We start from the raw sequence: 63,942 nt of genomic DNA on the forward strand, positions 1-63,942 counted from the left end.
CAGCTCTGCAATCTGCTTCCGGCACTTTGCGTGGTCTAGTGAGCTTTGTCTTTGTTCTGTGGTGGCAGCATGGAGTGCTCGTAATGCTGCCTTGAGGTCACTACACTGTTTCTGTCATGCTTCTACCTGTTTTTCTGTTTCTTCTCGTACCAGGTCTGCACGTTGCGTGTCCTGATAGGCCTTTTTCTATTGAGACTGGAAGCTGCTTAAGTGCGCCAGACAAAACTGGTGAGCCCTTTTGGCGTCATCCACCTCTCCATCTTTTGCTGCCAATTTCCTTCTCAAGTCTAAATTCTCCTTTTCTACCTCGCTTACATCGACCTTACTCATCTGATGTATGCCCTCTACTTCTTTCCGGAGCGTCCTAACGACCTCCTGGGTGCCTCGCAATTGTGCCAAGCAGGACACGATTGCCATCGGCTTGCGAGTTCTCCCTTAGCTCTTTTTGTGGATCTCGCTCATGTTCTCCCACCAAGTATGTCCTATACTCCCGGGACCTGATTCCTCGCTGTCACAGAATTCATTCCAAAGGGGCCATCCTTTCCCTTTGAGATATTTCCTGATCTCTTCCTCCCAAATGGGACATTGTCCCACTCTACTGCTGCTGGTCGCTGGGACCGCAAATTCTTCGGGGTTCATGAGGCGCTGCATTGCCTGCATTGCCATCTTTCCTATCCGAATGCTTCTTTTAAATTTGGAACAGGGGAGCTAAGGCAGTGCTGTAAATACGGGTACGGCTTTCGCTACTTTCCGATATACAAACTTCCGACAGTTTTGACGCAACAAAAATCTATCAGTTTTACCTTAGTTACGTTATGGTTTTGATGTTAGTTACGCATGCATACACACACTTCCGAATTATGAGTATTGAGCAGAACTGCTTGAACGCTTGTGGTCTTCTGTTTCCAATTGGATCTCTAATTCAAATTCTCAGTTCTCCCGGAGTGGTTTTCCACTTCTAGATCGGGTCCCACCAGAGTCGCCAAATAATGTTGCTAACTTTTGCCTTAGTTTAATTGCTCTGTTTTATCACCTTTGCTCTTGAGTCGCCAGGTATCTTTATGATACCGCCACGTGGTTCAAGTCCGAGTACTGATCAATAATCCAATACACTGCTTAGTAAGATTTAAATCAAAGCACATTTATTATACACAGTAATCACTACTCATGTACAAATTCTACGTCTAAGCTACTTCTACAGATAACAGGCCAATACTTAACTTGGAACTGGCCCACCAGGTCAGGGAAACGAATGGCCTTTCGTTCGGGTTCTGAGCCTGCGGGATTCGAAGTTTGTACAGATTGGTAGCTAGGAGTGCCTATCTTGTAGCGAGCATTGAAGTAAGACTTACTGGATATCGGCGGCGGCTGAACCGGTCACTGTCAAGGGTTGGTTTGCGTTGCTGAGTGACCCGGTCAAGAAGAACGATTTGAACTTGGGGCTTAATTCTTATAGTCCCCAGGGGCGTCCCGCCTTTCGGGGCGGACCCTGTACCTGGTTCCAAGTGATTGGACTTTGTCCCAATCACTTGGTTCGATTTTCTCCAATGCTGGAGCGGTTCCCTGATCGATGGACGGTCCTGAGGTGGTCGTCCACCTCCTTTTGTGTTGGCTTCTGCTGGCGCCGAAGAGTCTGGTTTTGCTTTATGTGTCTAAATGTTGCTCATTGTTCCCGGGGATTGCTCATTAGTATACAGATGGCTGGTGTTTTGTTATGCTGATGGTTGCTGGTATCGATCTTGTCTGGCCTTTCCCGAGGTAAATACACAGTCAACCTGCAGCTGCTCGTTTTTGTCCTGTTGGCTGACTTTCCCATCAGCCTTTGCCGTTCGCCATTTTAAATCGGGAGTTAGCCATTTTAAGTGGCTACAAGCCCATTCCTTTGTGCCGTCTTCATCTTTGTGTGAATGGAAAATCCAACCTCGCACATGTAGCTCGTTGTGGAGGGCAATAGCAACAAAATGCTTGTTTTTATTCAGCACTGGACACTCCTGGGAGATACTACTCCAGAAGGCTGACAACTTCATGGGCTTTTGGGGTGATTTTAATGTGCTGTCACAGGCAAGGTACATCGGCAAAGTCTTTTCATTTGAAATCTGAAATTTCTCTTCTCATTTCCCAGTACTTCCCTGCATATAACTCACATGGGCTTTGCATCCTTATTTGCATTGGCACAATTGACAAAACCATACTTCAAGTAATCATCTTTGTAGTGCATTGTTCCCGAGTTAAGTTTGTTCTTTGTAGGCTGTGAACCAAAGGTGTTGGAACTCTATACAGAGTTAACACTAGCATTGCTCTGCCCTGCCCTGGACTCTCCTGTGCAGCTTTCTCCAACAGATTCAGGTGAGATCCTGTCCAGTAGGTACACTGCCTATTTGTGTCTCTGGCCATGTCGACTTGTAAGAAAACAATTCACCTTCACAGTTCTCTTGTCTTGCTTGTTGGCAGATAGAAAATAGAAGCTCTCCTCCATGATTTGGCGCTAAAAGCACGTCCATAGAGCGCACTTGTGTGTACGTGCCGGGCACGTGACCTGCTCACTGCTGCCACTTTTGGCTGGAAGACTGCACACAGGCTCATTTCTTTTCATTTAAAAGGTGGCAGTGACGACATGCTCAATAAAAATTTAAATTATTATTTTTTTTAAATTGAGAGTACCCAATTCATTTTTTCCAATTAAGGGGCAATTTAGCGTGGCCAATCCACCTATCCTGCACATCTTTGGCTTGTGGGGCAAAACCCATGCAAGCACGGGGAGAATGTGCAAACTCCACATGGACAGTGACCCAGAGCCGGGATTGAACCTGGGACCCCAGCGCCATGAGGCAGTAGTGCTAACCACTGCGCCACATGCTGCCCAATGCTCAATAAAAATGCTGGTAGGAAATGATTTAGAGATTTTTGGATTTAATATTAGTGTTTCAGAAATAGAAAATGTTTAGTTTAACACTTGAATTGTAAAAATTTGTGTTTAAAACATGGAATCTTATGGTGTGATTATTATAATTAATAACTGGGACTTCAAATTTGTTTCTAAAAATTAATAATCTGTCTCATGATCATAACGCACACTACCAGTTTCTTAGCCATTGCTGGAACTTAAACACTGAATCCTGACAGTGGTGAGCTTAATTGGTAGCCATTTGCATGGAACTTTGTCAAAAGCATTTTGGAAGTTAAGATACAACACATTATGGGGGTTTTCCACAGTCCAATTGAGTTGTCACTCAAATAAATCAAGGAAGGTTCATCAGACAAGATTATCCTTTTCAAAATTAATATTGCCAGTTGTCAACATTATTGTATAAAAGGTAAATTATATTCTTGGAATGGAAGTAAAACTAATGGGTCTGTAGATGACTTTGTTGTACTCACATTTTGAATCACATTAGCTTAGCTGTCCCCCCCCCCCCAGTGTAAAGCTGCTAACACTGTTCGGTAATTTTTTAAAAATGATTGAGGGGAGGTGGTGCCATAATGGTATTGTCACTGGCTAGTAATTCAGAGACCCAGATAATGAATTAAATAAAAATCTGGAATTAAAAGTCTGGCGCTGAGCATGCCGGGCAGCACGCTAACACAGTGGTTAGCACAGTTGCTTCACAGCTCTAGGGTCCCAGGTTCGATTCCCAGCTTGGATCTCTGTCTGTGCGGCGTCTGCACATTCTCCCCGTGTCTGCGTGGGTTTCCTCCAGATACTCCGGTTTCCTTCCACAGTCCAAAGATGTGCAGGTTAGGTGGATTGGCCATGCTAAATTGCCCTTAGTGTCCAAAAAGGTTAGGTGGGGTTACTGGGTTACAGGTGTGGGTTTAAGTGGGGTGCTATTTCCAAGGGCCAGTGCAGACTTGAGGAGCTGAATGGCCTCCTTCTGCACTGTAAATTCTATGATTCTATGAAACCACTGTCGATTGTTGTAAAAACCCATCTGGTTCACTAATCTCCTTCAGAGAAGGAAATCTGCTGTCCTTATCTGGTCTGGCCTACATGTGACTCCAGATCCACATCAACGTGGTTGACTTTTAACTGCTCCTTGAAATGGCCTAGCAACCACTCAGTTCAAGAGCAATAAATGCTGAGCCAGCCAGTAAAGCCCACATCCCATGAAATTAATTTTTTTAATCCTCTTTTGCCAACTACCGATTCTGATGAACTAGCCACACCACTGGCATCCTCCTCCCAGTATATTTTATAACTAATAAAGGGGGTTCAAAGAAAATCAGTTTTTAATGCCGATATGATTTTTCTCCTGAATTCCAGTATCAGAGTAAGAAGTCTTACAACACCAGGTTAAAGTCCAACAGGTTTGTTTCGATGTCACTAGCTTTCGGAGCGCTGCTCCTTCCTCAGGTGAATCCTCAGGTGAAGGGGGTCCAGTATCAGAGTAACTCTTGGGACACTCCAGGACAATCATGGAGGATTGATAGCCTTATCCCAGTGTCCCAATGCTTCCCTCAGAATGATTTAATAGAATTTACAGGGCAGGAGGCCATTTGGCCCATCGACTCTGCACCAGCCTTCAGAAAGAGCACTTCACTTAATCCCACACCTCCACCCGATCCACGTAACCCAGTAACCCCACTAACCTTTTTTGGACAGTAAGGGCAAGTTAGCATGGCAAATCTACCTAACCTGTACATCTTTGGACTGTGGGAGGAAACCAGAGCACCCAGAGGAAACACACGCAGACACGGAAAGTGCAAACTCCACACAGACGGTCACCGAGGCTGGAATTGAACCCGGGTCCCTGGAGCTGTGAGGCAGCAGTGCTAACCACTGTGCCATTATGCCGTCCTTAGGTTTATTGTCACGCGTACCGAGGTACAGTGAAAAGTATTGTTCTGCATAGAGTCCAGGCAAATTGTTCCATACATGAACAATGTAGGACATATGATAAATGCACAATCAAATATGTAGACATAGGGTGAAGCATACACAGTGTAGTACTACTCCGTAAAGATGCGTGGAGAGATCAGTTCAGTCCATAGGAGGGTCATTCAGGAGACTGGCAACAGCAGGAAGAAGAATCTGTTAGTGTGTGTTCTGAGACATTTGTATTTCCTGCTCGATGGAGAGGTTGGAAGAAAGAATAACCTGGGTGGGAGGGATCCTTGATTATGTTGCCCACTTTCCCAAGGCAGCGGGAGGTGTAGACAGAGTCAATGGATGGGAGGTAGGTTCGCGTGATGAATTGGGCTATGTTCACGACTCTCTATAGTTTCTTATGGTCTTGGGCTGAGCAGTTGCTATGCCAGGCTGTGATGCAGCCAGATAGGATGCTTTCTATGGTGCACCTGTAAAAATAGTAAGAGTTAATGTGGACATGCCGAATTTCTTTAGTTTCCTGAGGAAGTATAGGCACTGTTGTGTTTTCTTGGTCGTAGTATTGTGCTTTTATAAGGTCGCACCACTGCTATTTGATGTTTCTTTTTGGGGGGATTTTATGACCTGCACGCTTATTTACGTGTGCAGGATTGGGCCAGCATCCACCACTGATATTGGCGTGATGCTGGGTGTGAAATAACAACCAAGCAAAAAGAACAAAAAGTAACTGATGGATAAAGCAAATGTGGGGAGTGCCCCAAAACAGTGGGTGGAGCACAGCCCAAAAAGAACGAGAAAAGGAACAAAAACTTATCAAATACCCGTCAAATTAAAGTGTGAAATTCGGGGTCAATAAGGTATCCAACCCCTGCGGTGCCCACCAGGCACGGAATGTCTCGAGTGTGCCCGTGGACACACTCCCTCTCCAGGGACACCCGGCCGCGAACGAGGCCGCGGAAGAGGGGCAGACAGTCGGGCCGGATGACCCCCTCGTTTAATAACCTGGGTGGGAGGGATCCTTGATTATGTTGCCCACTTTCCCAAGGCAGCGGGAGGTGTAGACAGAGTCAATGGATGGGAAGTGTTGCCATGCCAGGCTGTGATGCAGCCAGATAGGATGCTTTCTATGGTGCACCTGTAAAAATGTTAAGAGTTAATGTGGACATGCCGAATTTCCTTAGTTTCCTGAGGATTTATAGGCACTGTTGTGATTTCTTGGTCGTAGCATTGTGATTGTGAGAATTTCACAAACCATTTCTGGTGTCCAAATTCAATGATAATCTATGATTAATCTAGGACAAAGGTTCGGCACAACATCGTGGGCCGAAGGGCCTGTTCTGTGCTGTATTTTCTATGTTCTGTCATGTTAAATGCAAAACTTAAGAATGGCTGAATTTTAAAGCACAAGAAATCAGTGTGTGCTTTTTTTTTGTCTGTGATTGGGCCATCCAGTCAGTTCCAGAGCCATGCACGCCTTTGTGGGGGAAAGCCTTTAAAAACATTTAAAGCTGTTTTGGGGGTTTGAATTGCACGAGTGGTTGTGTCTGGCAGGAACTCCTTGGTGTGCCAACAAGCTGCACTGGTGATCAGAAGGCGGTTGGCTGCAGGTGAGCGGGAAGGTGCGGGCGCTCCGCCCGCGAGGTGGGCGGGAAGGAATTCCCGCGGCGGCCCCGGGCTCCCGGAGCGAGATTCCTGCCCGGATCTCTTCCCCATGATGTCATTTAAGTGAGGAAGGACGGGCCCGGCAGGTGCTGATTGGCTCTCGCCCGGATCACGAGACTGGGAAGAGCTGAAGGGAAAACAGGAGCCTGGATTAGAAAGTAGGGGGAGGGAGAAAAATCGTCGAGAAATGGTAAGAAGCCGCGGAAAGGGCGTGTGAGCGATGATGGGGAGAGCAGGGGCCGGGACAGGGGCAGCGGCTCCCCCCGGAGCTGCCCCAACATGTCCGAGGGAATGTGCAGTAGGAGCCGGCTCGGCCTAAAATGTCTCGGTTGTGGGCTTTTTCTCTCCTCACTCGCTTGTATTTTGTCCGCGGTTGAATATTAACCCAGCCAATAAATTATCCTGACTCGTTTGGAATTTAAAAAAATCATTGCTGAAGCCTGTCCTGCCTTGTATTTGTTTTGTAATGGCCTGTGTGTGTTTTTCCCCCCCAACCTCCAGAGCTGCCCAGTGAGTCTGTGCGGTGTTGACGAACAGCTGATGGAGAAGCTTAAAAAATTTCGCTTTCGCAAAGAAACCACGAATGCTGCCCTGATCAGTGAGTGAAACGTCCTTTAATCGGCCCGGCGTTCACCAGCCCCACCCATTTTAAAGAGCCGCAGATGGAGAGGCTGGCAGCACGTTGCTCCGGGCCAGAGTTGGTTTCGGGGTGGGGCAGTTGGATGTGGGCGACATTAGGGCGAGGTCAATGATCACCACTTCCCATAAGACTCGCACTTGCTTCATGTCCTTTGTACAGCCAGTTGTAGTCAACCGAAAATTTGGGAGGTGTGTGTGTGGGTGGGGGGCCAGGCAGGCAGGCAACTGTGTCGCTCCTTTAGTCAAACAGCCGTGAATGAAGGATCATTGAGCAGCACAAGAGTTTTAAATACCCCCTGGCAGGCAGAACAACTGGAGGTGGAGGGGGGACGGGTGCAATTACTTTTAGAGTCAACAGACAAAGAGATAATAAAAACATTTCCCAAAAACATCTCCAACCATTTTACACGTAGAGTAAATTTTCTTTTAACACTGCCAGCATTTGTTGGCCAATAATTAAGGTGTACAATGCCATACTTGGCTTTTAACTAATCCGGTCTTATCTTTTTGTGGTAAATTTAGTCTGTATATGCAACTCCCAATACATGATTACGACCTTCAATAACTTGAATGAGAGAGCCAGATGGTGTTTTTGCACCATCTCGACTGACACATCTGGGACAGGCAACTTTTTGTGTTTAATTGTGCATGTACACTTGCTGAGATTTGCTTTTTGATTTGCGCAACACAACAATGAATGTTGTTAAACTCATCTTTGCCATCACTGCAAAGTATGGTCCATTTTTTTTGGCACATAGAATTTAAGTTAATCATTAAAGTTTTATTTTCTTCCTGTTTTAACTACCTCAAAACCAGATAGACCTTTCAGATTGATTATGACACTCGTGTAAAACACATCCATAACCCCCATCAGGTTCAGTGAATGCAATCAGAAAGCCACAAATTGCAAATATACTTTTGAAAAGCTGAATTATTTTGTGGCATACAAGCCTTCCAAAACCTTGTTAGTGAAGCAATAATTCTCTGAAGTGCTTTAAACAAAGCCTTGAAATTTGAGGAATGTTTTTTTATTGGCATTGTTATGATTTTCAGCTGTCTCAAATCCCTAGAGAAATGGCAGATAAACTAGTTTGTTTTTGTTTTAATTAAAGTTCAATAATCAAGTAAAGTCAATTTAAGAAAGAACGTGTTTAAAATTCGAAATTAAAGCATTATAAATTTTATAGAAAATTCATGAGGTTTTTGTGCATACTGTAAAATGTCTATGGTTGTTAGCTATCATAGAATTTACAGTGCAGAAGGAGGCCATTCAGCCCATCGAGTCTGCACCGGCTCTTGGAAAGAGCACCCTACCCAAGCCCACACCGCCACCCTAACCCCATAACCTAGTAACCCCACCTAACACTAAGGGCAATTTGGACACTAAGGGCAATTTAGCATGGCCAATCCACCTAACCTGCACATCTTTGGACTGTGGGAGGAAACCGGAGCACCCGGAGGAAACCCACGCACACACAGGGAGAACGTGCAGACTCCGCACAGACAGTGACCCAAGCCGGGAATCGAACCTGGGACCCTGGAGCTGTGAAGCATTTGTGCTAACCACTATGCTACCCTGCTGCCCGGCATTGACATTTTCTCTGCCATTGATTTTTCTTTCAATTTATGTTTGAGTTACGTTGCCAGGATTATGTTTTTAATGAAACATTAACTTTTTTAAATGTTTGTGAATTAATACGATAGAACTGTTCTGAAAACAGCAGTTTAAATATGCTGATTTTAGCCATGTATCCGGCTCTGCAGGATTTTAAATTTAAATCTGCACCAAAAGGTAAGTGTTCATATGCTCCTTAAAATTATTGGTGGATAATTTGAACTTGACCTGCCTGGTGGGAAAATATGATCAGCTTAGCTGCCTAATTGTACATTTAATTAAGTCAAAAGTAGAGACGGGCAGTGTGTAAAGGGTCAGCCTGTCTGATCACATCACTTTCCCACTTGGTGTTGTAAAAAATTGCCCCCATGTAATTTACACAATTTGGGCTATTGTGCCTGTGGAGGTAGTTCTTCAGTTGAGATTCGTTGTCCCACCCTTTCCTTGCATCGTTTCCATCAGTCAAATGGTTACGCAGTTCTCCTCTCTTAAAATTCAGAGCACCTGCATCAATAGCCTCTGTGGTAGGTCATACAATGTTTTAATAATTTGTGTGGTGGGAAATCTTCAAACTTACTTTGTTTTTCTGGCGGTTATCCCAAGTATATGCCATTTGTCACTTTTCCCCATTGGCTGGCAAAAATCTTTACTTTTTAAACCTTTTCATAATTTTGCAAAAAACTGATTCTCCACCCTCGAGCTTTCTGCTTCAGTGAAATATAAACCTTTTCAAACTCTTCATGTCCTTCTGATGAAGAATTCTTCCAACATAGTTTTTCATGAAGTATGGCCTAATCAACATTTTGCACACATTTAACTTCACCTCTGTTCATATTCAATATTTTTATAAAACCAGAATTCTGTATCTTTTTAATAGCTCATCTGACTGCAAATTCACCCACCTTTTAAAGGCCCACAAATCTGCATACCTATCTTCCTTTGTTGCTCCACTCTTAATCTTACTATTTATGATGTACTTCTATTCTTTTTCCCAAAACGCATTACTTCGCATTTCATGATACCTTGAGAAGAACAAAAAAATTACATCTGCCTACCTGCTCGTTTAATTTGACATGTCCTGAATTTGATGATACCAAACCCTTGTAATTTTCATAGTAACTTCATTCCAATGTTAATGTAAGCCTACTTATGACACTAATAAAGATGATTATTATTATCTCTCGTGCCTATACCCAAATCATTCTCTACAAATGGAAAACAGTGGTCACAGTATAGTGCCAAGAATCTTGAATAGAATAAAGAAGCTTGGATAAAATTAAGTTTTAAGGAATTGATAAGGGTGCAGCTGCTTGGAGGTTTTTTGATACGTCAATTAGCTTAGGGTAAACAGATACTTCAGTGAAGTGGAGAGCATAGAACTGTTAAAACTACAGAAGACATCAGTTCAGAGTGGAGACTTATGAATGCATGCCACACTTGCATGACTTATAAGGCAAATCGTTCAGATAGGATGTGATCAAAAGGGATAAACAATTTATCAGTAGCAGCGTTAGCTTTGTACTACAGGAGAAGAACAGCTGATGAGCAGCTAAAATAGCCACACCCAGCTGAAAACAGAAGCTCTCCCGAAAGCAGGATTCTATGCTAGAAGATGCTGTTTGACAGCATTAAACTCTATGCTGAATTCTAAGAAAGGCTTCCCAAAATTAAAGACACAATTAGTGTGTGGTAATTTGTTGGATTTGGCTCGTTGGATTTGGCTCATAGAGTTAACTCTATGTTGTTTTAGGACAAGGAACATTCTCAGTTTAGGAAAGTAGGTAGATGTGGAATGGGGTTCGTTCAAGGATTGTGTTGTGTATATTGTGGCCTTGTGTGTTAAAGACAGGAGACCGTTCCTTACTGTGTGCCTATTATGCCAAATTGCAGAATAAACAATTAAGAACTGGCATACCAAGTTACCCTTCGGGATTTTGGGATACCCTCCAACTAACAGCAGTGAGGTTCTTAACAATAGATCCAAAAGCCACAAAATCAGTTCATGTCCATTTGAAAAATGTTAATTTTTTGCTGTTTCTCTTAATAAAATTACATTCCCTTTAATGCCATATGCCTCAATCTTCACAAAATAAATAATCGACCTGCCCTTTAGAGATCTCAAATGTTGATCTTTGATTTGTGTGTGCTTTGTTGTTAAAGTAATTATCCCCTTTGCCCCTTTCTCAAGCAATGGTATAACATTTGGTACTCGGTCCTTTGGCGAGCTTCCCATTTCTCAAGATTTGCAGAAATGATAGCAAATACCTTAGCCATGTCCTCACCAACCACTCAGTATTCTGTTTCACATCCCTCATTGGTCAGGGAATTTTTCTCCTATCAGTAACATCAACCCCAGCAAAAATTCTAAAGAGGTAATTTGAACCAGTTTTTAAAAATAAATTTAGAGTACCCAATTTTGTTGTTGTTGCAATTGAGGGGCAATTTAGTATGGCCAATCCACCTACCATGCACATCTTTGGGTTGTGGGGGTTAAACCACCTACCCTGCACATCTTTGGGTTGTGGGGGTGAAACCCATGCAGACATGGGGAGAATGTGCATACTCCACACGGACAGTGACCTAGGGCCGGGATTCGAACCCGGGTCCTCAGCACTGTAGTCCCAGTGCTAACCACTGCACCATGTTCCACTTTTGAACCAGTTCTAACAGCAAATTATGAAATGGCATTTTACTGAAAAATGCTAAACTGCCTTCAAGATCACTAATTAGTTTATTGTGGCCAGTTTCTTGTCCTGCATGCAATAGGCTATAGTCTATTACAGTTGGATAAGTGAAGGAGTAAGCTGGACTGAATCTATACACTAAAATATAAAATACTTGTGTAATTCATTTGTCTGTTCAGAAGCAGCTCCAGTGCCTTTTATTCAAAAGGGATGCTGAGACAATGCAAGCTTGGCGTTGGATGTACTCTGATCTCTTGAGTAATTTCAGAGGGCTGTGCTCAAGAAGATTTCTTCAGTGAAGGATTATATATTCCTAGTTTTCTCATTCTGGCTTCTTGTGCATTCGCAATTATCATTTCTCCATCATTGGTGATCAATTGCCTAGGCCTCAACTGGAATTTTCTTCCCACACCTCTGCCCTCTCTCTTTCCTCCCAATGCGACATTCCTTAAATCATATCTCTTTGACATGGTTTTTGGTCATCCAACCTAATATCTCCTTATGTGACTCAGTGTCATATGTTTTCTAATGTTCCTCTAAAGTGCTGTGGGACATTTTGATTATGTTAAATGTGCTATATAAATTGTTGAATTGTGTAGTTTTATTTCTGCTTCAGTAGTGGGTGCACTTGGGGTAATTGATAAATATAAGATCTTGAGAAAAATATCCGCAAGCCTTAGTAAAGGTGAACAGCAAAGTATAAGTCGGGTTCTTGTCATCGTATCCTGCTTTTTAATTATATACTGACAAGGGGCACATTTTTTGGAGAGACTTTGGGGCTCTAAAGCTAATCAGATAAGCCAAGGTTTAGACTTGGGATAAATTTAAAAAAAAAAAAATATTTTATTGAAAATTTTTGGTCAACCATCACAGTATCTTATTGTGTATCCTTTACACAATAATATAACAGTATAAATAACAATGACCTGTTTTATAAACCAAGAATAAATAATATATAACTAAAACTAAATGGCAACTGCCTTGTCTCAGATAAACACTCTCCAAAAATATGATTTAACAATCCAATATACAATTATTTATAGCAACGACCTATACATATATATTAACAACCCTGAGAGTCCTTCTGGTTCCTCCTCCTCCCCCCCCCCCCCCCCCGCCCCCGGGCTGCTGCTGCTGCCTTCTTCTTTTCCATTCCCTCTATCTTTCTGTGAGGTATTCGACGAACGGTTGCCACCGCCTGGTGAACCCTTGAGCCGATCCCCTTAGGATGAACTTAATCCGTTCCAGCTTTATAAACCCTGCCATGTCATTTATCCAGGTCTCCACCCCCGGGGGCTTGGCTTCCTTCCTCATCAACAGTATCCTGCGCCGGGCTACTTGGGACGCAAAGGCCAAAACATCGGCCTCTCTCGCCTTCTGCACGCCCGGCTCTTGTGCAACCCCAAATATAGCCAACCCCCAGCTTGGTTCGACCTGGACCCCCACTACTTTCGAAAGCACCTTTGTCACCCCCACCCAGAACCCCTGTAGTGCCGGACATGACCAGAACATGTGGGTGTGATTCGCTGAGCTTCTCGAGCATCTCGCACACCTATCCTCTACCCCAAAAAATTTACTGAGCCGTGCTCCAGTCATATGCGCCCTGTGTAACACCTTAAATTGAATCAGGCTTAGCCTGGCACACGAGGACGATGAGTTTACCCTACTTAGGGCATCCGCCCACAGCCCCTCCTCAATCTCCTCCCCCAGCTCTTCTTCCCATTTCCCTTTCAGCTCATCTACCATAATCTCCCCCTCGTCCCTCATTTCCCTATATATATCTGACACCTTACCGTCCCCCACCCATGTCTTTGAGATCACTCTGTCCTGCACCTCATGCGTCGGGAGCTGCGGGACTTCCCTCACCTGTTGCCTCGCAAAAGCCCTCAGTTGCATATACCGGAATGCATTCCCTTGGGGCAACCCATATTTCTCGGTCAGCGCTCCCAGACTTGCGAACTTCCCATCCACAAACAGATCTTTCAGTTGCGATACTCCTGCTCTTTGCCATATTCCAAATCCCCCATCCATTCTCCCCGGGGCAAACCTATGGTTATTTCTTATCGGGGACCCCACCAAGGCTCCCGTCTTTCCCCTATGCCGTCTCCACTGTCCCCAAATTTTCAAAGTCGCCACCACCACCGGGCTTGTGGTGTATTTCTTCGGTGAGAACGGCAATGGGGCCGTCACCATAGCTTGTAGGCTAGTCCCCCTACAGGACGCCCTCTCCAATCTCTTCCACGCTGCTCCCTCCTCTTCTCCCATCCACTTACTCACCATTGAGATATTGGCGGCCCAGTAGTACTCACTTAGGCTCGGTAGTGCCAGCCCCCCCCACCCCCCCCCCCCCCCCCCCCTATCCCTACTACACTGTAAGAATCCCTTCCTCACTCTCGGGGTCTTCCCGGCCCACACAAAACTCATGGTACTCTTTTCGATCCTTTTGAAAAAAGCCTTCGTGATCACCACCGGGAGGCACTGAAACACAAAGAGGAATCTCGGGAGGACTACCATTTTAACCGCCTGCACCCTCCCTGCCAGTGACAGGGATACCATGTCCCATCTCTTGAAGCCCTCCTCCATTTGTTCCACCAATCGCGTTAAATTTAACCTATGCAATGTACCCCAATTCTTGGCTATCTGGATCCCCAAGTAACGAAAGTCCCTTGTTACCTTCCTCAGCGGAAAGTCCTCTATTTCTCTGCTCTGCTCCCCTGGATGCACCACAAACAGCTCACTTTTCCCCATGTTCAGCTTATATCCTGAAAATTCTCCAAACTCCCGAAGTGTCTGCATTATCTCTGGCATCCCCTCCGCCGGGTCCGCTACATATAACAACAAATCATCCGCATACAGAGATACCCGGTGTTCTTCTCCTCTAAGTACTCCCCTCCACTTCTTGGAACCCCTCAATGCTATTGCCAGGGGCTCAATCGCCAGTGCAAACAATAATGGGGACAGAGGGCATCCCTGCCTTGTCCCTCTGTGGAGCCGAAAGTATGCAGATCCCCGTCCATTCGTGACCACACTCGCCACTGGGGCCCTATACAACAGCTGCACCCATCTAACATACCCCTCTCCAAAACCAAATCTCCTCCACACCTCCCACAAATAATCCCACTCCACTCTATCAAATGCTTTCTCGGCATCCATCGCCACCACTATCTCCGCTTCCCCCTCTGGTGGGGGCATCATCATTACCCCTAGCAGCCTCCGTATATTCGTATTCAGCTGTCTCCCCTTCACAAACCCAGTTTGGTCCTCGTGGACCACCCTCGGGACACAATCCTCATTGCCAAATACCTTGGCCAAAATTTTAGCGTCTACATTTAGGAGGGAAATAGGTCTATAGGACCCGCATTGCAGCGGGTCCTTTTCCTTCTTTAGGAGAAGCGATATCATTGCCTCAGACATGGTCGGGGGCAGCTGTCCCCTTTCCTTTGCCTCATTAAAGGTCCTCATCAGTAGCGGGGCGAGCAAGTCCACATATTTCCTGTAAAATTCAACTGGGAATCCATCCGGTCCCGGAGCCTTCCCCGCCTGCATGCTCCTAATTCTTTTCACTACTTCCTCTATTTCAATCTGTGCTCCCAGTCCCACCCTTTCCTGCTCCTCCACCTTGGGAAATTCCAGCCGGTCCAGAAAGCCCATCATTCTCTCCCTCCCATCCGGGGGTTGAGCTTCGTATAATTTTTTATAAAATGCCATGAACACTCCATTCACTCTCTCCGCTCCCCGCTCCATCTCTCCTTCCTCATCCCTCACTCCCCCTATTTCCTTCGCTGCTCCCCTTTTCCTCAATTGGTGAGCCAGCAACCTGCTCGCCTTCTCCCCATATTCGTACTGTACACCCTGTGCCTTCCCCCACTGTGCCTCTGCAGTATCCGTTGTCAGCAAGTCAAATTCTACGTGTAGCCTTTGCCTTTCCCTGTACAGTCCCTCCTCCGGTGCCTCCGCATATTGCCTGTCCACCCTCAGAAGTTCTTGCAGTAACCGCCCCCGTTCCCTACTCTCCTGCTTTCCTTTATGTGCCCTTATTGATATCAGCTCCCCTCTAACCACTGCCTTCAGCGCCTCCCAGACCACTCCCACCTGGACCTCCCCATTATCATTGAGTTCCAAGTACTTTTCAATGCACCCCCTCACCCTTAGACACACCCCCTCATCTGCCATGAGTCACATGTCCATTCTCCAGGGTGGGCGCCCTTCTGTTTCCTCCCCTATCTCCAAGTCCACCCAATGTGGAGCGTGATCCGAAATGGCTATAGCCGTATACTCCGTTCCCCTCACCTTCGGGATCAACGCCCTTCCCAAAACAAAAAAGTCTATTCGCGAATAGACTGTGGACATAGGAGAAAAACGAAAACTCCTTACTCCTAGGTCTGCTAAATCTCCACGGGTCTACTCCTCCCATCTGCTCCATAAAATCTTTAAGCACCTTGGCTGCTGCCGGCCTCCTTCATGTCCTGGACCTCGACCTGTCCAGCCCTGGTTCCAACACCGTATTGAAATCTCCCCCCATTACCAACTTTCCCACCTCTAGGTCCGGGATGCGTCCTAGCATACGCCTCATAAAATTGGCATCATCCCAGTTCGGGGCATATACGTTTACCAAAACCACCGTCTCCCCCTGTAGTTTGCCACTCACCATCACGTATCTGCCCCCGCTATCCGCCACTATAGTCTTTGCCTCAAACATTACCCGCTTCCCCACTAATATAGCCACCCCCCTGTTTTTCGCATCTAGCCCCGAATGGAACACCTGCCCCACCCAACCTTTGCGTAGTCTCACCTGGTCTATCAGTTTCAAGTGCGTTTCCTGTAACATAACCACGTCTGCCTTAAGTTTCTTAAGGTGTGCGAGTACCCGTGCCCTCTTTATCGGCCCGTTCCACGTGATCAGCCGGGTTGGGGGGCTTTTTACCCCCCTCCTGTCGATTAGCCATCCCCTTTTTCCAGCTTCTCACCCGGTTCCCACGCAGCTGTGTCCCCCCCAGGCGGTGACCCCCCCGCCCATCCCACCCCATGCCAGCTCCCCCCTCTCCCCAGCAGCAGCCCAATAATTCCCCCCTCCCACCCCCCCGCTAGATCCCCCACTAGCGTAGTTACACCCCCCATGTTGCTCCCAGAAGTCAGCAAACTCTGGCCGACCTCGGCTTCCCCCCGTGACCTCGGCTCGCACGTGTGACGCCCCCTCCTTCCTGCTTCCCTATTCCCGCCATGATTATCATAGCGCGGGAACCGAGCCCGCGCTTCCCCCTTGGCCCCCCCCCAATGGCCAACGCCCCATCTCCTCCACCTCCTTTCCTCCCCCCACCACCTCCTGTGGAAGAGCGAAAAGTTACATCGCAGGATTAATAACATAAAACTCCTCTTTCCCCCCTTTTTACCCCCCTCTTCGCCCCCCCATACTCACCCCACCACTTGGTTTCAAACATTCTTTTTTTTTTAAATAACCCGCTCATTCCAATTTTTCTTCCACGATAAAAGTCCACGCCTCATCCGCCGTCTGAAAGTAGTGGTGCCTCCCTTGATATGTGACCCACAGTCTTGCCGGTTGCAGCATTCCGAATTTTATCATCTTTTTGTGAAGCACCGCCTTGGCCCGATTAAAGCTCGCCCTCCTTCTCGCCACCTCCGCACTCCAGTCTTGGTATACGCGGATCACCGCGTTCTCCCACTTACTGCTCCGAGTTTTCTTTGCCAATCTAAGGACCATCTCTTTGTCCTTCAAACGGAGGAATCTCACCACTATGGCTCTAGGAATTTCTCCTGCTCTCGGTCCTCGCGCCATCACTCGGTATGCTCCCTCCACCTCCGCTCCCATTAACGAGTGCAGCATCGTGCTCACATATGCCCCGACGTCCGCTCCCTCCGCACCTTCAGGAAGACCAAGAATCCTTAGGTTGTTCCTCCTCGCGTTGTTCTCCAGCGCCTCCAGCCTTTCCACACATCGTTTATGGTGTGCCTCGTGCATCTCCGTCTTCACCACCAGGCCCTGTATGTCGTCCTCATTCTCGGCAGCCTTTGCCTTCACGACCCGAAGCTCCCGCTCCTGGGTCTTTTGCTCCTCCTTTAGCCCTTCGATCACCTGTAATATCGGGGCCAACAGCTCCTTCTTCATTTCCTTTTTGAGTTCTTCCACGCAGCGTTTCAAAAACTCGTGTTGTTCAGGGCCCCATATTAAACTGCCACCTTCCGACGCCATCTTGGTTTTTGCTTGCCTTCCTTGCCGCTACTCTAAAGGATCCACCACAATCCGGCCACCTTCCTCTCCTTTTTTTCATCCGTATCCAGGGGGGATTCCCTTCTGGTTCACCGCACAGTACTTTTAGCCGTTAAAATTGCCGTTGGGGCTCTTATTAAGAGCCCAAAAGTCCGTTCCACCGGGAGCTGCCGAAACGTGCGACTCAGCTGGTCATCGCCGCACCCGGAAGTCCCAGACTTGGGATAAATGAATGTTTGTAATAATCAAGTAAGAAAACAGCAAGTAAGAAAACAGCCCTATGTCAGAACAAATTAAGCTTACAAATGCACTAGCATTTATTCCGTACACTAGAAGTAGATTTATTTTGTTTACTGCTGCGAATTAAACATTAATTTTTGTATCTAAAGTAATTCTCTTCTACCGCTCCATCACTTTAATCACAAGGGACTTAAACTAATTTGGAATCCTCCTAATGGAAGAGTAATAGAAATAAAATTTGTAGCTTGCAGTATACTATTTTGTTTTATAATTTCCCATATCTCTCTCTTGCTTAATTAGAATTTAACAGGCTCATGAACTTATGCTTCCGAGAAAACACTTTAATTATTATTTTTTTGTCACAGTGAAAATTGATAAGGAGCAACATATGGTGATTTTGGATGAAGAGTATGAGGTTAGTCACTTATTAACTTACATTTTAACTTGTATTTGGAGAACAAATGTGAACGGCGCCAGGAAAGCCTGGCTAACCACACCCACATTTCTCGGCGGACCCCACACTTGTTGGGTACTGGACAACCGGCTATGTGGGAATGAGGGTGGCGTCATGCCCAAAAGTGGCAGTCTTCGGGGTTTCAGATCAGTCAGAACTCTTCATGGGGAGGGGGGGGCCGAGGCCCTAGCCTTTGCCTTCCTGATCGTGGGCCGGAGAATCTTGCTCGGCTGGTGATCGGCAACACCACTGGCTGTCCGACCTGGCAGAATTTCTCAGGCTGGAGAAAATAAAATTAAAATTCACCATCTGCGGGTTGGAAGAAGGCTTCCACAGGACGTGGAAGCCATTCACCAACTTGTTTCAAGACCTACTTGTAGCCAGTAACCAGTAGAGTAAAAGGGGCGGGGGGGGGGAACATGGCCTGGGATAGGGAGGAAAAGGAAAGGGGGGTGTTGGGGGGTGGACGAAGGCTGAAGTCTCGCAAAAAGAAGGCAAGGGGCAAGGCCACAGGGAAATGGTCAGAATGCAAGCGAAGGCCCAAACCAAACTCTAAATCGACACATGCTTTGGTCACATAGGGGATTGTAAAATATGTATGCCAACTAAGGGAGGGGGGGGGGTCACCGCCACAGTTGCAGTGAAAACTTGATTGCAAATATGTGTTGTTTTTTATGGCATGGTTTTGTAAGTTGTAAGAAAACATTTCCCCCATAAACTCCTTGGGGGACAAAAAAGCTGACCATAATGTAGGTGTTTTATTGGCTCCACAGCATGTGATCCATTAGGTAGGATTCTTCTGAATCTGACTACAGATGAGCCAAAAGAAGATGAGCGCTCTGGTGGAGTTTCCAGCTGGGCCTATGCATTATATGTTAAGCTGGAAGAGAAACTCGCTCTATAGATGAGAGCAAGGGAAATTATGAGATCTGTGTTTACAAGCTGTCAAACGTGTCTGCATAGTATAATAAAGCAACGTATTACTGGTGACGTAACTTGCGCTGTTTGCCTTGCTTATGTTATTTAGGATATTTCCCCAGAAGAACTTAAAAATGAACTACCTGAGCAGCAACCAAGATATCCTTTTCTTGCTTTTCAGTATTGCAAAATCTTATTTTTCCCAAATGCATTTTCCAGATAATTTTTACCCAAAATAACATAATTGGAATTCTATATTTTAAATGATTGCGGTATGAAATTTTATGCAATAGAAAATGGGGATGAATATAAAGCTGAGTGCCTCATCCTCAAGGGAGAGAAATATTTAGTAATTAGTTGCTACTTTATGTACCACTAAGTTGATTGTAATGAATTATTTGGTTTGTTATTCTGCTAATAATTTCATATGCAATAGTGGCACTAAATATGCACGTCAAACTACCAACAGAATTATTTATGATGGCCAGCCATTTTGTGATAATTGGAATGTGTGTGTGTAGTAGTTGGGGGGAGGAGGGAGGGGTGTGTGGAGGATGTAGTTGTGTGTGGGCGGGGGGGGGGGGGAGAGGAGGAGGAGAGGGAAAGAGAGGAGGGAGGGGTTGTAGTTGGGAGGGGGGAGAGGAAGGAAGGGCTGTAGTGGGGGGGGAGGGAGGGGTTGTAGTTGGGGGGGATGAGGAAGGAGGGGTTGTAGTTGGGGGGGGTAGGGGTTGTAATGGGGGGGAGAGGAGGGAGGGATGGGTTGTAGTTGGGGGCGGAGAGGAGGGAGGGGTTGTAGTTGGGGGGGGGGCGGAGAGGAGGGAGGGGTTGTAGTTGGGGGGGGGCGGAGAGGAGGGAGGGGTTGTAGTTGGGGGGGCGGAGAGGAAGGAGGGGTTGTAGTTGGGGGGGCGGAGAGGAGGGAGGTGCTGTAGTTGGGGGGGGCGGGCGGAGAGGAGGGAGTGGTTGTAGTTGGGGGGGGCGAGGGGTTGTAGTTGGGGAGGGGGCGGAGAGGAGGGAGTGGTTGTAGCTGGGGGGGGGGGAGGGGTTGTAGTTGGGGGGGGGGGCGGAGAGGATGGAGGGTTTGTAGTTGGGGGGGGGGGCGGGAGAGGATGGAGGGCTTGTAGTTGGGGGGGCGGAGAGGAGGGAGGGGTTGCAGTGGGGAGGGGAGGAGGGAGGGGCTGTAGTTGGTGGGGGGGGCAGGGAGGAGGGAGTGGCAGTAGTTGGTGTGGGGGCGGGGAGGAGGGAGGGGCTGTAGTTGGTGGGGGGGCGGGGAGGAAGGAGGGGCTGTAGTTGGGGGAGGGGCTGTAGGGGGGGCGGGGAGGAGGGAGGGGCTGTAGTTGGGGTGGGGGCGGGGAGGAGGAAGGGGCTGTAGTTGGTGGGGGGGATGGAGTGGCTGTCGTTGGTGGGGGGGGGGGCGGGGAGGAGGGAGGGGCTGTAGTTGGGGGTGGTGGGGCGGAGGGAGGGGCTGTAGTGGGGGGGGGGGCAGAGAGGAGGGACGGGCTGTAGTGGGGGGGGTGGGTGCTGAAATGCAGAAATTGTGATGAGGTGGGTAAAGTGTGAGAAAGTAGTTGGAAGCCCGTTTGGGAACCTTTCCCATGGAGCAGTCTGGAAATCAGATTGGCTATTGGCTTTATGAAGGAGGAAAGCTAGGTATACTGATGAAGGCGTCAAGCAGGCATATGTTTGCAGCCTCGCAGACATTATAAAAATTCAAAAGTGTTTGTTTTAAAGACTCAGCTCGCCTCACCTCAAAAATTAAGACTGAATTTGCTCTCTGTAGGTGAAGCGCAGTCACCAAGGCTGACAATGACAGCTGATCCAGTTTGACCACTGACAGGATATTGCATGGTTCTGTCTGTTGGGAGGCCCTGGCGGAACTAATCTAAGCATCAGTGAGCAGGTTATTTCCACTTGATATCAAATGCTGCCTGATAGCATTGCTACACCTTCTATTAATTTGCTGAGATTCCTGCGGCGGCACGGTGGTGCAGTGGTTAGCACTGCTGCCTCATGGTGTCGAGGACTTGGTTTCGATCCTGGCCCCGGGTCACTATTCATGTGGAGTTTGCACATTCTCCGTGTGTCTGCATGGGTCTCCCCTCACAACCCAAAAAGATGTCGAGGGTAGGAGGATTGGCCACGCTTAATGGTCGCTTAATTTGAAAAAAAATATTGGGCACTTTAAAAGTTATTTTTTGTAAATTTGCCAATATTCCAAATAGATGATTAATGCACCATACAAAAGAAAATTATTTATTTAGCCTGAACCAATGCATATGCTTTAACCTTACAAAATCTATTCGGTCATCAGCGTTTCTACAATTCCTTCACTATTAAATGTCAAGTTTTCAGTATGACTTGAGATTGAATATTAAATATTTTAGTTAATTCTAAACTTGAAATGAAGTTTGAGAATATGAAGTCCAAACCAAGCAGTGAGGTTCAATGCTAATATAAGCTGGAAGGATCCATGGAGTGATCTCATCATATCACAAGCAGCTAACATCTAATTGCCAAGCTTGCAGTGTGTCATTGAAACTGACGCATACAGCCATTGAATTTTGATAGATTATCGTAATTGAATACAGTTTAATCCAAATCTAATAACTGAAATTAACATCAGAAGAGTAGATCAGAGTATCCATTGTTCACCCAATGCTTGCACTGTCTTGGTGGCAATTCCTAATGTAGAAGTTTAAACTATTTTGTCAGCGTTGCATGCCACCTGATCTATGTAAGTATTTGTGAACATGCCTTCACAGATGCATGTGCCTGCATGTAAGTGTTTTGTTGTGGAAGTCATCCAACCAAACTGTGTTATACTGAAGTGAGACTTGGGTGAAATTCATTGGCCAAAGTTGGAAGCACAGAAAGCCAGGCTAATTATCCGCTCTCGATAGATGCAAATGTTGAAGTAAGTCATAGTATTACACAGCTGAGCTATTAGAAATGAACAGCTTTTTGTATATTTTGTGAAGTCTGGTGAAGTAATAAGAGATTTCAATCTTTCGAACATGTTCCACCATTTCACTCAGATCATGGTTGAACGTCTTCTGAAGTGCGGAATTGTCCGTGACTTACTTTTGAAGCATAACATAAATAGTCTTTTGAAGCATAGTTCTAGTCATACAATAGGTAATTCCAGACACAAGCTCTCTAACATTCTGAAATTCTACATACGCCTCTCAATTGCCTCCAGTGCCTTAAAGCTATCAGCATTATGCTGTGTGTTTGTAGCAAACATTATGCATAACAAAAATGCAATATGGATTGATTTGGTGCAACAATCTTTGTGGCTAATCACAAAAAGGGTAAGCCTTTAAATTTTCTTGGGGGTTTCAAACTGGTTTTCCAAATGTCGGAAGATCAGCATGGGAGAGTGGGCAGGAAATATTGCTGGTGGGAGAGGCAATTACTGCTCTTCCACCTTTTAACTCTTGAGAATCGTCCCATGTTTAAATCCAGGAATACTGTGAATATTGGGTCTGTCGTATACTGACATCCACTTTTCAGACTAGATGGTCAGAAAAGGCCTTGAATCCAAATAAACTTTACCTAAAAGTTTGGTTCGGTGCTTATTCCAAGGTACCAAACCATTCTTTGTTTTTGTGCTAGACAGACTGATGGCTGCATTCTTAGAGCTCTGCTTCCTGGTGAGGGAGCTGCACATTTCTTTTTACTTTGTTGGTCCCGAGGGAGGGTGTGTTGACAATGAAGCTGTGCGTAAGACCCTATTAACTCTAAATCCACCTCTGATCAGTAGGCTATTCTGTCAGTGTTTGGAAGTGACTTTGAAGCTGACCCCTGATAACTTGCTTGCATGGTGACATAACTTTTGTGATGTTTTTTTCTCAATCCTTAACTCTGCAGTTAGTCAGTTCAGCACTGACCAGGGAATAACTTTGGGGGCTTTGTCGGTTTATGAAATGTGGTACCACACTAAGTAATCAGGAGCATATTTATAGAATTTTATTGCAGCAAACGTTAAGCATCCAATTAAATGTTGAGTTTGCAAAAGCTCAGGAAGCTTATATTAACATAGTTTTTCACCAAAGAATGCAAAAGACCACAATAATTACATTGACTGGAGAATCTGCAATTAAAGGAATTACTGTATCACATTTTTAAAAAAGAATTGTATCAAGATGCAAATAAATGGAAGATTTTCCAGGCCCATCTCTCCTCTTTGTCATTAGCTACACTCAGCTGGACAGCATTCTGGATACTGAAATTGGTTTCGAGTGTCTCCAGGCCAGGGTCCCCACTAAATATTATCCTTGAATCTCTGGCTGTGCCTGTGATTGAAACATCAGAGATTTTTCGTTTTTTGAAAATTGGTTTGCTATATATTGAGATGGGCTGGAGATGAAATGGCCAGCTAACCAATTTTGTGGAAAAAATGCAGCAACGTAACTGGTTGAAGTTGCAAATGTTTCAACGGTTGCTTTCTTGCAAGTTCTTTTGACTTGTATTTCAATGTATTATAGCTAAGTTACTTATTTGAACTAAAGAAAAATGTGTGGAATTTCCTTTTTTTTTTTTTTGGGTTGATTTGGTGTTGGCCGCACATTTAACGTGATGTGCAAGTGTTTTTTCTAAGGCTCACTTCACTCGAAGTTATATTTTTCCTTCAAACGGAAGTGTCTTTTTTTTTTCTTAACTCAAACCACATTTGTAGTCTACAGCTACAGATATAAACATACTGATGGACGGACCTCCTATCCACTATGCTTCATATTCTTTAGTCCTTGTGGTAAGTGGTCAATTTCTAAAGTTTTCAATTTGCTTTCATTTCAACAGTTGACATGTGGCAGATGTTTAGTCTCAATGGCGTGTTCCCACTTCAAACTTTATAAACTGGTTTCCATTTTTTCTAATGGGTTATTTTAACCTTGGAAGATTGATTTATTTAAGATATTTTTGGATAGGTTAAAACGTTGCTTCGTAAGATTCCATTTTCTGGTGCCAGCACAGAGTTCTGAAATAGGATGTGCCTTGATCTTATCACCACTTAAAACCAAAGCTACTATATTGTTCCTATGTTAATCCATCACCAAAAGATATTTACATTTTTGAATAATTCTGAATACAACATGCTGAAAAGCTTTTGCATAGAATGCTAATTTCGCTAGTGATTTTTAACCTTGGTGGAGGATTGCTGCAATTTCGATATGTGTGTATACAAGTAAGATCACGTTCCATTGGCACCAGAGTCATAACAATTATCCTTATGGACACATCTCTTGTGCTGCACAAGCTATTGCTTCTCAAATTGCTGGTTTGAAATTTTTTAATGGGATATGAGACTCCCTGGCAAGCCTAGCATTTTCCATCCCTAATTGCCCTTGAGAAGTGAAAGCATTCCAGGTTTTTGACTTCGCAACAGTGAAGGAACATCTATACACCTGCCACGTCAGAATGGTGTGTGGTTTGGAGGTGAACTTCCAGGTGATGGTGTTGCTGCATGTATCGGCTGTCCTTGTCCTTCTAGATGGTTGAGGTTGTAGGTTTGGAAGGTGCTGTTGAAGGAGCCTTGCATTGTAATGAGCAAAAAACAAAAGTGCTTGTATTACCATATGGTAATACAAGCCATATTGTATGGCTTGGGAATTGGTCTGGTGTGGGTTCTGCATCCTTGGACACTGGGATGGTCTGCAATGCACTGTGCTGATTACCAAACTCTTTCTAAATAGTAAGAAATTCATGTGTCAACAGTTTTTGTGGTCATTTCTTACAAATGTCCTATGCAAATGTACTTTTGTCCTGCACAAACACAATATATTTGTTTCCTTTTAAATGGGGATTGATCTCTTATTCTTGTAGTGACTAATTGCCATAGCAAAACTATTCCATTGATGAGCTGATAATGTTAGTGTCAGCACTTGTTGATTTATTGAATATAAAGATACAGGGCTAATTGGATTTATTTCTGATGCAGTTTATTATGATTGTATAATCAGTTGTTTGTAGATTGTCATGGCTTTTTGTGGCTTTTGATTTTAGGTTGCAAGCCTGAACAGCAGATGCTTTATGCTGGTAGCAAAATTGGATTGGTGGATGTAGCAGAATTTACAAAGGTGAGAGTTTATAATTTGTTTTGTTTTAAACAGAGCTTGTGTATACAGCTGTCATTTTATGAGTTGCCTGTTTTTATTTTGTTTTTCACATTGAAGTGACTATTTGGTGGGTGGAGTGGGGGGAATAATTGGGTGAAGATTAAAACAAGCCCTCTTTGCTGAAGGAACTAATTTCAGTCTTTCTTTGCTCATGCTAGCAGAATTCAAACCTTCAGTGAGTGGGTTATGATAAGGAAGGGGAGACTGGTTGGTTGTAAAGTTGTTTGCATCATTTTATCTGCCAACCTATATTTTACCATACTGTGTTTTACCTTCCAAAACTCTTTCTATTGTAGTGTGGAATTTGGTTCCTGTAATTTCCCTCAATCTGATTAAAACCAGCCTGAAGCTGCTTGTTTTTTTTGTACCTTCAGACCATGTTATGTTGTTACGCATTCTGTTGCTGCTCTCTTGCTGTGTAACTCCCTACCAAGGTCTTTGTAATCTATCTCTGATTTTAGAAGCCTCTGCAAACCCTGACTTTAACCGTGTCTTTGCCATCGACATCTGTTTCCCCTCCTTTTCAGCATCCACTCCGTTTGCCTTTATGTAAAAGACTTTAAAATACCCCTGCATCCAAGTGAGGAATTGTATGAAAATACAAACTTTTTTTCTGAAACCATCTCATTTGGCAGGTTTGAACAGTTGTCTGACAAAGGATTAAACTTTGTGTTTACCTTCCATTGACTCAGTGGGTAAATGTACTGTATGGAGTGGCAGTGATGTATTTTTTTTTTTTAATATGTTTATTCAAAGTTTATCCAACAAAAATTTTCAACCAGTTTAAACCCCCCCCCGGTAACAGAAAAGAAAAAGACAAAAGAGCAAAACAAAACATAAACATATCAAGCAAAAAGAGTACAGAACTTATACAATGGGTTTCTCCCACACATATTAACCCTCCCATATGTTTGTACAAATACTACCTGGGAACCCCCCCTCCCCCTCCCTGCGTTGCTGCTGCTGCTGACCGAGCTCCTTCTAGCGCTCCGCGAGATAGTCAAGGAACGGTTGCCACCGCCTGAAGAACCCCTGCGCAGACCCTCTCAGGGCAAACTTTATCCTCTCTAGCTTAATGCAACCTGCCATGTCATTTATCCAGGCTTCCACACTGGGGGGCTTCGCGTCCTTCCATAACAGCAAGATCCTCCGCCGGGCTACCAGGGACGCAAAGGCCAGAATGCCGGCCTCTTTCGCCTCCTGCACTCTCGGCTCGTCCGCCACCCCAAATAATGCCAACCCCCAACTTGGTTTGACCTGGACTTTCACCACCTTGGACATAGTCCTCGCGAAACCCCTCCAGAACCCTTCCAGTGCCGGGCACGACCAAAACATGTGGACGTGATTCGCCGGGCTTCCCGAGCACCTCCCACATCTGTCCTCCACCCCAAAGAACCTACTCCGCCTCGCCCCTGTCATATGCGCTCTGTGAACAACCTTAAACTGTATCAGGCTGAGCCTGGCACATGAGGAAGAGGAATTAACCCTACTCAGGGCATCCGCCCATAGACCCTCTTCAATCTCCTCCCCCAACTCCTCCTCCCACTTGCCCTTCAGCTCCTCTACCAAAGCCTCCCCCTCTTCTTTCATCTCCTGATATATCGCCAAAACCTTGCCCTCTCCGACCCATACACCCAAAATCACCCTGTCCTGTATCCGCTGTGCTGGGAGCGACGGGAATTCCCTCACCTGCCGCCTCACAAACGCTCTCACTTGCATACACCTGAACGCATTTCCCAGGGGTAACCTGAACTTCTCCAGCGCCCCGAGGCTCTCAAACGTCCCGTCTATAAACAGGTCCCCCATCCTTCTGATCCCTGCCCGATGCCAGCTCCAAAACCTCCCATCCATCCTCCCTGGGACGAACCGGTGGTTCTCCCGGATCGGGGACCACACAGAGGCTCTCATCTCACTCCTATGTCGTCTCCACTGCCCCCAGACCTTTAGCGTTTCCGCCACTACCGGACCCGTGGTGTACCTTGTCGGCGAGAGCGGCAGCGGAGCCGTTACCAGCGCCCTCAGGCTCGTTCCTTTGCAGGACGCCATCTCCAACCTTTTCCATGCCGCCCCCTCTCCCTCTATCACCCACTTACGGATCATCGCTACGTTGGCTGCCCAATAATAGCCCTCCAGATTCGGCAACGCCAGCCCTCCCTGTCCCTACTATGCTCCAGAAACCCCCTCCTTACCCTCAGGGTCTTGTTTGCCCACACAAAGCCCATAATGCTCCTACCTACCTGCTTAAAATCGTCCTTGGTAATCCTAATAGGAAGGCACTGGAACACAAAAAGAAACCTCTGGAGGACCGTCATTTTAATTGACTGTACCCTGCCCGCTAGCGAGAGTGGCAACACATCCCATCGTTTGAAGTCCTCCTCCATCTGCTCCACCAGCCACGTCAAATTAAGTTTTGTGCAGGGCCCCCCAGCTCCTAGCTACCTGGATCCCCAAGTACCGAAAGCTCCTTTCCGCCGTCCTCCACGGTAGGTCGTCTATCCCTCTTCCCTGGTCCCCCGAATGCACCACAAAGAGCTCACTCTTCCCTACATTGAGCTTGTAGCCCGAGAAGTCCCCAAACTCTCTTAGAATCCGCATGGCCTCCACCATCCCCTCCACTGGATCCGCCACATACCGCAACAGGTCATCTACATACAGCGACACTCTATGTTCCCCTCTCCCCTCGGACCACCCTCCTCCAGTTCCTGGACTCCCTTAATGCCATGGCCAAAGGCTCAATTGCTAATGCAAACAACAGGGGGGACGGGGCACCCCTGCCTCGTCCCTCGATACTGCCGAAAATACTCCGACCTCTGCCGATTCGTAGCCACACTCGCCACCGGGGCTCTATATAGAAGCTTAACCGAACTAATAAACCCCTCCCCAAACCTCCGCAACACTTCCTAGCGATACTCCCACTCCACCCGGTCAAAGGCCTTCTCCGCGTCCATAGCTGCCACTATCTCCGCCTCTCCCTCCACCGATGGCATCATAATCACGTTTAGGAGCCTCCGCACATTGGTGTTTAGCTGCCTGCCCTTTACAAATCCTGTCTGGTCCTCATGAATCACCCCCGGGACACAGTCCTCTATTCTCGTAGCCAGCACTTTTGCCAGCAGCTTAGCGTCCACATTGAGGAGCGAGATCGGTCTATATGACCCACATTGCAGTGGGTCCTTGTCCCGCTTCAGGATCAGAGAAATCAGCGCCCCAGACATTGTCGGGGGCAGGGTCCTCCCCCTCCCTTGCCTCATTGAAAGTCCTCACCAGCAATGGGTTAACAGGTCCGCATACTTCCTGTAAAACTCGACCGGGAACCCATCTGGCCCCGGGGCCTTCCCTGCCTGCATGCTCCCCAGTCCTTTAACCAGCTCCTCCAACCCAATTGGCGCCCCCAAGCCAACCACCTCCTGTTCCTCCACCCTCGGGAACCTCAGTTGATCAAGAAACCTTTGCATCCCCTCTTCCCCCGCTGGGGGCTGAGATCTGTACAGCTCCTCATAGAAGTCCTTAAATGCCTCATTTACTTTCACCGCACTCCGCACCGTAGTTCCCCTGCTATCCTTGACTCCACCTATCTCCCTCGCTGCCAGCTCTTACGGAGCTGATATGCCAGCATCCGGCTTGCCTTCTCCCCATACTCGTACGTGGCCCCCTGTGCCTTCCTCCACTGTGCCTCTGCCTTCCCCGTGGTCAACCGGTCGAATTCCGTCTGGAGACCTCGCCGCTCCCTAAGTAGTCCCTCCTCGGGGGGTCTCTGCATATCTCCTGTCCACCCTTAGGATCTCTCCCACTAACCTCTCCCTTTCGCTGCCCCCTCTCTTCTCCCTGTGAGCCCTGATGGAGATTAACTCTCCCCTGACCACCGCCTTCAGCGCCTCCCACACTACCCCCACCTGCACCTCCCCATTGTAGTTGGCCTCCAAATACCTTTCAATGCACTCCCGCACCAGTGACCCTACATCCAGACGCCACAGCGGGTGTTGGTCCCTCTCCTCTCCTAACTCCAGCTCCACCCAGTGCGGGGCGTGGTCTGAGATGGCTATGGCCAAGTACTCCGTTCCCTCCACTTTCGGAATCAGCGCCCTGCTCAAAACAAAAAAATCTATCCGGGAGTAGGCACTGTGCACGTGAGGAAAAAAAAGAAAATTCCCTGGCCAGGGGCCTAGCAAATCTCCACTGATCTACTCCCCCCATCTGGTCCATAAACCCCCTAAGCACCTTGGCCGCAGCCGGCCTCTTCCCCGTCCTAGATCTGGAGCGATATAATGCTGGGTCCAGCACTGTGTTGAAATCCCCCCCCCCCCCCATTATCAAGCTTCCTGCCTCCAGATCCGGAATCCGCCCCAATATGTGCTTCATAAATCCAGCAGCATCCCAGTTCGGGGCGTTGATGTTCACCAATACCACCCATACCCCCTGTAGCCTACCGCTCACCATCACGTATCGACCTCTATTATCCACTACAATATTCTTGGCCTCAAACGACACCCGCTTCCCCACCAGTATTGCCACCCCTCTGCTCTTTGCATCCAGCCCCGAATGGAATACCTGTCCTACCCATCCCCTTTCGTAACCTGACCTGGTCTGCCACCTTCAAATGTGACTCCTGAAGCATGACCATGTCTGCCTTCAGTCCCTTTAAGTGCGTGAACACTCGGGGGCCCTCTTAACTTGGAATTTGACGGGCCTGAACGGGCCGGTTATCAGCCGGATTGGGGGGGCTTCCCACCCCCCCTGCCGACTAGCCATCTCCTTTTCCGGACCAGTCCCGTGCCCGCGCCTCCCACACCCTCCAGTCCCCCAGGCTGGGGACCCCCGTCCCAACCACCTCTTCTGTTTCCAGTTCCCCATCGGCCAATGCAGCAGCAACCCAATATCCCCCCCCCCCCCTTGGGCCTTCTGGGTCTCCACTAACCCCTCGATCGCTGTCAGCATTGGCGCCAGCACCTCTTTCTTCAGCTCCTCAAAGCAGCGCTTGAGAAACTCCTGCTGCTCCTGCACTCATGCCGCTTGATCTACGCCCGTCGCCATCTTGTTTTTTCTCCCTCGCACTTTTCGCTGCTCCAAAAACGCTTTTTTGACCGCTCCACTCCTGGTCCAATCCATATACTATGGAGGGGGGACCTTGCTCACCATCCCACTCTAGAGGTTGTCGAAAAAATTGCCGTTGGGGCTCCTCAAGAGAGCCCAAAAGTCCGTTTTAGCGGGAGCCGCCGAATGTGCGGCTTAGCTCTGCATAGCCGCAACCGGAAGTCCTGATGTGTTATGAACCCTGGATTCATTCCATCGGCTGAGATCGGTTAGTGAATCTGCCTTTGCGTCATTGGGCTTGGAAATACAAAGCAATTCTGTAGTGATCCAAATTTTGTATTTATTTACACAATGCTCACTTCTGGACAAGGTGGACTAATCTATGAGAAACTTTTGGGTTCCTATTTTGCACTTTGTTGTGTCTGCAGAGCTACGAACAGTTTTTAAGATCTCAACTTAAATATCCTATTTTCCATTGAAAACAATTCTTGTACTGTTATGTTCAATTTGCTTTACATAGGATTTTGGAATACTGAAAATAAATGTAATGAACTCCTTGGCAGCCTGTACTCTCCCTTGACTATTACAACTTTTGTTTTCATCTTCTGCTCTTGTATACACTGCTGTATGGGTTAGAAGAGGAAGTAAATGGACCACTATCTGAGACAGACAAGTAGAGCTTAGGCATGAAGGATGAATTAGGGCAGAAGAATTACAGCTGATCAAGATGGTGCAGAGACTACTGTGTCTAAATGGAAGCAGAACTACTGCAAAATGGAAGGAGGGTATGGTACAGTTTCCTCACGGTGTGCATGTGTGCTGAGAAAGCAAGCTTGATATAGTACCAAAAAGAAAATGCTGGAAAATCTCAGCAGGTCTGGCAGCATCTGTAGGGAGAGAAAAGAGCTAGCGTTTCGAGTCTAGATAACCCTTTGACAAAAGCTTTGACAAAGGGTCATCCAGACTTAACGTTAGCTCTTTTCTCTCCCTACAGATGCTGCCAGACCTGCTGAGATTTTCCAGCATTTTCTTTTTGGTTTCCGATTCCAGCATCTGCAGTAATTAGCTTTTATCCAAGCTTAAGGTAGTAATGTGCTTTACACAAGAAGAGAAGGGATTTGTCCTCGAGTGCCCTGCCTTAGAGGATTCCAAATAGATGTCCAGATTTCACAGCCTCTTCACGATGGCTGGATAAATGCAAAATATGCCTTCATTGGGCAACTACTTCAGCACAGAATCCTGTACTTAAAAAAAAAAAAAAAAAAATTCTAAAGAAAATTAAGAAACTATATGCAAATCTAACATTGCATATTGTGAGTAGCATTATAGTGGAATAGGTTGAGCATGATGCTTGGTGCATATGCAGGTGTGACATAGTAAAGACCCATTCCTATGTAACAAGCACATAAGTTTCTGTTAGTGGGAAACATGTCAGAAGCTTCATTCTCCAGAAGCTTAACTTCAACTGTTCTGGTCAGCCCAGTCTAACTGTTGGAAAATTGTCGAGTTTGTCGGAATGGACAGTGAGTATCTTTATCTATCATTCGTGCTTGTTTGGTTGCAATTTATAGAGCAGGATGTGAGATGCAAATACCAGCTGCTGCTCTTCACTCTTGGGAATGGAAGCAAACTGAAGGTAGAAACTGAAAGCAAAAATGAGCAATCAACATGGACCAGCATGGCTATGGGCACTTACTGCACTTGTTGAGCTAAAATCCACAATGGCATAAATGTAGATTAATTCAAAGCTGCAAGCACTCCTGGTGCGAAGAGCTAGATGAATGCTTAAGCGTACATTCATCTTAGGATCATATCAATAATTCAGGAGACTTTATTGCAATTCAGAGATGAATAAATAATTGGATTAAGGATTTAAGTACGTATTTTTCTTTCAGGTGTTTGAAATTAGGAATACAGAAGACTTCAGTGAAGAATGGCTCTGCAAAAAATTGGGTTTTTTCCGTTAGATGATGTGACTGAGTTGTGTTCTGCTTTGTATGGATTAATACCACAGGCTTGAATTTTAATATTTACTTCACATAAACTGGAAAATTAAATGATTTTTATACATTGTGTTTAAAGCTGTAATGAATTTACACACTGTGACGATGTTGAATACAGTTTTCTGAGAAAATTAACTCGAGCGCTTCATCTTTGTTGGTTTTTTTTTTCGTGTGCCAGAAAAATGAAGACAAGCCATGGTCTGCTGAGGCATTTGGAAAGAGCAGTCCTTTGACCTTTGATCCAAGAACAGGACATCCAAAATTCAAAGATCATAAATTAATATTTGGCCTTCGCCCCCAGTTGGATATTTAACATTTCTTTTCATTTCACTCTTGAGTAGGAAAACCCAATTAAATGGTGGATAATTATTCTTGTTCTTTTTGAAGGGGATCTTTTGCATTGCCTATTGTATACTGAAAGGAATCCAAATTTTTCTGCTGTTGCTTTAAAACTGCGCAGCCCTGTTGCCCTGGCACAATTTTGTATATATCTTATTATTTTTGTCTTGGAAATTTGTTTTGGTTCTTTGCTTAACTTTGCATGCAAATTCATACTCTGGGTTTCAATGTCTGGCTCCTTTCACAGAGGTCAATGAACATTTGAGAAGCCCCATTTATCTGTATAATATTTACATAAAATGACAAAATGATAACTGCATTGGTTGATATTTTTTAGTTGGCTTTATTTTAAAAGGGTACTGTTTTTGAAAATAAAATGCCCCTTCAGAACATTGGTCTAAGTCTGGAAAGTGTAATTGAAAATGTGAAGTCTGTTCTGGTTATCTTAGACTAAAATGCATGCTGCCAGGAACAACAAAAATAAACATTTTTTGACGTTAAATCGTTTGGCTACTTTTTTGCATCTATGCAGATTATTTCTATTGCAAGCCTCCAATCCCCTGTTCTTTGTTAAATCCATTTTTAAAATTGAGTTTTCATCCTTGAGTAATTTGTGATATTCTGCTCCCTGTTAATATTTGTATAAGCTACCCCATAAACCCAAATCCTAGAAGATCCTGATTTTTGAAAATCGGTTTAATTATTTAGTCAGACAACTAGAACTTCTTGAATAATTTCAAATTCTTCTCCCTCCTGTATCGAAGAGAACAAATGGTGTACTATTCCTCCCTCACTCTCTCTTTCCCCCCCTTCCCTCCCAATGCTTCTACTTGACTTCCTTTACGTTAGTACAGGTCAGCCTAGGGGGAGGGGGCAAAACTGTTTCTTTCTACTATGGTCTTCAAATTAATCCACTTCTTCCACCACTAGGAATTCTTTCTGGATTTTAATTGGTAACTAAATATCCACATGGCATCTTTAATTTGAATAGGCTGGACTCAACCAAATTAATATTTTGGTCCATAAAATCCAAATGCTATTTGTGACATATGGTATTAATGTTTTCAGTGCTTGGAGTGAGGCATACAGTAGGTCATAGTCATACAGAACAGAAGGGGCCCTTTGGCCCATTGACTCTGCACTGACAAAATATACTAAATCCCACTTTCCAGCATTTGGCCCATAGCCTTGAATGTTATGATATTTCAAGTGCTCAATCATGTTTTTAAAAGTTTGTGAGGTTTCCTGCCTCTACTACCCTCCGAGGCAGTGCATTCCAGACACCAACCATCCCCTGGGTGAAATAATATTTTTTCAAATTCCCCCTAAATCTCCTGCACCGCTTTATTGACCCTTCAACTAAGGGGAATAGCTGCTTCTTATCAGCCTTGACCATACTCTTTTAATCTTATATACTTCAATCTGGTCTCCCCTGCCTTTTCTGCTCTAAAGGAAACAGAAGGGGGGTAGAAATAAATCAGGGAATTACAGACCAGTGAGCTTCACATCAGTGGTAGGGAAATGATTTGAGAAAATTCAAGAAGAGAATTGAATCACCACACTGAAAAGCAAGGGTTGATCAGGGATGGCTAGCATGACTTTGTCAAAGGGAGGTCATACCTTACAAATTTGAATGAATTTTGAGGTGATCGGGTGTGTAGATGAGGATAGTGGTATAGTTTATAGGGATTTCAGCAGAGCCTTTGACAAGGTCCCACCTGGGAGACTGATGCAGGTAAAAGCACATGGGATCCAGGGTAACTTGACTAACAGGCTTAGTAGTAGAAGACAGAAGGTGGTGGTAGAAGGCGGTGTGTGTGACTGGAGTTGAATCGCAGTGGCATACCACAGGGATCGGTGCTAGGTACTTTATTGTTTGTGATTATATATCAGGAAAAAAAACTATGTAGATGAGAATGTGGGATGGAATAAGTAAGTCCTGCAGATAACACTAAGATTGTCAGGGTGATTAATAACAAGGAAGCGATAGATGGGTTAGTCAGATGGGCAGCACAGTAGCTTGGTGGTTTGATTCCCGGCTTGGGTCGGCGTCTGTACCCTAAATGGAACATGTTGAGCCTGTACATTCCCGTTTCCATAATGAATACCCCTCCCACTGCTGTAGATTGTCCCACAAGAAGCTTTTCCCAGTCTACTTCGGCCAGCTCCTACTTTATTTTAATAAAATCGGCCCTTCCCCAATCCCAAACTTTTTGCAGACCATCCTTTTCCACAACAAACATAAATCCTACTGTGTTGTGGTCACAATCACAACAATGCTCCTTATTGCCACCTTGAACATCTGTCCATCTTCATTCTCCTGAATTAGATCACAGCCATCCCTTGTTGAACCTTTTACATATTGGCATAAAGAGCTTTCCTGAATGCATTTCAAGAAATCTGCCCCTTCTAAACCCTTAACACTGTGACTATCCCAGTTAATGTTGGGGAAGTTGAAATCCCCAAATATAATTAATCTACTATTTTTACACACTTCAGTGGACTGTCGACATATCTGCTCCTTTATTGCCTGCTGACTATTTAGGGGCCTATAAATACACTTCCAGCAATGTGACTGCCCCTGTGTTATTCCTAAAATCTATCCACAAAGCCTCATTTGAAGACCCTTCCAAAATATCGGCATCCTTACTGCAGTAACTGACTCTTTAATTAATAATGTGACATCACCTCCTCTCTTACATCCTCGCCTGAAGATTCTATACCCTGGAATGTGGAGTGCCATTCCTGCCCTGATTGCAATAATATCAATTCCAGATGTCAATCCACGCACTTAACACATCAGTCTTACCTATAATGCTCCTAGCATTGAAGTAGATGTCATCCAGCATCACCTTACTCCCATTAGACCTCAACATGGCTGATCTCCCTTTGTCTGTTTAGCACAGGGCTAAATCGCTGGCTTTGAAAGCAGACCAAGGCAGGTCAGCAGCACGGTTCAATTCCCGTAACAGCCTCCTCGAACAGGCGCTGGAATGTGGCGACTAGGGGCTTTTCACAGTAACTTCATTTGAAGCCTACTTGTGACAAGCGATTTTCATTTTGTTTCTTGTTGTTAGCATGTGGCACTGTGAATAATCCAGAAATTACAACCTTTTGAGGGGCTTTTTAATCTGCTTAGCTCCCTAAATTCTTGATGCAAGACCACATCCTTCATTCTACCTATTTCATTGGTACCAACGCATACCACAACCTTGGAATTATCACCCTCCCCCTTTAGGTTTCCCTGCAGCTGTTCAGTGACGTTCCTGACCCCAGGGAGGCAGGCAATATCCTGGAGTCGTATCCTGGAGTCGTATCCGTGGCTGCGGAATCGCATGTCCCCCTGACTAATGAATCCCCTATCATGTCATAATATACATCTATGTATACAATGGAGTGCAGACAGGCAGTGATTGACACACAGGATGACCAGTAAGCGCACACAACAGAGCAGCCAATCACCAGACAGGACACGACCACTATAAAGCCAGAGGGCACCAGTTTCCCTCTCTCTCGGGACCCAGCCTCGGAGACAGTCAGAGTTAGTGAGCTGGCCAGTACAAACACCATGTGGTAGCTAGTAAGTCTGGTTAGGCTAGTATCAGGTCTCCAGTCACGTCAGCATAGTGTCAACCCACAGTTGAACATGTATAATAGTTTAGATGTTAAATAAAATCATGTTCCATTTTGGAAGCTGATGAGAGCACTAGTTCCTCAAGGGAGTGCAGCTAGAGCCAAGCTTCTGGCACCACAAGAAGCCGGATTGTCCAGGTTTGGGGGGGGGGGTGATAGAATTGTACAGGTGGGGGGAGGAAGAAGGAAAGAAGTGTGATATGATGTGTTGGGTAGGCTGTGTCGATGTGGACTGCACTTGATGCAGTGTAGCGAGAGACAGACCTCCAACACTTGATAAGATGCAACACGATTTTATTTATTTTTAAAAAAATGTTTGAAATTTGAAAAAATGAAATGAATGAAAATCACTTATTGTCACAAGTGCAGTCCACATCGACCCAGCCTACCCAACACGTCATATCACACTTCCTTCCTTCTTCCTCCCCCCACCTGTACAATTCTCCCCCCCCCCCCCCCCCCCCCCTCCCTCCCCCAAACCTGGACAATCCGGCTTTCTGTGGTGCCAGAAGCTTGGCTCTAGCTGCACTCCCTTGAGGAACTAGTGCTCTCATCAGCTTCCAAAATGGAAAACCGATTTGACAGCGGGACGCCAGGGGACACCTGCATTACCTGCCTGTTTCTCTTGGATTGTCCGGTGGTCACCCTTCTTTCCTCCAGTCCCTTGGGCTGTGGCGTTACCACCTCTCTAAACATGCTAGCCACATAACTTTCAGCCGTGCCACCATATCTCCAGCTGCCACTCGAGCGCCAAAACCCGGAGTTCAAGTTTCTGCAGTTGGGATCACTTACTGCACATGTGATCATCTAGGAGCCGATGGGGTTCATGATGTCCCACATATGTGATCACATATTCCACTTGCTGATCTCACTTGCCATGTCTTAAACATACTTTGTCTTGGATATTTGAAGTGCTGCAATAAGTGATTGTTATAATGCTTGGCAATCTTCCCAAGGAAGCTCAGAATACTGTTTCATTTATTAAATGGTTAAATTCATGGGGCGGAATGGTGGCATAGTGGTTAATACTGCTGCATCACAGCTCCAGGGTCCTGAGTTCAGTTCCGGCCTCGGGTAATTTGTCTGTGTGGAATTTGCGCTTTCTCCCTGTGTCAGCATGGGTTTCTTCTGGGTGCTCCAGTTTCCTCCCACAGTCCAAAGATGTGTAGGTGAGGTGAATTGGCCATGCTAAATTGCCCCTTAGTATCGAAAAGGCTAGGTGGGGTTACTGGGTTACAGGGATGGGGTGGAGGTGTGGGTTTACGTTGGATGCTCTTTCCAAGTGCCGGTGCAGACTCGATGGGCCGAATGGCCTCCTTCTGCACTGTAAAATCTATGATTCCACGATCCGTGCCGACTGCCCTTCGCGACACATGCCATGTTCACTTACCTTTTAATGTGTAAAGGGAACCTATTTTGTCCTCACGATCTCACTTGAATCCATTTCAAAGGAGCAGAGGGCAATGCGCAAATCAGGTGCAAACTTCAGCTCGTTCTTCACCTTTATGAAAACGGAAAATCCAACCTCACACATGTAGGTCATCATGAAGGGCAATAGCAACAAAATGCGTGTTTTACTCAGCACTGGACACTCCTGGTCGATGCTACACCAGGATGCTGACAGCCGCGTGGGCTTTTGCCGTGTTTTTAATGTGGTATTACAGGTAAGCTGCAGTCTTTTAATTTGGAGTCAGCTCTTAAGTTTAAACAAACATTTTATTAGGGTATTTATAGTTTTTATAATAATAATAGCAACAACATGAACATAGTATATAAGACATTTCCATTCCTGAAACGTTCCTCACGCCCCCAACAAAGAAACAATAGCCTAACCCCCCCCACCATCCCCTAGATTTCTGCCTCTGCTGACATTTAATTTGAGTTGGCTCTAAGTTAATAACTGACTCTGCGGCCTCAACCTGAACAGGAATTTTTCACACACACCACTTCTCTTTCAAATTCTGAAACTTCTCTCATTTACCAGAAAGTTTGGTTCCGAGGCAACATTTAATCAGGTGGAAGGATAGCAGGTGGGGATCCTACCATGCTATTTGGCACGATCCACCGGCCACGTTGCACTCCTACTCGAGCGTGGTGCGGCCGGTGAATGCCGGGAGAGTCCTCTCGTGGGCTTCCTGGATGTATTTACGTTTCGTGGGATTCACCCAAGTCCTGTGAGGCGTTGGAGTCAGAATCCCGACCACAAGGGACGGGACCCAACGGCGCGCGCCAAAGCCAGTTTTAAACTGACTTCGGCGAACCTACCTCGGATCCACCAGCATCACGTAATCCACCGGCCTCCCAGGCGAGGCTGCAGCCAGGTGTCGTTCAGCACTGTCCACACAAACCTAGACCAGGAGGAATGTCACCCAGGGGGTCTCCTGGACCATTGGAGACCCCTTGGTTATTGGGGTCAGTGCAGGGTGGCCCTCCCCCCGGAACCTGGGCACCTTGACACTGCCACCCCGTCACTGCCAAGGTGCCTGAACGGCACTGCCAATCTAGCAGAAGCTCTACCTGGGTGCCAGAGTGACAAGGTGGCACTGCCAAGGGTCAGGGGCTGAGGGAGGGTGGCATGCCCATAAAGGAAAGGTGGAGGGGGGTTTGAAGGGTGCAGGTTTGCAGGGCAGGTAAGTAGGGGTCTCCAGTAGATTGGGCGGTTGATGGGTGGGGGTCCTGGAAGGGAGGGAGTGCTGTAAGGGGGCATGGGGGGGCCTGAAGAGGCAGGCCCCCAGGGACCCCATAGCGGGGTGTCCTCACTTGGGTTTGTTTGGGGCAGTGCCCATGTGTGTGGAGGGTGACATTGCCCACGGGTGGAGTGGTGTAGGGGACCCACAAGCTCACATCGAGATTCGGGCACCCTTTCAAAATGGCGGCCCGATCTCTGAGTTCAGCTCCCCAGTGTTAAAAAAAGTACGTGTGGGGTAAATCAGTGAGAATCTCCCTCGGTTCAAATAAAGTGTTATTGAATAACGGTGGGGAATGCGCCGGCAGAGTCAACGGGAAACTCCCTGAAAAACCTGCCACAAATTAACTTAGAAATGTTTCCAGAGAATCACGCTGATTATCTCAATCTTAGATTATCTCAATGATTAGATTGGGATGAGAAGGTCCATGGATGACCTTTCTGCCCTGCTGCCAGTTGAGGGCATTAATTGCCCACTTTAGGGCCCCTTTAACCCAGTGGTGGGCAGGGGGGGTGGGCCTGCATTTTTGCGGAAAGAACAATGCGGCGTGGGGGCGGGGGGAGGGGGGGGGGGGTTGTTGCCATGGAGGATCCACCATGCAGAGGAGAGTCAACTGACAATCCTTTGTTCAAATTCAGACCTAGCTGGTCAGCTCTGATTGGCCAAGGCTGGATATTGACTGTACTTTGCCTGTTGCGACCAGCTGTAAGGACATGTTGCTTGGTACAATCCGCCAGTGTTGGATTGTACAGCCTACATACGTGCGTCACACCGGCGCTGAAAAACTGTATACCGCATTACTCATTTGTGTGACACACAGACTGTCTTTTTGGCTTGATGGCAGCATCCTGTTATTGGAGAATACCGCTTGTGTTGCTGCTGCATAATAACAGGGTGAAACAGCTTGCTTCACCTGTTGCTCAAATGTTTGAGACACGCATTCTTACAGGCTAACCTGAGGAAGATTGGCACTTTTCACGGCTGAAAATGGTGACCTTAGGCCTGTCCATGAGTTTGCACAATATACTATAAGCAATGATCTGATCAAAGTTTTCAGCATCAAGCTTATATGGTGAGCAAATGGCTCAGACCCTATTTATGATGTTGCCAAAAAGGCCAGTCTTATAGCGTGTGGAACTGTCAGAATCCCAACGAGTATATAGACCAGTGAAGGTAGCCTTGCAGTAGATGGTAGTAGAGAACTCATTGGCATATTTCTCAACTAGCATGCTCCATTTCAAAGGTGAATGGAGTCCATTAAAATGTGTAAGGAAGTTCTTACATGCGACTTTCGATTCAAATATATAAAATGTATCCGAAAAATGCAAGGGGTAGGGGTTAAGTGTCATTCCATGGAAGATGCTTTTCTTTTGGAAACCAGCAAAGATGTTTGTAAAGTTGGGCCTAGAGGGGATTCCATGCCAACACCATTTATTTAGCATACATGCTATCATTAAAACTGAACTCGACTGCATGAGTTGCTGAGTTCATAAGTTGAATGAATACAGATTCAGGTAATGATGGTGCATCTAGATTGCTATGATATAATGATGTGGTGCAAATGTCTATGGTTTTCTTTAGTGGTGCATTGGTAAATAGGCTAGCAATGTCGAACAAGCACATGGACACAGAATTGCTATCGATATGCAAATCCTGTATGGACCGGCGGATTGTAGCAAACAGTACATCCCTTCAGATCGTAACAGGCAAAGTACAGACCTTATCTAACCACCTTGTGCTTCCAAAAGTCAAACGTATGTCCAACCTTAGATGCAATTCTGCAACTGGACAACATTTGTTCAACAACTTTGATTGTGCTCAGAATTATATGAAAAAACAATTGAAGATTATCAATCGGGCTCTCAGTAAGACTAACTTATAAATGCTAGAAGCTACATATAGTCACACACAGGGCCCTGTCCTTTTCAAACAGAAGGAGCTTGTCCACACATTATGCATTTTTCAATGAAACAAAAACTTGGGGGACAGCCATTCCATGGTTCATTCACCATGGCAATGCCTTGACCAATCAGAGTCAACCTGCCTGATTTGAATTTGAACAAAGAATTGGCAGTTAACCGTGCCCTGGTGCATCCTTCATGGCAATGCTGCCACCGACCAGGGTCAACTTGCAGTATAAATTGTTGTTCCCTTTACTTGTGAAGTGTCCTGATGAGTGCAGGGGGGAAAGCTTCAACAGCATGTTTCTTTTTTCAGTAATGCACGAGTTATGACAAACTCTTTACTTTTAGGATTCAAGGACAGGAGTAGGGATTTCATTCTGCAGTTATACAGAATCTTGGTGAGAACACATCTGGAATATTGTGTGCAGTTCTGGTCTCCTTATCTTAAGAAGGATGTTCTTGCTATGGAGAGAGTGCAGTGAAGGTTTACCAGACTGATTCCTGGGATGATGGGACTGACGTATGCGGAGAGATTGAGTCAATTAGGATTATATTTGCTGGAGTTTGGAATTATGACAGAGGGTCGCATACAATTCTAATAAGACTAGACAGGGTAGATGCAGGAAGGATGGTCCCGATGATAGGGGAGTCCAAAACCAGGGGTCACAGTCTGAGGATAAGGAGTCATGACATGCTGGGCTAATGCATGGTCAATTCCAGTCCCACTTGTTCCGGAGTCTCAACACAACTAAAATTTGATTTTATATAAAATACCTGAGGTCCTTGGTGGAGCCCAATAAACTACAGTCACCAGGTTTGTAACTTTAAAACACAAATATTATAATTAAATGGACAGAAAATGTAACTGACTATCTACTTCCCCTTTCCCAACCTTCGCTTAACTCGCCCCAGTCTCTACACACGCAGACAAAACACAGAAAGGACAGATTGGTGGAAAGGAAAATAAAATATTAATGAAAATATCAATAAACGGTCAGCACAGTAGCACAGTGGTTAGCACAGTTGCTTCACAGCTCCAGGGTCCCAGGTTCGATTCCCGGCTTGGGTAACTGTCTGTGCGGAGTCTGCACGTTCTCCCCGTGTGTGCGTGGGTTTCCTCTGGGTGCTCAGGTTTCCTCCCACAGTCCAAAGATGTGCAGGTTAGGTGGTTTGGCCAGCTAAATTGCCCTGAGTGTCCAAAAAGGTTAGGTGGGGTTACTGGGTTATGGGGATAAAGGGGATAGGGTGGAGGCGTGAGGTTTGGGTAGGGTGCTCTTTCCAAGGGCCTGTGCAGACTTGATGGGCTGAATGGCCTCCTTCTGCACTGTAAATTCTATGATTCTATGAAAAATAAAAGGAGAAGGTACTTTGATGCACAGGGATGACTTCCAATCAATACCTTTCTGATGTTCAGGCTATCATTTTGGTACTTCTTCCTTCTAGTCTTGTGATTATTTTCTATGGCAAGGTTATCTACCTTCTTTGCAGACTCAGTATCATTTCAGGTTCACAACTAATGATGTGCCTGGCGCACACACTGCTTTCAGAACAACAGAGCAGTTCTTTCACTTCAGCAGGCAGGAAAGGGAGCCCGTTCCTTTCACTTCCAAGGTCTAATTACTTCTGCCAAGTTCTCTCAGAAAACATCACGCAGGAACAAATCACTGACTGTTGTCAGGCAGAACACTGTCCCTGGCCGACCCACCAGTTGCCAGTTAACCAATCAAACCAAATCCCTTCAAGCTGGTACCTAAGATCCATTCAGTGCCGAGGAGTTTGGTTTCTCCTCTCCAAAATACAAAACCTGGGAACACAATGTCCTGGCAAGCAGGCTGTTTCAACAGAGTCTTCTGATTAAAGGCACATCCCAATTATGGGTCCACGGACCAAAAATAATGAAATAAAAGAAGTGGGAACAAATGAAATAACAGGAAGGACTCTTACAAGGGGTAGACTATTTAAAACTGAGATGAGGGTAAATGTCCTCACCCAGGGAGTGGTGAGCCTCCACCACAGAAAGCAGTTGAGGCCAAAACATTGTGCGCTTTCAAGAAGGACAGTAAGAAGTCTTACAACACCAGGTTAAAGTCCAACAGGCTTGTTTCAAATCACTAGCTTTCGGAGCACCGCTCCTTCCTCAGGTGAAGCAGGTGGAGCAGGCTCGAATGGTGATTCACCTGAGGAAGGAGCAGCGCTCCGAAAGCTAGTGACATCGAAACAAACCTGTTGGACTTTAGCCTGGTGTTGTAAGACTTCTTACTGTGCTCACCCCAGTCCAACGTCGGCATCTTCACATCATTTCAAGAAGGAGTTAGAGAAAGCCATTGGGCTAAAGGAATGAAAGGATATGGGGGGAAAGTGGGAACAGGGTAATGAGTTGGCTTTGACAAAGAGTCATCCAGACTCGAAACATTAGCTCTCCTCTCCCTCCACAGATGCTGAGGTTGTCCAGTATTTTCTGCTTTTATTTCAGATTCCAGCATCCGGTCATTTTAAAAAATATATATATTTTATTCAAGATTTTTTTGGCCAAACATAACAGTACATAGTTTTTCTTTTAAACAACAATAAAGCAATATAAATAGCCATGGCCAGTTTTAAACAAATAAATAAATAATATATAAACAGAAACAAAAACAAAACTAAATGGCAACTGCCTTGTCAAAAATAGTTACTCTCCAAAGATACAATCCAACAGTCCAATATACATTACCTATAACAAATGTCTATACATGTACAATGACATCCCTAAGAGCCCGCCCGGATCCTCCCCCCCCCCACCCCCCCACCCCCCCCCACCCCCACCCCCACCCCCCCCACCCCACCACCCCACCCCCACCCCACCCCCCCACCCCACCCCCACCCCCCCACCCCACCACCCCCACCCCACCCCACCCCCCGTCACCCCACCCCCCCACCCCACCCCCACCCCCCCCACCCCACCACCCCCACCCCACCCCACCCCCCCACCCCCACCACACCCCCCACCACCCCCACCCCCCCCACCCTACCACCCCCCCACCCCCCCCCCCCCATCCCACCACCCCCACCCCCCACCCCCACCCTGGGGGGGTGGTGGGGTGGGGTGGGGGGGGGTGGTGGGGTGGGGGGGGGTGGGGGATGAATGTAATGCGACATAAATCCCAGGTCCCGGTTGAGGCCGCACTCATTTCAGGCAATGGGACCTTGTGTGAGAACCTCACTGGCTACATCGGGTGGGGATGGGGGGTGGGGGGTGGGGGGGGGGGGGGGTGGGGGGTGGGGGGGGGGGTGGGGGGGTGTAGTGGGGGGGGGTGGGGGGTGGGGTGGTGGGGTGCGGGTGGGGGGGGGTGGGGGGGTGTGGTGGGGTGGGTGGGGGGGTGGGTGGGGGGGGGGTGGGGTGGGGTGGGTGGGGGATGAATGTAATGCAACATAAATCCCAGGTCCCGGTTGAGGCCGCACTCATTTCAGGCAATAGGACCTTGTGTGAGAACCTCACTGGCTACATCAAGGGCATCTTGAAACCCATCGTACAAGGTACGCCCAGCTTCGGTCGCGACACGACGGACTTCCTACAGAAACTCAGCACCCATGGACCAGTTGAACCAGGAACATTCCTCGTCACAATGGACGTCTCGGCACTCTACACCAGCATCCCCCATGACGACGGAATTGCTGCAACAGCCTCAGTACTCAACACCGACAACTGCCAATCTCCAGACACAATTCTGCAACTCATCCGCTTCATTCTGGATCACAACGCCTTCACCTTCGACAACAAGTTCTTCATCCAGATGCATGGAACAGCCATGGGGACCAAATTCGCACCCCAATACGGCAACATCTTCATGCACAAGTTTGAACAGGACCTACTCACCGCACAGGACCTTCAACCGACGTTATACACCAGATACATCGATGACATTTTTTTCCTTTGGACCCACGGCGAAGAATCACTGAAACGACTACACGATGACATTAATAAGTTCCATCCAACCATCAGACTCACCATGGACTACTCTCCAAAATCAGTTGCATTCTTGGACACACTCGTCTCCATCAAGGACGGTCACCTCAGCACTTCGCTTTACCGCAAACCCACGGATAACCTCACGATGCTCCACTTCTCCAGCTTCCACCCTAAACACATTAAAGAAGCCATCCCCTATGGACAAGCGCTCAGTATACACAGGATCTGCTCAGACGAGGAGGAGCGTAACAGACATCTACAGCCGTTGAAAGATGCCCTCGTACGAATGGGATATGGCACTCGACTCATCGATCGACAGTTCCAACGCGCCACAGCGAAAAACCGCACCGACCTCCTCAGAAGACAAACATGGGACACAACCAACAGAATACCCTTCGTCGTCCAGTACTTCCCCGGAGCGGAGAAACGACGTCATCTTCTTCACAGCCTTCAACACGTCATTGATGACGATGAACATCTTGCCACGGTCATCCCCACACCCCCACTACTTGCCTTCAAACAACCGCGCAACCTCAAACAAACCATTGTTTGCAGCAAACTACCCAGTCTTCAGAACAGTGACCACGACACCACACAACCCTGCCATGGCAATCTCTGCAAGACGTGCCAGATCATCGACATGGATACCACTATTACACGTGAGAACACCACCCACCAGGTACACGGTACATACTCGTGCGACTCGGCCAACGTTGTCTACCTCATACGCTGCAGGAAAGGATGTCCCGAAGCGTGGTACATTGGCGAGACCATGCAGACGCTGCGACAACGAATGAATGGACATCGCGCAACAATCACCAGGCAGGAATGTTCCCTTCCAGTCGGGGAACACTTCAGCAGTCAAGGGCATTCAGCCTCTGATCTCTGGGTAAGCGTTCTCCAAGGCGGCCTTCAGGACGCGCGACAACGCAGAATCGCCGAGCAGAAACTTATAGCCATGTTCCGCACACATGAGTGCGGCCTCAACCGGGACCTGGGATTCATGTCGCATTACATTCATCCCCCACCATCTGGCCTGCGAAATCCTACCAACTGTCCTGGCTTGATACAATTCACACCTCTTTAACCTGGGGTTACCCCATCTCTGGATCTGTAAAGATTTAATCACCTGCTAATGGTCGCATTCCAAGCAGTGTTTGGCATCTATGAATTTGTCTATATATGTGTTTCTGGAACATACCTCTTCATTCACCTGAGGAAGGAGCAGCGCTCCGAAAGCTAGTGACATCGAAACAAACCTGTTGGACTTTAACCTGGTGTTGTAAGACTTCGTACTGTGCTCACCCCAGTCCAACGCCGGCATCTCCACATCATAAAATGGGTGTAATGTGGTCCAATTTAACCACAGTTTCTCTACAAACCCATCAAACCCATTTATCATTTTAAACATGTGAGATCTTCCCTCAACTGTCAAAAACTGGAGGGAATACAAGACATGTTCACACTGCTGTTCTCAGAATTTACTCTCAGGTACTACATCAGTGGTGAATCTATTCTGTACCCACACCCCTCACCCCACTCCCCAACTCCTTGCAAAGCCAATATAGATTTCTGGAGGTCCTATGCCCAAATGGGAACTTCTTACTTGGTTGGTGTCTAACCAATGTTCTACACAACTGAAGCATAACTTTCTCACTTTTGTTTTTCAACCCTCTTGAGATAAACATTGACCCCTTTTCCTCTCCAAAATCCTTGAATGTGGTGTTGTCTCCCCCAGATCTGTGCATGTTTTGTCCATAACGTCATTTTTAAACATCTCCAATCATGTTTCTGCCCCTGCCACACTACTGAAATGGTCCTGAGGATGTAATGAGACTGCCATGTGATTGTGGTGAACTATGTGGACTCATCCTCCTTAACCAGCCTTTGACAGAGTTGACCACACCATTCTCTTCCATACCTCTCTGTCATCCAGCTGGGACCATCCTCACCTGGTTCCTTTTGTATCTATCCAGTTATGGCCAGAGAATCACCTCAATGGATTTTTTCCCACTTCTGTAATGCGACCTCTGCAGTACCGCAATGATCTCTCCTTGGACCATTCCTATTTCTCCAACATAATGTCTTCAATTACATCATCACAAAACTGTCAGTCTCTAGATGTACACTGACAATACCCAGCTCTACCTTACCATCAACGTGTTGAACCTTCCACTGTCTAGATTAACAGACTATTTGCTCAACATCGAATAGAGTGAGTAGGAATTTCCTCTAACAAAATGTTGGGAAGATTAAAGCCATTCTCTTTGGTTTCGACACAGAATACACCCCTCTCCCTGGCTACTTTCTCACATTGATCCAAACTGTTTGAAACCTTGACATCCTATTTGTCCTGGAGATGTGCTTCCAGCCACGCATTTACTCCATCACCAAGACCACCTAACGCCATTTCCAAAATGTCACCCATCTCAGCCTCATGTCTCAGTTCATCTGTTGCTGAGACCCTTCCATATGTTTACTACCTCTAGACTTGTCTGTTGCAACACTCTCTTGGCTGGTCTCATATCGTCCACTCTTCATAAACCTGAACTCACCCATAACTCTGCTGCCTATATCCAATTCACACCAAGCCCTATCCACAGATCATTTCTGTGCTCACTGAGCTACACTGACTCCTATCTGACAAAAGTCAATGTTATAATACTCAACTGTGTTTTTAAAACTCCTTCGTAGCTTTGCCCCTCAATATCTGTGCAACCTCCTCCAGCTCTACAGCTATCTCCTGGTTTTAGTTGCTCTGCCATGGGCAACTACTTTCAGCTGTCCAGAATTCCTTCTCTAAACCTCTAAATTATAGGCACATAGCAATTAGGAGCAGAACTCAGCAATTCAGCCCTTTGAACCTGCTCCACCATTCAATCAGATCATGGCTGATCTCTTCCTGGTCTCAAATCCACCTCCTCACCTGTTGCCCACATCCCTTTTATCTATTTTTCTTATCAGAAATATATCTATCTCCTTCTCGAAACCATTTAATGACTCAAATTCCGCCACACTATGGAGTAGCAAGTTCACAAATTCACCACCCTCTGCGAGAAGTAGTTCCTCCTCAGCTCACTTGTATATCTACTGCCTCTCAACCTATATCTGTGACCTGTCATTCTAGATTGCCCCACAAGAGGGAATATTTGGTCTGCGTTTGCTTTATCAATCCCATTTAGTATTTTATACACCTCGATCAGATCCGCTCTCATCTTTCTAAACTCCAGCGAGTATAAGCCCAAACTGTTTACTCTCCTCATACGTCAACCCTTTCATCCCAGGAATCAATCTGGTGAACCTCCTCTGAACTGCCTCCAATCCCACCACATCCTTCCTCAAATAAGGTGACCAAAACTGGACACAATTCTCCAGATGTGGTCTCACCAACACCCTATACGATTGCATAATCCCTTCCTCCTTAAGGTTGCTCCTTTGTCATCTCTCCTAATATCTCCTTATGTGGCTTATTGCTGTGAAGTGCCACGGGACATTTTATTACATGAAATGCATTATATGATTCAAGGTTTGAAGCCTCACGGCTCCGAGGATCCAGGTTCGATCCCGGTCCTGGGTTACTTTAGTGTGAAGTTTGCACATTCTCCCTATGTCTGTGTGGGTCTCACCCCCACAACCCAAAGATGTGCAGGGTAGGTGGATTGGCCACGCTTAATTGACCTTTAATTGGAAGAAAAAAATAATTAAATTTTAAAAAATAATAATTCAAGCCTTGTATTCATGTACAGCATTATTCTTATAATAAAAGTAGTGAGACAATATTTTGTTGGGCATCAGGGCTGAGACATACAAGGAGTTACATCCTGCCACAGTTCAATTAGCAAAACGTTTTTAGGAATGTGATCTGTGGCAAAGAATGGAGAGATAAAGGGATTGAACCAAACTTATCCATAAGTAATTAACTATTGAAGAGGGGAAAGATATATATACATTTTAGGTCCCCTGCCAGTCACAATAAAGAGCAAATATATCTTATGATAATAAATTATACAATGCCACTAGGCTCAAGTAAGCAGACATTACTTCCATGAATCACACAATTCAAACAAAGCAGATGAAAAGATAAAACTGCGATTTTGGCCCAAATCTCTTAGATTTTCAAGAATGCAATAGGGCTAAGACTTCACATTCTATATACTTTTATAAACTATATATATGCGTATATCCTGATGGCTAATTTCTAAAATTTAAAAATGGGAAACTAACTTTTTTTTAAATGGCTGAAGCCACGCCTGGTTGTAACCCTTGAACAATAAGAACTATTTAGCTGTAACGCAGTAACGTGCGCCTCATTATCCCTGAAGATACGCTGATGACCCCTGTGGGTCACTGGGACCATATTCAAAGGGAATAATACAAAGGTAATCGACATTTCATAAACAAGGCCTTGTCAACTGGAGCTTATTCATCTGCTAGGACAAAGGATCCTACAAACTCCTCTTAAGACTTAATGCATGAACAATCTCAAGAACTCAGACAAATGGACTTGCACCCTTTGTCAATGTCAAAGTGGAGAGTTGGGTGTCATGTAACATGACTCCCGCTAATTGGTGAAATCAGTGATATTGCCCCGTGGGGCTGCAAAGTTCAAAATGCCATCTTTCCATGTACCCAGCATCAGTACAGGAAAGGGACACTCCAGGTTTGAAAGCCGAGTGCCATCTCGACTGTTTCTACTGGAACTTCTGAACTTCTGTACCATTGTCTACAAGACTGATTCATCTCCGTCTGCCTATCTCATCGTGGAAGGCAACTCTACTGGAAAAGTGAATTATCCACATCAGTTCAGCCTGCCAATCTCGATGATGGAATACACCATTGGATTTTGATTCTGGACTCTGGCAACATGCAAAACAATAATTATTTTCTTTGTGCTGTTTGCCCTGTAAATCTTTCTTGCTCTATCCACTTCTTTTATTGTATGAGTGAAAAGGAGGCCACATTGCTGTGCTCCTCCTGCATTTGAGTATGTACAAATAAACTAACCATCTGAGTTTATCATATCATGAGTTTGCTATGGAGCTATTAGCAGACATTATCACACCATAACAGAGGGGTTTAGAAATATGCCACCACTTATAAAGTGGGAGGCAAATCAAAACACTTTTCTGCTTATGGAGAGATGATGAGAGGAGAGATTAGAGCGGTTTAAATTAACCCCCCCCCCCACCCCCGGCCGTAACAAGAAAAATTAATTAGTCAAAGTGTAGATCTGTCAAACCTGAGAAGACCATACCATCCATTGTTTGTGTCCATCAAGTGTTCCGAAGCATGTTCCTTTGAAAGGAATAAACTGATTAAACTGAATAGTATGAAAACCAAAACCATTGTCTTCTGTCCTTGTTACAAACTCAGTTCCCGAGCCATCACTCCATCCCTCTGGCTGGTAAGTGTATCAGGGCAGATTGTTCACAACCTTGGTGTCATATTTGACTCTGAGATGATCTTCTGTCCACGTACCTGAATCATTGTACGGGTGAGGTGTCGAAGGCAGTCGTCTGGGAGGCTCTAAAGGCGGTGGTGAGAGGTGAGGTAATTTTGTTTAAGGCCAGGGTGGATAAAGAGGAGAGGTTGGAGCGGCAGAGGGTAATAGATGAGATGTTGCAGGTAGATAGGAGGTATGCAGAGGATGGGGACCCGGCGAAGCTGGAAAAGAGGAAGGAACTACAGGCGAGCTTCGACCGACTGTCCACCAGGAAGGCAGTGCGCCAACTGAGACGAGCAAGGGGTGCAGTTTATGAACATGGAGATAAGGCTATGTTAGCAGGTCAGCTCCGGAGGGAGGCAGCGGCAAGGGAAATTCTTCAGGTGAAGGATAGGGCAGGGAAGTTGGTGGTGGCCCCAGTGCTGATTAACAAGGTTTTTGAGGAGTTTTATGAGAGGTTGTACAAGTCAGAGCCACTCGGAGGAGACCGTGAGATGCAGGAATTTCTCGATGGGTTGGAGTACCCGAGGCTAGGGGAGGGGGACAGGGCTACATTAGATGAAATGAAAATCGCTTATTGTCACAAGTAGGCTTCAATGAAGTTACTGTGAAAAGCCCCTAGTCGCCACATTCCGGCGCCTGTTCAGGGAGGCCGGTACGGGATATGAACCATGCTGCTGGCCTGCTTTCAAAGCCAGCGATTTAGCCCAGTGTGCTAAACCAGCCCCTGCAATGCTCCGAAAGCTAGTGATTCGAAACAAACCTGTTGGACTTCAACCAGGTATTGTCAGGCTTCTTAATGTGCTCACCCCAGTCCAACGCCGGCATCTCCACATCATTAGAAGGAGCAATAGTGGAGCAGGAGATAAAGGATGCGATTGGGAGGATGCAGTCGGGGATGGTGGCAGGGCCGGATGGGTTTCCGGTGGAATATTATAAAAAATTCAAGGATAAGCTGGCACCCCTGATGGTGGGGATGTTTGAGGAGGCGATAGGGAAGGGGGTGTTGCCGCAAACCTTGGGGCAGGCATCGATTTCCCTGTTACTAAAAAAAGATAAGGATCCGACCGACTGTGGGTCGTATCGGCCCATATCACTTCTGAATGTGGACGGAAAAGTGTTGGCGAAGGTACTGGAGGGTAGGCTGGAGGAGTGCCTTCCGAAGGTGATAGGGGAGGATCAGACGGGGTTCGTGAAAGGGAGGCAGCTGTTTTCGAACATTAGGAGAGTTTTGAACGTTGTTATGGCACCGGCGGAAAGAAAGGAAACAGAGGTAGTTGTGGCATTGGACGCCGAGAAGGCGTTTGATCGGGTAGAATGGGGGTACCTGATGGCAGTGCTGGAGCGGTTTGGGATTGGACCAAGGTTTGTGAACTGGGTAAAGCTGTTATATAAGGAACCGAAGGCGAGTGTCCGCACAAATAATATCAGTTCGAGATATTTCTCTCTCCACCGTGGGACGGGACAGGGATGTCCTATGTCCCCCCTGCTGTTTGCACTTGCGATTGAGCCGTTGGCCATCGCATTGAGAAGTTCGGGAGCATGGAAAGGAATAGTGCGGGGGGGGATAGAGCATAGGGTGTCCTTATATGCCGACGACTTGCTGCTGTATGTGTCGGAACCGAGTGCGTTGATAGGAGGAATATTGGAGCTACTGCGGGTATTTGGGTCTTTCTCGGGGTACAAGTTGAACCTGGACAAGAGTGAGTACTTTGTGTTTTCTCGGCCGGGGTGGGTGCAGGGGTGGGGGGGGGGGGGGGGCTGCCATTCCGTAGAGCAGGGACTCATTTTAGGTATCTGGTGGTGCAGGTTGCCCGGGAGTGGGGGAGGCTTCGCAGGTACAACATCACTAGTTTGGTGGGGAGAGTGAAAGCCGATCTGGCAAGGTGGGATGGCCTTCCTCTGTCACTGGCAGGTCGGGTACAGGCGGTTAAAATGAATGTGTTGCCGCGATTCCTGTTTATTTTTCAATGCCTACCGATTTTCCTGCCAAAGTCTTTTTTCAGGGAGATTGAGGGAAAGATTACCTCATTCATATGGGGAGGGAAGGTGGCCAGAGTGAGAAAGGTGCTGCTACAGAGGGGAAGGCAGACAGGGGGTTTGGGTCTCCCAAACATGTTGTACTACTGGGCGGCGAATGTGGAGAAAGTGCGGAGCTGGGTCGGGGGGTTGATTCTCAGTGGGTCAGAATGGAGGAGAGTTTGTGCAGGGGGTCGGGCCTGAAGGCACTTGCAACAGCGCCGCTCCCGATAGCTCCGGGGAAATATTCAGGGAGTCCGGTAATAATAGCTTCATTGAAAATCTGGAGGCAGTTTCGGCAACACTTCGGGTTGGGTTTAGGGTCAAGGGAAATGCCGATTCGGGGGAACCACAGATTTGAGCCAGGGAGGTGGGATGGAAGTTTTCGGAAATGGGAAGAGAAGGGGATTAAGACGCTAAAAGATTTGTTTCTTCGGGGTCGGTTTGCAGGATTGAGGGAGCTGGAAGCGAAGTATGGGCTGGAGCAGGGAGAAGGGTTTAGGTACATGCAGGTTCGGGATTTTGCCAGGAAGGAGATACAGAGCTTACCAGAGGAACCGGCCTCCACATTGCTGAAGGAGGTGTTGACGACAAGGGGACTGGAGAAGGGGGCAGTGTCAGCGGTGTACGGAGCTATTCTGGAAGAGGATAAGGCACCACGGAAGGGATCAAAGCAAAGTGGGAGGAAGAGTTGGGAGAGGTTATAGAGGAGGGGGTCTGGTGTGAGGTGCTCCGGAGAGTGAACGCCTCCACCTCATGTGCGAGGTTGGGGCTGATACAGCTGAAGGTGGTATATAGAGCGCACCTCACGAGGGCGAGGATAAGCCGATTTTTTGAAGGAGTAGAGGATGTGTGTGAGCATTGCGGGGGGGGGGCCCGCGAATCACGTTCACATGTTTTGGTCCTGTCCAAAGCTAGGGGAGTACTGGAAGGAGGTGTTTAGGGTAATTTACAAGGTGGTGTGTGTGAAACTGGACCCGGGGTCCCCAGTAGGCCATATTCGGGGTGTCGGACCAGCCAGGGTTGGAAACGGGAGCGGAGGCAGATATCATAGCCTTCGCCTCGTTGATCGCCCCAAGGCGGATCCTGCTGAGATGGAGAGCAGCCTCTCCACCCAGTGCCCTGGCATGGCGGGGGGACCTGTTGGAATACTCGACCCTTGAGAAGGTTAAGTTCGAACTGAAGGGAAGCTCGGAGGGGTTCTACAAGTCATGGGCACTATTTATTATGCACTTTCAAGAACTGGATAACATCGAACATTAGTTGGGGGGGGGGGGGGTGATGTGGGGGGGGGGGGGGGGGGGAGGGGGGCTGTGTAGATTAAGGGTGACTATGGGTAATCCCTGATACCTTTTTGTCATTTGTTTATGTAAACGTGGGCTGAGGTTTGGGGGTTGGTGGGCGGATGGGATCGTTGTTATTATGGGGATTGATAGATCTTGCTGACTATTGTTTATTGTTGATGGGTGTAAATGTGGGAGAAAATGTGAAAAAGGAGGAGAATAAAAAAGAAAAAAAAGAAAAAGAAATTTAAAAAAAAGAAACTCACAACCAGGCCATTATTACCTTGATACTTAGCAATTCCAATGTTCTGGCTGGCCTTACATGTTTTCTCCAAAAGGTTGAGGTCATTCCTGTGTTCTAACCTACATCATGTTCTGTTTATACATCATCCTGACCTGACCTACAATGTCTCCTGGTTAAGCAATGCTTCAAATTCTACATTTCTCATACTTTCTTATGCAGGCGAGGAAGGCACCGGGGCCAGATGGGTTCCCGGTGGAATTTTACTGGAAGTACATCGACCTGCTGGGCACTCTATTAATGAGGACTTTCAATGAGGTGAGGGAGGGGGGGCCCTACCCCCGACGATGTCCAGGGCGCTGATCTCGTTGATCTTGAAGCGGGACATGGACTCATTGCAGTGTGGGTCGTATAGGCCAATCTCTCTCCTCAACGTGGACGCGAAGCTGTTAGTGAAGGTGTTGGCTACCAGAATTGAGGACTGTGTCCCGGGGGTGATTCACAAGGACCAGACGTGTTTTGTTAAGGGAAGGCAGCTGAATACCAATGTGCGGAGGCTCCTTAACGTAATCATGATGCCTACAGTGGAGGGGGAGGTGGAGATAGTGGTGGCGATGGACGCAGAGAAGGTCTTCGATAGGGTGGAGTGGGTGTACCTCTGGGAAGTGTTGAGGAGGTTTGGGTTCGGGAGGGGTTCATTAGTTGCGTTAGGCTACTTTAAGAAGCCCCGGTGGCGAGTGTGGCCACGAATCGGAGGAGGTCAGAATACTTTCGGCTGTACCGGGGGACGAGGCAGGGGTGCCCCCTATCCCCCTTGCTATTTGCATTGGCAATTGAGCCTTTGGCTATGGTTCTAAGGGAGTCCAGGAACTGGAGGGGGCTGATCCGGGGGGGGGGGGGGGAGGAACACCGGGTTTTGTTGTATGCCGATGACCTGTTACTGTATGTGGCGGACCCAGTGGGGGGGATGCCGGAGGTGATGCGGATCCTCAGGAAGTTTGAGGACTTTTCCGGGTATAAACTCTACGTGGGGAAGAGTGAGCTCTTCGTGGTACACCCAGGGGACCAGGGAAGGGGGATAGATGAGCTTCCACTGAAGAGGGCGGAAAGGAGTTTTCGGTATCTGGGGATCCAGGTGCCCAGGAGCTGGGGGGCCCTATACAAGCTCAACCTGACGAGGCTGGTGGAGCAGATGGAGGAGGAGTTTAAAAGGTAGGATATGCTGCCACTCTCTTTGGCGGGTAGGGTACAGTCGGTGAAGATGACGGTGCTCCCGAGGTTCCTTTTTATATTCCAGTGCCTCCCCATCCTGATCCCTAAGGCCTTTTTAAGCGGGTCAGTAGGAGCATCATGGGATTTGTGTGGGCGAAAAAGACCCCAAGGGTGAGAAGGGTGTTTCTGGAGCAGAGTAGAGTCAGAGGAGGGTTAGCGTTACCTAATCTGTGTGGGTATTACTGGGCTGCCAATGTGGCGATGATATGCAAGTGGGTAATGGAGGGGGAGGAGGCGGCGTGGAAGAGGCTGGAGATGGCGTCCTGTGTGGGCACGAGTCTGGGAGCACTGGTGACAGCACTGCTGCCGCTCCCGCCAACTAGGTACACCACGGGTCCGGTGGTGGCAGCGACTTTGAAAATTTGGGGGAAGTGGAGGCGCCACAGGGGTGAGGTAGAGGCTTCGGTTTGGTCCCCGATCCGGGAGAACCATCGGTTCGTCCCGGGGAGAATGGATGGAGAGTTCCTGAGCTGGCACAGGGCAGGAATTAGAAGGATGGGGGACCTGTTTTTAGATGGGACTTTTGCGAGCCTTGGGGCGCTGGAGGAAACATTTGGGCTTCCCCCCGGAAATGCCTTCAGGTACATGCAGGTAAGGGCATTTGTAAGATGGCAGGTGAGGGAGTTCCCGCTGCTTCCAGCACTTAGGATCCAGGATAGGGTGCTCTCGGGGGTGTGGGTTGGAGAGGGCAGGGTCTCGGCGATCTACCAGGAGATGCAGGAGGAGGAGGAGACCTTGGTGGAGGAGCTACAGGGAAAATGGGAGGAGGAGCTTGGAGAGGAGATTGACGAGGGTACGTGGGCGGACGCCCTGGGTAGGGTTAATTCTTCCTCCTCTAGCGCCAGGCTTAGCCTGATACAATTTAAGGTTCTTCACAGAGCGCATATGACAGGGGCGAGGCTGAGCAGGTTCTTTGGGGTGGAAGACAGGTGTGGAAGGTGCTCGGGGAGCCCAGCAAATCATAACCATATGTTCTGTGCGTGCCCGGCGCTGGATGGGTTCTGGAGGGGTATTGCGACGACGATGTCTAAGGTGGTGAACACCCAGGTTAAGCCCAGCTGGGTGTTGGCACTATTTGGGGTATCGGACGAGTCGGGAGTGCAGGAGGCGAAAGACGCCGGTATTCTGGCCTTTGCGTCCCTGGTAGCCCGGCAGGGGATTCTGCTACAGTGGAAAGATGCGAGGCCCCCAAGCGTGGAAGCCTGGATCAGCGACATGGCAGGGTCGCAGAGGGTCTGTGCAAGGGTTCTTCAGACGGTGGCAACCGTTCCGAGACTTTCTAGCGGTGCATTAGGTGCAGCAGCAACCCAGAGGTGGGGGGGGGGGGGGGAAGGAGGAGGGGGGGGGGTGTACTTTGTTTTCTACTGTGTTTATTATTGCTTAATGGGGGGTTTGTATATTGGGGGAATTCGTGATGTAGTTGTAAGATGTTTATTTATGTGTTCTTTGTTTTTCTTTTTTCTGTTGTAAAAATTTGAATAAAAATATTTCTAAAAAAAAAAGATCCCAACACTGATACTTGCGGCACTCCAGTAGTTACAGCTTGCTAACTTGAAAATTCCCCATTTTCCCCACTCTGCATTCTTATTTCTTATATCCGTAATGTATTAAAGCTTTCTAGTTACCACCTGAACAGAGACAGCAACTGAAGCCCTGTTTTCAAACAATGTTATCAGGGAAGGTAATTATGCATGGTGACTTCTCAAAAATAAATTTAGAGGCTTCCGGGTGCGGCGATGACCAGCTGAGTCGCACGTTTCGGCAGCTCCCTGTGAAACGGACTTTTGGGCTCTTGATAGGAGCCCCAACGGCAATTTTAACGGCTAAAAACACCGTGCGGTAAACCAGGAGGGTGTTCCCCCAGGACACGGATGGAAAAAGGAGAGGAAAGTGGCCGGATTGCAGCGGATCCTTTGGAACAACGGCAAGGAAGGCAAGCAAAAACCAAGATGGCGTCGGAAGGTGGCAGTTTCATATGGGGCCCTGAACAACAAGAGTTCTTGAAATGCTGCGTGGAGGAGATAAAAAAGGAAATGAAGAAAGAGCTGTTGGCCCCGATACTACAGGCGATCGAAGGGCTAAAGGAGGAACAAAAGACCCAGGAGCAGGAGCTTCGGGTCGTGAAGGCGAAAGCAGCCGAGAATGAGAACGATATACAGGGCCTGGTGGTGAAGTCGGAGATACAGGAGGCACACCAGAAACGATGTGTGGAGAGGTTGGAGGCACTGGAAAACAACGCAAGGAGGAACAACCTGAGGATTCTTGGCCTTCCTGAAGGTGTGGAGGGGGGCGGACGTCGGGGCATATGTGAGCACGATGCTGCATTCGTTAATGGGAGCGGAGGCCCCGACGGGTCCGCTGGAGGTGGAGGGAGCGTACCGAGTTATGGTGCGAGGATCGAGAGCAGGAGAAACTCCCAGAGCCATAGTGGTGAGATTCCTCCGTTTTAAGGATAGAGAAATGGTCCTTAGATGGGCGAAGAAAACTCGGTGCAGTAAATGGGAGAACGCGGTGATCCGCGTTTATCAAGACTGGAGTGCGGAGGTGGCGAGAAGAAGGGCGAGCTTTAATCGGGCCAAGGCGGGTACTTCACAAAAGGAAGATAAAATTTGGAATGCTGCAACCGGCAAGACTGTGGGTCACATATCAAGGGAGGCACCACTACTTTGAGACGGCGGATGAAGCGTGGACTTTTATTGTAGAAGAAAAACTGGAATGAGTGAATTATGAAAAAGAACGTTTGGACAAAGTGGTGGGGCGAATGGGGGGGGCGAAGAGGGGTTTTATGTTCTAATCCTGCGGTATGGTAACTTTTCTTTCTCCCACAGGTGGTGATGGGGGGAGGTGGGGAGGGAGAGGAGATGGGGCGTTGGCCATGGGAGGCGGGGCCGAGGGAGAGGCGCGGGCTTGGTTCCCGCGCTATGATAATTATGGCGGGAATAGAGAAGCAGGAAGGAGGGGGCGTCGCACGGTGCGAGCCGTGGTCACGGGGGGAAGCCGAGGTCAGCCAGAGTTTGCTGACTTCTGGGAGCAACATGGGGGGAGTAATTACGCTAGCGGGGGGTCTAGCGGGGGTGGTGGGAGGGGGGAATTACTGGGTTGCTGCTGCTGGGGAAAGGGGGGAGTGGGTACGGGAGAGGATGGGCGGGGGGGCACCGCCTGGGGGAGATACAGCTGCGTGGGAACTGGGTGAGAAGCTGGAAAAAGATGATGGCTAACCGGCAAGGGGGGGGGGGGTGGGAAGCCCCCCAACTCGGCTGATCACGTGGAACGTGAGAGGGCTCAACGGGCCGATAAAGAGGGCACGAGTACTCGCACACCTTAAGAAACTTAAAGCAGATGTGGTTATGTTACAGGAAACGCACCTGAAACTGATAGACCAGGTTAGGCTGCGTAAAGGATGGGTGGGGCAGGTGTTCCATTCGGGGCTGAATGCGAAAAACAGGGGGGTGGCTATATTAGTGGGGAAGCGGGTAATGTTCGAGGCAAAGACTATAGTGGTGGATAACGGGGGCAGATACGTGATGGTGAGTGGCAAATTACAGGGAGAGATGGTGGTTTTGGTAAACGTGTATGCCCCGAACTGGGATGATGCCAACTTTATGAGGCGAATGCTAGGACGCATCCCGGACCTAGAGACGGGAAAGCTGATAATGGGGGGAGACTTTAACACGGTGTTGGAACCAAGGCTGGATAGGTCGAAGTCCAGGACTGGTAGGAGGCCGGCAGCAGCCAAGGTGCTTAAGGATTTTATGGAGCAGATGGGAGGTGTGGACCCGTGGAGATTCAGTAGACCTAGGAGTAAGGAGTTCTCGTTTTTCTCCTATGTCCATAAAGTCTATTCGCGCATAGACTTTTTTGTGCTGGGTAGGGCATTGATCCCGAAGGTGAGGGGAACGGAATATACGGCTATAGCCATTTCGGATCATGCCCCACACTGGGTAGACTTGGAGATAGGGGAGGAAACAGGAGGGCGCCCACCCTGGAGAATGGACATGGGACTAATGGCGGATGAGGGGGTGTGCCTAAGGGTGAGGGGATGTATTGAAAAGTACTTGGAACTCAATGACAATGGGGAGGTTCAGGTGGGAGTGGTCTGGGAGGCGTTGAAGGCGGTGGTTAGGGGGGAGCTGATATCAATAAGGGCACATAAAGGGAAGCAGGAGAGTAAGGAACGGGAGCGGTTGCTGCAAGAACTTTTGAGGGTGGACAGACAATATGCGGAAGCACCGGAGGAGGGACTGTACAGGGAAAGGCAAAGGCTGCATGTGGAATTTGACTTGCTGACTACAGGCACTGCAGAGGCACAATGGAGGAAGGCGCAGGGTGTACAGTATGAATATGGGGAGAAGGCGAGCAGATTGCTGGCACACCAATTGAGGAAAAGGGGAGCAGCGAGGGAAATAGGGGGAGTGAGGGATGAGGAAGGAGAGATGGATCGGGGGGCGGAGAGAGTGAATGAAGTGTTCAAGACATTTTATAAAAAATTGTATGAAGCTCAACCCCCGGATGGGAGGGAGAGAATGATGGATTTTTTGGATCGGCTGGAAATTCCCAAGGTGGAAGAGCAGGAAAGGGTGGGACTGGGAGCACAGATCACGGTAGAAGAAGTGGTGAAAGGAATTAGGAACATGCAGACGGGAAAGGCCCCGGGACCGGACGGATTCCCAGTTGAATTTTACAGAAAATATTTGGACTTGCTCGCCCCGGTACTGACGAGGACCTTTAACGAGGCAAAGGAAAGGGGACAACTGCCCCCGACTATATCTGAAGCAACGATATCGCTTCTCTTAAAGAAGGAAAAGGATCCGCTACAATGCGGGTCCTACAGACCAATTTCCCTCCTAAATGTGGATGCCAAGGTCCTGGCCAAGGTAATGGCAATGAGAATAGAGGAATGTGTCCCGGGGGTGGTTCACGAGGACCAAACTGGGTTTGTGAAGGGGAGACAGCTGAACACGAATATACGGAGGCTGTTAGGGGTAATGATGATGGCCCCACCAGAGGGTGAAACGGAGATAGTAGTGGCGATGGATGCCGAGAAAGCATTTGATAGAGTGGAATGGGATTATCTGTGGGAGGTGTTGAGGAGATTTGGTTTTGGAGAGGGGTATGTTAGATGGGTGCAGCTGTTGTATAGGGCCCCAGTGGCGAGTGTGGTCACGAATGGACGGGGATCGGCATATTTTCGGCTCCATAGAGGGACAAGGCAGGGATGTCCTCTGTCCCCATTACTGTTTGCACTGGCGATTGAGCCCCTGGCGATAGCGCTGAGAGGTTCCAAGAGATGGAGGGGAATACTTAGGGGAGGAGAAGAACACCGGGTATCTTTATATGCGGATGATCTGCTACTATATGTGGCGGATCCGGCGGAGGGGATGCCAGAAATAATGCGGATACTTGGGGAGTTTGGGGATTTTTCAGGGTATAAATTGAACATGGGGAAGAGTGAGCTGTTTGTGGTGCATCCAGGGGAGCAGAGTAGAGAAATAGAAGAAATTGAGGAAGGTAACAAGAGACTTTCGTTACCTGGGGATCCAGATAGCTAAGAATTGGGGCACATTGCACAGGCTAAATTTAACGCGGTTGGTGGAACAGATGGAGGAAGATTTCAAGAGATGGGATATGGTAGCACTGTCAATGGCAGGGAGGGTGCAGGCGGTTAAGATGGTGGTCCTCCCGAGATTCCTCTTTGTGTTTCAGTGCCTCCCGGTGGTGATCACAAAGGCTTTTTTTAAAAGGATAGAAAAGAGCATCATGGGTTTTGTTTGGGCCGGGAAGACTCCGAGAGTGAGGAAGGGATTCTTACAGCGTAGTAGGGATAGGGGGGGGCTGGCATTACCGAGACTAAGTGATTATTATTGGGCCGCTAATATTTCAATGGTGAGTAAGTGGATGGGAGAGGAGGAGGGAGCGGCGTGGAAGAGATTAGAGAGGGCGTCCTGTAGGGGGACCAGCCTGCAGGCTATGGTGACAGCCCCATTGCCGTTCTCACCGAGGAACTACACCACGAGCCCGGTGGTGGTAGCTACATTGAAGATTTGGGGACAGTGGAGACGACATAGGGGAAAGACCAGAGGGAGAAAAGATCATTGGGGGGGTCCCCGATAAGAAACAACCATAGGTTTGCCCCGGGGGGAATGGATGGGGGATATGGAATGTGGCAAAGAGCAGGAATAACGCAACTGAAAGATCTATTTGTGGACGGGAAGTTCGCAAGTCTGGGAGCGCTGACCGAGAAATATGGGTTGCCCCAAGGGAATGCATTCAGGAACATGCAATTGAGGGCTTTTGCGAGGCAACAGGTGAGGGAATTCCCGCAGCTCCCGACACAAGAGGTGCAGGACAGAGTCATCTCAAAGAAATGGGTGGGGGATGGTAAGGTGTCGGATATATATAGGGAAATGAGGGACGAAGGGGAGACTATGGTGGACGAACTAAAAGGGAAATGGGAAGAAGAGCTAGGGGAGGAGATCGAGGAGGGGCTGTGGGCAGATGCCCTAAACAGGGTAAACTCGTCGTCCTCGTGCGCCAGGCTAAGCCTGATTCAGTTTAAGGTATTACACAGGGCACATATGACTGGAACACGGCTCAGTAAATTTTTTGGGGTGGAGGATAGGTGTGCGAGGTGCTCGAGAAGCCCAGCGAATCATACCCATATGTTTTGGTCATGCCCGGCACTACAGGGGTTTTGGGTGGGGGTGACAAAGGCGCTTTCAAAAGTAGTAGGAGTCCGGGTCGAACCAAGCTGGGGGTTGGCTATATTTGGGGTTGCACAAGAGCCGGGAGTGCAGGAGGCGAGAGAGGCCGATGTTTTGGCCTTTGCGTCCCTAGTAGCCCGGCGCAGGATATTGCTAATGTGGAAAGAAGCCAAGCCCCCGGGGGTGGAGACCTGGATAAATGATATGGCGGGGTTCATAAAGCTAGAGCGGATTAAGTTCGTCCTAAGGGGGTCGGCTCAAGGGTTCACCAGGCGGTGGCAACCGTTCGTCGAATATCTTGCGGAAAGATAGATGGGGGAAAAAAGAAGGCAGCAGCAGCAGCCCAGGACTTGGGGGGGGGGGGGGGGGGGGAGGGATGGGGGGGGGGGGTATAGCCTGTGACAAGGCAGTTGCCAATTAGGGCTAGTTTTCATTTTTGTTATTTAATATTTATTTATTTGTTGTTTTTTGTTTATATAAAAAAGGTCATTATTATCTGTATTGTTATAATGTTGTGTAAAGGATGCACAATGTACTGTGTTGGTTGACCAAAAATTTTCAATAAAATATTTATTAAAAAAAAAAAAAAATTTAGAGTACCCAATTATTTTTTTTCCAATTAAGAGGCAATTTTGAGTGGCCAACCCACCTAGCCTGCACATCTTTGGGTTGTGTGGGGTGAAGCCCACGCAGACACGGGGAGAATGTGCAAACACCACACGGACAGTGACCCAGGGCTGGGATTCGAACCCGGGTCCTCAGTGCCATAGTCCCAATGCTAACCACTGCGCCATGTGCCGCCCTATTATGCATGGTGACTTGCGCAAAGAATGGAAACAACTTAAATCATAAAATGATCGTGAATACCACCATGTCCTCACAAAAACCTGAATGGTTCACTAATATCCTATCCAGCCTGGCCGACATGTGACCCCAGTTTCGCATGATCAACTCTTATAAAGGAAACTAAGAACGTGCAACAAATATTGCTACTGTTGTTCACATCCCAAGAACAAATAATGAAAAAATTGGATTGCACAATACCTATTCCCATACAACATGTCGGAACATTGAGAGCAAGTATCCAAAAAGTAGCTGAATATGTTTCAGCAAGTAGAAGAGATCAGCACCGAGATAGTGATGCCTGTCCCAGTAGTCCCCCGGTGCTTGTTCAATGTTTTAATGTGGTTGGAAAGGAATTTCCTAAATTTGTCTAAGGCTTTTCCCATATGTTTCACATGTAGATGGAGCATGTATGGATGGGGGACTGATATCAATAGGATGGGTTCGCTGTTGTGACTGGATTGGAACAAATGGAATGTGTAGGCTTGGTGGGTCAGGTGTTTCTTTCTCCAGTCCTTCCTTGTATGTTCTTATGTTTGTAAATGCAGGTGAAGTTACAATTAGGTGTTATTTTCCCTTCACAGAGGCCCTGAGCTTCATTTATGATTTAAAGAGAAAATGAACTAGTTTTGGTTTATTGCCAGGAGAAGAAAAATAGCCTCCTTCTGTGCTGTGAACATAAGGATGTGAGAAATGGGAGAAGGAATGGACCAAATGGCCCATTCAATAAGATCATGGGTGAACTTCTGCATCGATTCCACATTCCCATCCGATGCTATCCACATTTCCCTTCATTCCCTTAATGCCCAAAATTCTACCCATTTCAGTTGTGAATATACTCATCGACTGAGCATTTATAACTCTCTGGAGTAAAGGATTCCAAAGATCCTCCGCGTGAAGATATTTCTGCCCAACTCAGTCCGAAATATCTGACTTTACTCTGAGAGTATGACCCCTTGTTCTAGATTCTTCTGCCATTCTTCTGAACATTCTACACTCTCAAGCCCTCATTTAATTGAGATCACCTCTCGTTCTTTTAAACTCCAAAGAACAATTGCCCATTCTATTCAATCCTCCTCATGGGACAACCCTCATCCCAGAAATCAATCTGGTGGGATCTTTGTTGCATCCTCTTGACAGCATGTATAACGTTCCTTCGGTAGGAAGACCAACATTCTATACAGAACTCCAGGCGTGCTCACAACAAAGTTGTATATG

The 63,942-nt window shown here is 47.2% G+C and overlaps 1 protein-coding gene across 3 annotated transcripts; it reads left to right on the forward strand.

Moving 5' to 3' along the window:
* Positions 1–6,476: 6,476 nt before the first annotated feature.
* Positions 6,477–33,251, forward strand: gmfb (glia maturation factor, beta). 3 transcript variants are annotated; one of them, XM_072489712.1, is made up of 7 exons: positions 6,478–6,677; positions 6,989–7,085; positions 18,257–18,306; positions 19,373–19,422; positions 23,931–24,013; positions 25,264–25,337; positions 32,303–33,251. In XM_072489712.1, the coding sequence occupies exons 1-7, from the start codon at positions 6,675–6,677 to the stop codon at positions 32,372–32,374; spliced, it is 429 nt and encodes a 142-aa protein (XP_072345813.1). In that variant the 5' UTR covers positions 6,478–6,674; the 3' UTR covers positions 32,375–33,251. The 3 variants fall into 3 exon arrangements, with proteins under 3 accessions (XP_072345815.1, XP_072345813.1, XP_072345814.1); XM_072489713.1 differs by lacking the exon at positions 6,478–6,677 and adding an exon at positions 6,684–6,815; XM_072489714.1 differs by lacking the exon at positions 6,989–7,085 and having other exon boundaries at positions 6,477–6,677.
* The last annotated feature ends 30,691 nt before the right edge of the window (positions 33,252–63,942 follow it).

Source organism: Scyliorhinus torazame, chromosome 2 (assembly GCF_047496885.1).
Source record: "Scyliorhinus torazame isolate Kashiwa2021f chromosome 2, sScyTor2.1, whole genome shotgun sequence".
NCBI lineage: Eukaryota > Metazoa > Chordata > Chondrichthyes > Carcharhiniformes > Scyliorhinidae > Scyliorhinus > Scyliorhinus torazame.

Coding starts and splice junctions, on each gene's coding strand:
- gmfb (XM_072489712.1), top strand. Junction 7,086..18,256: donor CACGAATGCTGCCCTGATCA/GTGAGTGAAACG, acceptor TTTTTGTCACAG/TGAAAATTGATAAGGAGCAA. Junction 19,423..23,930: donor CTACCTGAGCAGCAACCAAG/ATATCCTTTTCT, acceptor AACTCAAACCAC/ATTTGTAGTCTACAGCTACA.